Below are 72,089 nucleotides of genomic sequence, written 5' to 3' on the forward strand. Positions count from 1 at the left end.
TTTCCTTCTTGCCTTCTTTCCTTCCTTTCTTCTTTCTTTCTTTCTGTCTTTCTTCCTTCCTTCCTTCCCCCCTTTCTTTCTTTCTTTCTTCCTACTTCTACTAATTCTCTCTACTTTTTCTCCCTTTTATTCTGAGCCGTGTGGATGAAAGGCTCTCGGTGCTCCAGCCAGGAGTCAGGGCTCTGCCTCTGAGGTGGGAGAGCCAACTTCAGGACACTGGTCAACAAGAGAGCTCCCAGCTACACATAATATCAAATGGTGAAAATCTCCCAGAGACCTCCATCTTAACACCAGCACCCAGCTTCACTCAACGACCAGCAAGCTACAGTGCTGGACAACCTATGCCAAGCAACTAGCAAAACAGGAACACAACCCTACCCATTAGCAGAGAGGCTGCCTAAAATCATAATAAGTCCACAGACACCCCAAAACACACCATCAAACGTGGACATGCCGACTAGAGAGACAAGATCCAGCCTCATCCACCAGAACACAGGCACTAGTCCCCTCCACCAGGAAGCCTACACAACCCACTGAACCAACCTTAGCCACTGGAGACAGACATCAAAAACAACGGGAATTACAAACCTGCAGCCTGCAAAAAGGAGACCCCAGACACAGTAAGATAAGCAAAATGAGAAGACAGAAAAACACACAGCAGATGAAGGAGCAAGATAAAAATGCACCAGACCTAACAAATGGAGAGGAAATAAGCAGCCTACCTAAAAAAGAATTCAGAATAACGATAGTAAAGATGATCCAAAATCTTGTAAATAGAATGGAGAAAATGCAAGAAACATTTAACAAGGACTAAGAAGAAATAAAGATGAATCAAGCGATCATGAACAACACAATAAATGAAATTAAAAATACTCTAGATGGGATCAATAGCAGAATAACTGAGGCAGAAGAACGGATAAGTGACCTGGAAGATAAAATAGTGGAAAGAACTACTGCAGAGCAGAATAAAGAAAAAAGAATGAAAAGAACTGAGGACAGTCTCAGAGACATCTGGGACAACATTAAATGCACCAACATTCGAATTATAGGGGTTCCAGACGAAGAAGAGACAAAGAAAGGGACTGAGAAAATATTTGAAGAGATTATAGCTGAAAACTTCCCTAATATGGGAAAGGAAATAGTTAATCAAGTCCAGGAAGCACAGAGAGTCCCATACAGGATAAATCCAAGCAGAAACAAGACAAGACACATATTAATCAAACTGTCAAAAATTAAATACAAATAAAGCATATTAAAAGCAGCAAGGGAAAAACAACAAATAACACACAATGGAATCCCCATAAGGTTAACAACTGATCTCTCAGCAGAAACTGTTCAAGCCAGAAGGGAGTGGCAGGACATACTGAAAGTGATGAAGGAGAAAAACCTGGAACCAAGATTACTCTACCCAGCAAGGATCTCATTCAGATTTGATGGAGAAATTAAAACCTTTACAGACAAGCAAAAGCTGAGAGAGTTCAGCACCACCAAACCAGCTTTACAACAAATGCTAAAGGAACTTCTCTAGACAAGAAACACAAGAGAAGGAAAAGACCTATAATAACGTACCCAAAACAATTAAGAAAATGGGAATAGGAACATACATATAGATAATTACCTTAAATGTAAATGGACTAAATGCTCCCACCAAAAGACACAGATTGGCTGAATGGATACAAAAACAAGACCCATATATATGCTGGGTCTGCAAGAGACCCACTTCAGACCTAGAGACACATACAGACTGAAAGTAAGGGAATGGAAAAAGATATTCCATGCAAATGGAAACCAAAAGAAAGCTGGAGTAGCAATTCTCATATCAGACAAAATAGACTTTAAAATAAAGACTATTAGAAGAGACAAAGAAGGACACTACATAATGATCAAGGGATTGATCCAAGAAGAAGATATAACAATTGTAAATATTTATGCACCCAACATAGGAGCACCTCAATACATAAGGCAAAAACTAACAGCCATAAAAGGGGAAATCGACACTAGCACATTCATAGTAGGGGACTTTAACACCCCACTTTCGCCAATGGGCAGATCATCCAAAATGAAAATAAATAAGGAAACACAAGCTTTAAATGATACATTAAACAAGATGGACTTAATTGATATTTATAGGACACTCCATCCAAAAACAACAGAATACACATTTTTCTCAAGTGCTCATGGAACATCCTCCAGGATAGATCATATCTTGGGTCACAAATCAAGCCTTGGTAAATTTAAGAAAATTGAAATTGTATCAAGTATCTTTTCCGACCACAACGCCATGAGACTAGATATCAATTACAGGAAAAGATCTGTGAAAAATACAAACACATGGAGGCTAAACAATACACTACTTAATAACGAGGTGATCACTGAAGAGATCAAAGAGGAAATAAAAAAATACCTAGAAACATACGACAATGGAGACACAACGACCCAAAACCTATGGGATGCAGCAAAAGAAGTTCTAAGAGGGAAGTTTATAGCAATACAAGCCCACTTTAAGAAGCAGGAAACATCTCGAATAAACAACCTAACCTTGCACCTCAAGCAATTAGAGAAAGAAGAACAAAAAAACCCCAAAAGTTAGCAGAAGGAAAGAAATCATAAAAATCAGATCAGAAATAAATGAAAAAGAAATGAAGAAAACAATAGCAAAGATCAATAAAATTAAAAGCTGGTTCTTTGAGAAAGTAAACAAAATAGATAAACCATTAGCCAGACTCATGAAGAAAAAAAGGGAGAAGACTCAAACAAATAGAATTAGAAATGAAAAAGGAGAAGTAACAACTGACACTGAAGAAATAAAAAAAGATCATGAGAGATTACTACAAGCAACTCTATGCCAATAAAATGGACAACCTGGAAGAAATGGACAAATTCTTGGAAATGCACAACCTGCCAAGACTGAATCAGGAAGAAATAGAAAATATGAACAGACCAATCACAAGCACTGAAATTGAAACTGTGCTTTAAAATTTCCAACAAACAAAAGCCCAGGACCAGATGGCTTCACAGGCGAATTCTATCAAACATTTAGAGAAGAGCTAAACCTATCCTTCTCAAACTCTTCCAAAATATAGCAGAGGGAGGAATACTCGCAAATTCCTTCTACAAGGCCACCATCACCTTGATACCAAAACCAGACAAGGATGTCACAAAGAAAGAAAACTACAGGCCAATATCACTGATGAACATAGATGCAAAACTCCTCAACAAAATACTAGGAAACAGAATCCAACAGCACATTGAAAGGGTCATACACCATGATCAAGTGGGGTTTATTCCAGGAATGCAAGGATTCTTCAGTATAAGCAAATCTATCAATGTGATAAACCATATTAAAAAATTGAAGGAGAAAAACCATATGATCATCTCAATAGATGCAGAGAAAGCTTTTGACAAAATTCAACACCTATTTATGATAAAAACCCTGCAGAAAGTAGGCATAGAGGGAACTTTCCTCAACATAATAAAGGCCATATATGACAAACTCACAGCCAACATCATCCTCAATGGTGAAAAACTGAAAGCATTTCCACTAAGATCAGGAACAAGACAAGGTTGCCCACTCTCACCACTATTATTCAAAATAGTTTTGGAAGTTTTAGCCACAGCAATCAGAGAAGAAAAGGAAATAAAATGAATCCAAATTGGAAAAGAAGAAGTAAAGCTGTCACTGTTTGCAGATGACATGATACTATACATAGAGAATCCTAAAGATGCTACCAGAAAACTACTAGAGCTAATCAATGAATTTGGTAAAGTAGAAGGGTACAAAATTAATGCACAGAAATCTCTGGCATTCCTATATACTAATGATAAAAAATCTGAAAGAGAAATCAAGAAAACACTCCCATTTACCATTGCAACAAAAAGAATAAAATATCTAGGAATAAACCTACATAAGAAGACAAAAGACGTGTATGCAGAAAATTATAAGACATTGGTGAAAGAAATCAAAGATGATACAAATAGATTGAGAGATATACCATGTTCTTGGATTGGAAGAATCAACATTGTGAAAATGACTCTATTACCCAAAGCAATCTACAGATTCAATGCAATCCCTATCAAACTACCATTGGCATTTTTCACAGAACTAGAACAAAAAATTTCACAATTTGTATGGAAACACAAAAGACTCCGAATAGCCAAAGCAATCTTGAGAATGAAAAACGGAGCTGGAGGAATCAGGTTCCCTGACTTCAGACTATACTACAAAGCTACAGTAATCAAGACAGTATGGTACTGGCACAAAAACAGAAATATAGATCAATGGAAGAGGATAGAAAGCCCAGAGATAAACCCATGCACATATGGACACCTTATCTTTGATAAAGGTGGCAGGAATGTACAGTGGAGAAAGGATAGCCTCTTCAATAAGTGGTGCTGGGAAAACTGGACAGGTACATGTAAAACCATGAGATTAGATCACTCCCTAACACCATACACAAAAATAAGCTCAAAATGGATTAAAGATCTAAATGTAAGGCCAGAAACTATCAAACTCTTAGAGGAAAACATAGGCAGAGCACTCTATGACATAAATCACAGCAAGATCCTTTTTGACCCACCTCCTAAAGAAATGGAAATAAAAACAAAAATAAACAAATGGGACCTAATGAAACTTCAAAGCTTTTGCACAGCAAAGGAAACCATAAAGAAGACCAAAAGACAACCCTCAGATGGGAGAAAATATTTGCAAATGAAGCAACTGACAAAGGATTAATCTCCAAAATTTAAAAGCAGCTCATGCAGCTCAATAACAAAAAAACAAACAACCCAATCCAAAAATGGGCAGAAGACCTAAATAGACATTTCTCCAAAGAAGATATACAGACTGCCAACAAACAGATGAAAGAATGCTCAACATCATTAATCATTAGAGAAATGCAAATCAAAACTACAATGAGATATCATCTCACACCAGTCAGAATGGCCATCATCAAAAAATCTAGAAACAATAAATGCTGGAGAGGGTGTGGAGAAAAGGGAACACTCTTGCACTGCTGGTGGGAATGTGAATTGGTACAGCCACTATGGAGAACAGTATGGAGGTTCCTTAAAAAACTACAAATAGAACTACCATATGACCCAGCAATCCCACTACTGGGCATATACCCTGAGAAAAACAAAATTCAAAAAGAGTCAGGTACCAAAATGTTCATTGCAGCTCCGTTTATAATAGCCCGGAGATGGAAACATCCTAAGTGTCCATCATCGGATGAATGGATAAAGAAGATGTGGCACATATATACAATGGAATATTACTCAGCCATAAAAAGAAACGAAATTGAGCTATTTGTAATGAGGTGGATAGACCTAGAGTCTGTCATACAGAGTGAAGTAAGTCAGAAAGAGAGAGACAAATACCGTATGCTAACACATATATATGGAATTTAAGTAAAAAAAATGTCATGAAGAATGTAGGGTAAGACAGGAATAAAGACACAGACCTACTGGAGAACGGACTTGAGGATATGGGGAAGGGGAAGGGTGAACTGTGACAGGGCGAGAGAGAGGCATGGACATATATACACTAAGAAACGTAAGGTAGATAGCTAGTGGGAAGCAGTCGCCTGGCACAGGGATATTGGCTCGGTGCTTTGTGACCACCTGGAGGTGTGGATAGGGAGGGTGGGAGGGAGGGAGACGCAAGAGGGAAGAGATATGGGAACATATGTATATGTATAACTGATTCACTTTGTTATAAAGCAGAAACTAACACACCATTGTAAAGCAATTATACCCTAATAAAGATGTTAAAAAACAAACAAAAAACAACAACAAAAAAAACCAAAGCAAACATGCTAAAGTGGGGGAATGGGTGACAGAAGAACCTCCTCAGTCTGTGGTGCAGCAGAAAGAGTTAAGAGTTTTAGAATAATAGGGAAGTTTGTTCAGATCCCAGCTCCACTGCTTACCAGCTCTGAAACCATAACAAATTTCCCAGTTTCTGGGACTCAGTTTTGTCATCTATAAGTAGGAACATGCAGAGGTATGATGAGGATTAAAGATACCATATACAGAAGTATCTTACATGGGGCCTGTACATAATAATGGTTGATAAGAAGATGCTATCATTGAGAGCATCACCATCTTTATTACTATTATTATTATTATTAACTTCTGTAAGAAGGAGGATGTTCCCTTCCCTAATCTTTTATTAGAATATCCAGAAGCTGAGGAATTTTGGTACTGCTCATCTGCCATGGGGCTCTGTTTACATCTTGAATTACTCAAATGAAATGCAAAAACAGCTTCACTGCATCATAAAGTGCTCATTACTTTAATTCAAACAGCACAGAGTTCCCCTCAAAATAAATGACTGTGTCCATCTGTTTATTTCCCTCTGCTAAACTGATTTCCTGCTTTTCTTGGGCTGGTGAGAAACATTTCAAAGACAACTGATGTAAACTAAGTAGGGAAGTCTCTAGCCCACATCACTGGGTTCTGGAGGAGCCCACACAGCCTGGGTGGCAAGGCAACAGTACAGTATCCAGCCTGTGTATGTCATGATGTTCACGGTCCTTAGGCACTTTCACTCTAGAGGTCCATTTTAGGGAAGGATTTGTTGGGAAGCAAATTTTCCTGTTTTTGACATTGATTTCATTTTGTATGATCAAATATAATTTTACTTTATCTTTGTAATCCTTTAGATCATGACTGTCATAGAATACAATTTTAATCAAAATCTTGATGATAACACATAATTAAAAGATTTTGTGTGAAGGCCAGAAAAATAAACTGTATGGAATTCATACATAAAAAGAAGAAAGATGCTTTAAATAAACCAATCATTTGTCAAATATGCATAATTTATTCTTTTTTGGTTGCAGTTGTAGGTGGATTTTTCTGTAAATTTCCTTCTGTTGAAATATATTCATCAATGTCATCAGCAGGCGAAACGTTTAATAGTAACTGTAAAAAGCAAGTTACCTTGTTGAAACACGTAGACCCAAATTAAAATGAATAAAAGGCAAATAAAACAAAAGTTCGCTGAGGATAAAAAGAACATAGATATGGTGCATCTTAGGAGACTTGATAATGGGTGTCAAAACCAAGAACAAAGACATGGCCATGGTTCCAATACAAATGGCAAACGTACCTGAGAACAAACATAAATTTGTATTAGAGTGGCCTTGGCAGTTATTACAAATAATAACATAAAACATTTTATCCACAGACATTTGTTTGCTACTGAGGAAGTTGGTTTTATTAATACAAAAATATTACCAGGTCTTCCTCCTTTTTATATAAGAGAAAATAATCTGCTGAGAACCTCCTTGGGGTGTGAAATAGCAGAACTGAAGGATTTTACTTAATAATTTCACCAATTTGCTGACCCTTTGATTTTTTTCATAAGTCCGTGCCACTTGCCCATTCAGATCTCTTGAATGAAGACATCATGAAACATTCCAGACTATTACCATGAAGCATTTTTTCACCATAAAAATTTTCTATTTTCAGGCAATATCAAAATTAATATTTTCTGCACCTCAACCTAATATATAACCTAATATATATATAATTCATTTGGGGTACATTTTTATTGTAAAAGGACCACAGGGTTCGGATTCACTTTCTCTGATCCTCACTTTTCCCTTAAAATGGGTCTTAACAATGCATAACTTTCAAATTTTTATATCTTAATTTGGACAATTAAAGAATATACAAACACACACTATTATATGTAATTAAAGAATAGTACCTGCAAACAATAAAATGCTTAATTAAATGTTGTTGATTACTGTCTGTTACTATATTTTGTGTAACTCTCTTCTCTTTCCTATTAGACTATGAATCTATTGATGGCATAATTAATGGCCAATTTATCTACATAGCTTTAAAGTGTTTAGAGTAGTGTCTTCCACATAGTAGTTGCTTAGTACATATTTATTGAGTCATTAAATGACTCAGATGCAAGATTATTATCTTTCATTTCTTCAGTTTTGAAATATAGATTTCTGTTCCTCACCCTGAGCATTAGAATCCCCAGGGGTGATGTCTAGGAATCTGAATTTATACAAGAAATCCCAGAGTTATTCTTTTTCATAGTTTAGTTTGGAAATCTTAGCTATAAACTGTCTTGGTTGTCTTTTTAAAATTTCTAGTCCAACCCTGTACCTTAGTATTCTGCTGAGATATTCCTGTGGGTATTCTGCTACCTCCTTTTACCTTATACAAGGTATTGGGTTGGCCAAAAAATTCATTCAGGTTTTTCCATAAAATGTTACGGAAAAATCTGAATGAACTTTTTGGCCAACTTAATACATCATAAAAGGGGCTCCTTGATTGCTTTTAGAATACAGCTTATTGATAAAACAAGGATTGTTTGGAACCTACCTCATTAAAAATAACTTATAAGCCTAGAAATAATAAAAGATATATGGCAAGATATGCATGCCATAAGCCATTTTACAAGTTAGTGACAAACCACTAACTCAGCCTTAAGTTTTCTAGCAGCCTGCATAAAAAGGGAAGCATGATCTTACAAAGCTTAAGTATTGAAACCAAGCAGGACCCTGTGGGACTCCTGGGCACAAAAGCCTTTCTCTGTCTCCTGGTTCCTGTTTGTAGGAAATAGGCTTAATTTAGCCCCCATGACCTTCCCTGAGTTCCAAAGGGCAGGTTTAAACAGTTGCTAATCAGGAAAGGGAGGGGATGCAGAGACAAGGGAGGAGCAGTCAAGAAACAATAGTGCAAGAAGACCCAAAGAGACATTTCTCCAAAGAAGAAATACAGATGGCCAATAGGCACATGGAAAAGATGCTCAACATCACTAATCATTAGAGAAATGCAAATCAAAATTACAATGAGGTACCACCTCATGCCAGTCAGAATGGCCATACCATTAAAAAGTCTACAAATAACAAATGCTGGAGGGGGTGTGAAGAAAAGGAACCCTCCTACACTGTTGGTGGGAATGTAAGTTGGTGTGGTCACTGTGGAAAACACTGTAGAGGTTCCTCAGGAAACTAAAAATAGAGTTACCATATGATCTAGCAATCCCACTCCTGGGCATATATCCAGACAAAACTATAATTCAAAAAGATAAATGCACCCCTATGTTCATAGCAGCACTATTCATATTCACAATAGCCAAGATGTGGAAGCAACCTAAATGTCCATCAACAGATGAATGGTTAAATATGTGGTACATATATACAATGGAATACTACTCAGCCATAAAAAGAATGAAATAATACCACATTTGCAGCAATATAGATGAAACTAGAGATTATCATACTAAGTAAGTCAGAAAGAGAAAGACAAATATCATGATATCACTTATATATGGAATCTAAAATATGAGACAAATGAACATATTTATGAAACAGAAACAAAATCAGGGACATAGAGAACAGACTGGTGGTTGCCAAGGGGGAGGGAGTGGGAGAGGGTAGTAGTGGGAGTTTGGGATTAGCAGATACAAACTGGTATATAGAGAATGGATAAACAGCAAGGTCCTACCTTATAGCACAGGGAACTATATTCAATATCTTATGATAAACCATAATGGAAAAGAATATGAAAAAGAATGTATATATATGTATAACTGAGTCACTTTATTGTACAGCAGTAATTAACACAACATTGCAATTCAACTATGCTTCAGTAAAAAATAGTAATAAAAAAAGAAACAATAGTGCAAACTTAGGGCAGGGTCCTGGTTCCTCCTCAAGGGATATACATAACAATATCTTTGAGCTCTTCTGCAGAACTAAAACCCCCACCAAATGGAAGATGTTAACTATGTGATGAAGTATTCTTCATTCCAGAGAGAAGGTCACAGTTCCATAACCTTGAGAATCACGAGACCACCTGATGCCAGAGGATCTCTGGATTGAAGGAATTCATGCCCTGCAGGTACCCTGATCCTTATCAGCAACACCACCCCTTGACTATAAGACTTCTCACAAACCCCCCAGGTTGGCACACACAGCTATGAGGGCATTAGCCTGCTGTGGTTCCCTTTGCCTGGCAAAGCAATAAAGCTGTTCTTTTCTACTTCACCCAAACTCTGTCTCCGAGATTCAATTTGGTGCCAGTATATAGAGGCTGATTGTCAGTGTCAGTGTCTGTAAAGAAAACTAATAATCTGCCTAGAAACACAAGTATTTCTGATACAAATATTAGGAAGAATTTTCTTCAATGGGTCTACATTTAGAGAGACAGTTGCATAACGTAAAAATATATCACTTAATCTCCTTTCAGTAAGTATAGGAATGAGTTGCCAGAGGTTGTTTGGTTAAACACAACATTAGTTAAATCTACAATATAGATGGATGGGCTGTAGTAAACAATTAGAAGAAAAAAATTCTTCCAGAGGCTATGGAAAAATTCTTCCAAATGCTATGAAGCATTTCAGATATAGTTAATATATAGAGAGAGGTTTTGGTGGTTTGAGGAATTGACAGAATACTTATCCCTCAGTCAGTCCTTCATACATATTCTGTCTCTGAGGTAAGCTTTTGAAAGATGAATGAGTTTGCAATTATACTCCTTCACAAATATCTAGAGTATAGCTCTTCTATATTGGCCATTAAACCTGGAGACTTATACACTTATAACACTTATAGACATTTGAGCTCAGAAGGCTGAAAAGTCCTAGGCAAGCCTACAAGTTTATCTAAGTTGGTACCAATAAGAGGACACTCAAATAATCATTGGTCCTGGACATTGGTCCATCTCTTCCCCTGAGATCTAGTACAAACATCATACACCCCACATATGGTCCCTGTGGACTCAAATTTCACTAGTTGCATTATAATATAAAAAAGCCTAAAGATCCTCTGCCTTTACTAACAAGGGCCAGCCCTGTGTTTTCTCTCTTGAGATTTCAAATTGAAAATGGTCTAAGAAGCTTATGAACCAGTAAATATAAAATCTATTCTTTAGATCAAATGTTCCTAAAATGGGCTCGAAAGACTTTACACGCAGATGTAAGAAAAAAGTAAAAGTGCAAAATGCTCTTTAGAAAGGTGAAGGGAATTTTTTTCAGGTTTGATTTACCTTATAAGGTCTGGATAGGTGGGACTCCTGGAATCTCAGTTTAAACAAGCCCATCATCATTAGCCCAAGTTGAATCCAATCTGTGAATCCCACATAGTTTATGGGGATTAAGTCTGAGGGAATAATTAAAATGGAGGCAAAGATGAGCATCTGAGCTTCAAGATGGTGGAAGAGGAAGACGTGGAGATCACCTTCCTCCTCACAAATACTTCAGAACTACATCAGAAATACATCTACATGTGGAACAACTCCTACAGAGCACCTACTGAACCCTGGCAGAAGACCTCAGACTTCCCAAAAGGCAAGAAACCCCCCACGTACCTGGGTAGGGCAAAAGAAAAAGAAAAAACAGAGACAAAAGAATAGGGACGGGACCTGCACCAGTGGGAGGGAGCCGTGAAGGAGGAAGGGTTTCCACACACTAGGAAGCCCCTTCGCGGGCAGAGACTGTGGGTAGCGGAGGGGGAAGCTTCGTGGCCGTGGAGGAGAGCACAGCAACAGGGGTGCGGAGGGCAAAGTGGAGAGATTTCCGCACAGAGGATTGGTGTGGATCGGCACTCACCAGCCCGAGAGGCTTGCCTGCTCACCCGCTGGGGCGGGCGGGGCTGGGAGCTGTGACTAGGGCTTCAGAGGTCGGATCCCCTGGTGAGGACTGGGGTTGGTTGCGTGAACACAGCCTGAAGGGGTTAGTGCAACACAGCTAGCCGGGAGGGAGTCCAGAAAAAGTCCGGAGCTGCTGAAGAGGCAAGAGACTTTTCCTTGCCTCTTTGTTTCCTGGTGCGCGAGGAGAGGGGATTAAGAGCACTGCTTAAAGGAGCTCCAGAGGCTGGCGCAAGCCGCGGCTAACAGCGCGGACCCCAGAGACGGGCATGAGATGCTAAGGCTGCTGCTGCCGCCACCAAGAATCCTGTGGGCAAGCACAGGTCACTCTCCACACCTCCCCTCCAGAAGCCTGTGCAGCCCGCCACTGCCAGGGTCCCGGGATCCAGGGACAACTTCCCCGGGAGAACGCACGGTGCACCTCAGGCTAGTGCAATGTCACGCCAGCCTCTGCCACTGCAAGCTCGCCCCGAACTCTGTCCCCCTCCCTCCCCTATGCCTGAGTGAGGCAGAGCCCTCTAATCAGCTGCTCCTTTAACCCTGTCCTGTATGAGAGAGGAACAGATGCCCTCAGAAGACCTACATGCAGAGGAGGGTCCAAATCCAAAGCTGAACCCCGGGAGCTATGCGAACAAAGAAGAGAAAGGGAAATTTCTCCCAACAGCCTCAGGAGCAGCGGATTAAATCTCCACACTCAACTTGATGTACCCGGCATCTGTGGAATAACTGGATAGACAATGAATCATCCCAAATTGAGGAGGTGGACTTGAGGAACAACAATACATATATATTTCCCTTTTTCTCTTTTTCTGAGTGTGTATGTGTATGCTTCTGTGTGTGATTTTGTCTGTATAGTTTTGCTTTTACCATTTGTCCTAAGGTTCCGGCTGTCCCTTTTTTTTTTTTTTAATTTTTTAATTTTTAGTATAGTTTTTAGCACTTGTTATCATTGGTGTATTTGTATTTTAGTTTGGTTGCTCTCTTCTTTCTTTTTTTTAATAATTATTTTTTATTTTAATAACTGTATTTTATTTTATTTTACTTTATTTAAATTTTATTTTATCTTCTTCTTTCTTTCTTTCTTTTCTCCCTTTTATTCTGAGCCACGAGGATGACAGGCCCTTGGTGCTCCAGCCAGGCATCAGGGCTGTGCCTCTGAGGTGGGAGAGCCAACTTCAGGACACTGGTCCACAAGAGACCTCCCAGCTGCACGTAATATCAAATGGTGAAAACCTCCCAGACATCTCCATCTCAATGCCAAGACCCAGTTCCACTCAACGAACAGCAAGCTACAGTGCTGGACAACTTGTGCCAAAGAAATAGCAAGACAGGAACACAACCCCATCCATTAGCAGAGAGCCTGCTTAAAATCATAATAAGGCCACAGACACCCCAAAACACACCACTGGATGTGGCCCTGCCCACCAGAAGACAAGATCCAGCCTCATCCACCACAACACAGGCACTAGTCCCCTCAACCAGGAAACCTACACAACCCACTGAACCAACCTTAGCCACTGGGGACAGACACCAAAAACAACAGGAACAACGAACCTGCAGCCTGCAAAAAGGAGACCCCAAACACAGTAAGTTAAGCAAAATGAGAAGACAGAGAAACACACAGCAGATGAAGGAGCAAGGCAAAAACCCACCAGACCTAACAAATGAAGAGGAAATAGGCAGTCTACCTGAAAAAGAATTCAGAATAATGATAGTAAAGATCCAAAATCTTGGAAATAGAATGGAGAAAATGCAAGAAACATTTAACAAGGACCTAGAAGAACTAAAGAGCAAACAAATAGTGATGAACAACACAATAAATGAAATTAAAAATTCTCTAGAAGTAATCAATAGCAGAATAACTGAGGCAGAAGAACGGATAAGTGACCTGGAAGATAAAATAGTGGAAATAACTACTGCAGAGCAGAATAAAGAAAAAAGAATGAAAAGAATTGATGACAGTCTCAGAGCCCTCTGTGACAACATTAAATGCACCAACATTTGAAATATTGGCGCCCCAGAAAAGAGGAGAAAGAGAAAGGATCTGAGAAAATATTTGAAGAGATTATAGTCAAAAACATCACTATCATGGGAAAGGAAATATTTGCCCAAGCAAAGGAAGAGCAGAGACTCCCATGCAGGGTAAATCCTAGAAGAAACAAGGAAACCAAGACACATTAATCAAACTAGCAAATATTAAATACAAAGAAAATATATTAAAAACAGCAAAGGAAAAGCAACAAATAACATACAAGGAAATTAGCCTAAGGTTATCAACTGATCTTACAGCAAAAACTCTGCAGGCCAGAAGAGAGAGGCCAGATATATTTAAAGTGATAAAAGGGAAAAACCTAAAACCCACATTACTCTACCCAGGAAGGGCTTCATTCACATTTGATGGAGAAATCAAAAGCTTTACACAGAAGCAAAGGCTAAGAGAATTCAGCACCACCAAACCAGCTTTACAGCAAATTCTAAAGGAACTTCTCTAGGCTGGAAACACAAGAAAAGGAAAAGACCTACAATAACAAACCCAAAACAATTAAGAAAATGGTAATAGGAACATACATATCGATAATTACCTTAAATGTGAACGGATTAAATTCTCCTACCAAAAGACATAGACTGGCTGAATGGATACAAAAACAAGACCCGTATATATGCTGTCCACAAAAGACCCACTTCAGACATAGGGACACATACAGACTGAAAGTGAGGGGATGGAAAAAGATATTACATGCAAATGGAAATCAAAAGAAAGCTGGAGTAGCAATTCTCATATCAGACAAATAGACTTTAAAAGAAACACTACTACAAGAGACAAAGAAGGACACTACATAACGATCAAGGGATCAATCCAAGAAGAAGGTATAACAATTGTAAATATTTATGCACCCAACATAGGAGCACCCCAAAACATAAGGTAAATACTAACAGCCATAAAAGGGAAAATCAACAGTAACACAATCATAGTCGAGGGTTTTAACACCTCACTTTCACCAATGGACAGATCATGCAAAATGAAAATAAATACGGAAACACAAACTGTAAATGATACATTAAACAAGATGGACTTAACTGATATTTATAGGACATTCCATCCAAAAATAACAGAATATGCTTTCTTCTCAAGTGCTCATGGAACATTCTCCAGGATAGATCATATCTTGTGTCACAAATCAAGCCTTGGTAAATTTAAGAGAATTGAAATCATATCAAGTATCTTTTCCAACCACAATGCTATGAGACTAGGTATCAATTACAGGAAAAAAGCTGTAAAATATACCAACATATGGAGGCTAAATAATACACTACTTAGTAACAAAGAGATCACTGAATAAATCAAAGATGAAATTAAAAAAATACCTAGAAACAAATGACAATGAAAACACGATGAACCAAAACCTATGGGATGCATCAAAAGCAGTTCTAAGCAGGAAGTTTATAGCAATATAATCCTACCTTAAGAAACAAGAAACATCTCAAAAAATAACCTAACCTTACACCTACAGCAATTAGAGAAAGAAGACCAAAAAAACCCCAAAGTTAGCAGAAGGAAAGAAATCATAAAAATCAGATCAGAAATAAATGAAAAAGAAATGAAAGAAACAATAGGAAAGATGAATAAAACTAAAAGATGGTTCTTTGAGAAGATAAACAAAACGGATAAACCATTAACCAAACTCATCAAGAAAACAAGGGAGAAGACTCTAAATCAATAGAATTAGAAATGTAAAAGTAACAACTGACACTGCAAAAATACAAAGGATCATGAGAGATTACTACAAGCAACTATATGCCAATAAAATGGACAACCTGGAAGAAATGGACAAATTCTTAGAAACGCACAACCTTCCGAGACTGAACCAGGAAGAAATAGAAAATATGAACAGACCAATCACAAGCACAGATATTGAAACTGATTAAAAATCTTCCAACAAGCAAAAGCCCAGGACCAGAGGTCTTCACAGGCAAATTCTATGAAACATTTAGAGAAGAGCTAACACCTATCCTTCTCAAACTCTTCCAAAATATAGCAGAGGGAGGAACACTTCCAAACTCATTCTATGAGACCACCATCACCCTGATACCAAAACCAAACAAAGATGTCACAAAGAAAGAAAACTACAGACCAGTATCACTGATGAACATAGATGCAAAAATCCTCAACAAAATACTAACAAAGGGAATCCAACAGCACATTAAAAGGATCATACACCATGATCAAGTGGGGTTTATCCCAAGAATGCAAGGATTCTTCAGTATAAGCAAATCAATCAATGTGACACACCATATTAACAAATTGAAGGAAAAAATCCATAAGGTCATCTCAATAGATGCAGAGAAAGCTTTTGACAAAATTTCAACACCCGTTTATCAAAAACAAAAATCAATAAAGTAGGCATAAAGTCAACTTACCTCAACATAATAGAGGTCGTATATGACAAACCCACAGTCAACATCATCCTGAATGGTGACAAAGAGAAACCATTTCCACTAAGATCAGGAACAAGACAAGGTTGCCCGCTCTCACGACTATTATTCAACATAGTTTTGGAATTTTTAGCCACAGCAATCAGATAAGAAAAAGAAATGAAAGGAATCCAAATCAGAAAAGAAGTAAAGCTGTCACTGTTTGCAGATGACATGATACTATACATAAAGAATCCTAAAGATGTTACTAGAAAACTACTAGAGCTAATCAATACATTTGGTAAAGTAGCAGGATACAAAGTTAGTGCACAGAAATCTCCTGCATTCCTATACACTAATGATGAAAAATCTGAAAGAGAAGTCAAGAAAACACTCCCATTTACCATTGCAACAAAAAGAATAAAATATCTAGGAATAAACCTACCTAAGTAGACAAAAGACCTGTATGCAAACTATAAGACACCTATAAAAGAAATTAAAGATGATACAAACAGATGAGAGATATACCATGTTCTTGGATTGGAAGAATCAATATTGTGAAAATGACTATACTACCCAAAGCAATCTATAGATTCAATGCAATCCCTATCAAACTACCACTGGCATTTTTCACACAACTAGAGCAAAAAATTTCACAACTTGTATGGAAACACAAAAGACCCCGAAGAGCCAAAGCAATCTTGAGAATGAAAAATGGAGCTAGAGGAATCATGCTCCCTGACTTCAGACTATACTAGAAAGCTACAGTAATCAAGACAGTGTGGTACTGGCACAAAAACAGAAATATAGATCAATGGAACAGGATAGAAAGCCCAGAGGTAAACCCACACACCTATGGTCACCTTATCTTTGATAAAGGAGGCAAGAATATACAGTGGAGAAAAGACAGCCTCTTCAATATGTGGTGCTGGGAAAACTGAACAGCTACATGTAAAAGAATGAAATTAGAACACTCCCAAACACCATACACAAAAGTAATCTTAAAATGGATTAAAACGTACATGTAAGGCCAGAAACTATCAAACTCTTAGAGGAAAACATAGGTAAAACACTCTATGACATAAATCACAGCAAGATCCTTTTTCACCCACCACCTAGAGAAATGGAAATAGAAAGAAAAATAAACAAATGGGACCTAATGAAACTTAAAATCTTTTGCACAGCAAAGGAAACCATAAGCAAGACGAAAAGACAACCCTCAGAATGGGAGAAAATATTTGAAAATGAAGCAAGTGACAAAGGATTAATCTCCAAAATTTACAAGCAGCTCATGCAGCTCAATATCAAAAAAACAAACAACGCAATCTAAAAATGGGCAGAAGACCTAAATAGACATTTCTCCAAAGAAGATATACAGATTTCCAACAAACACATGAAAGAATGCTCAACCTCATTAATCATTAGAGAAATGCAAATCAAAACTACAATGAGATATCATCTCACACCAGTCAGAATAGCCATCATCAAAAATCTACCAACAATAAATGTGGAAGAGGGTGTGGAGAAAAGGGAACCCTCTTGCACTGTTGGTGAGAATGCAAATTGATACAACCACTATGGAGAACAGTATGGAGGTTCCCTAAAAAGCTAAAAATAGAACTACCATGTGACCCAGCAATCCCACTACTGGGCATATACACTGAGAAAACCATAAGTCAAAAGAGTCATTTACCAAAATGCTCATTGCAGCTCTATTTACAATAGCCAGGACATGGAAGCACCCTAAGTGTCCATCAACAGATGAATGGATAAAGAAGATGTGACACATATATACAATGGAATATTACTCAGTCATAAAAAGAAACTAAACTGAGTTATTTTTAGTGAGGTGGATGGACCTAGCGTCTGTCATACAGTGTGAAGTATGTCAGAAAGAGAAAAACAAATACCGTATGCTAACACATATATATGGAATCTAAAAAAAAAATAATAATAAAGGTCATGAAAAACTTAGGGGCAAGACGGGAATAAAGACACAGACCTATTAGAGAATTGACTCTAGGATACGGGGAGGGGGAAGGGTAAGCTGGGATAAAGTGAGAGAGTGGCATGGACATATATACACTACCAAACGTAAAATAGCTAGTGGGAAGCAGTCGCATAGCACAGGGAGATCAGCTCGGTGCTTTGTGACCACCTAGAGGGATGGGTTAAGGTGGGTGGGAGAGAGACGCAAGATGGAAGAGATATGAGGACATGTGTATACGTATAACTGATTCACTTTGTTATAAAGCAGAAACTAACACACCATTGTAAAGCAATTATACTCCAGTAAAGAGGTTTATAAAAAAAAAAAAGAAAAGTCACTAATTATGTAACTGACAAAATGTTGGTACTGTATAGTATTTTTAATTAATTAACTTAGCAAACATTAAATTGTAATTGTCACAAAGACAAAGGAGTAGTAGTAGTACACTGAAACTGCTTTTTATCTAAATGAGGAAGTTCCCTTCTATCCCTATGTTTTTCCAAAATATTCTAAAAATCATGGAGTATTCCATCTTGTCAAATGCTTTTTATGAATCTCAATATTATAATGTGATCTTTGTTAGTTACCATATTAGTAAAACATTAATTGATTTTGGGATGTTAAACCACCCAATGGTAAACCTCACTTGTTCATGGTGTATAATCCTTTTTTATATGTTTCTGGATTCAACTTACCAATGTTTTTAAGAATTTTTGCATTGTAGTTCATAGAACAATACATGTTGTATATAACATTTGTATGTAATTTTCTTTCTTTGTGAAAAGAATTATTCTGGCTTGGTATCATAGAAATACTTGTTCCATAAAATAAATTGGGAAGCGTTCCCTCTTCTGTTTTCTGAAAGAGTTTGTTTAGGAGTGGCATTATTTCTTTCTTAAATGTTTGATACAATTCATCAGAGAAGCTACTGGGTCCTGGGATTTGATTTGTGGGAAGATTTTAAATTATTAATTCAATTTGTTTTCTTAATATAAATCTATTCCAATATTCTCTGTCTTCTGGAGGCAGTTTTGTTAATTCGAGATTAAAAAATGTATCTTAGTGGCACAAAGCCACTCTCTTCTTCCATGGTCTCTCCTCTTCTCTCCCTTAACCTCAGGTGTCTTGAGGAGAAAGATGATTAGGGGTGTGACTGAGGTCTCCCTGCCCTGAGGCTATACCCATCCAAATATATTGGGAAACTTTATGAAGGCTTTTAGATATGGGTTCCCAAGTACCAACAAACCCAGGAATGGGGAGTGAGGGCTAGATTCAGCTAAGGGGATCTGGATAGAATTCACAGTGCAGAAGTGAAGCTCTCTACCCACAGAAATTCCTTTGTGAATAAAGCACTTTTGGCAAATTCAAAGTACTGTATTATCATGGCTTCCACTTTTGGATATATTTTTGGTATTGATATTTTAGATGCTTGTACTATAAATGATCAAAAAGTCCAGAGGCAATTCTCCTGTTCAGGTAGAGATGCAAGTGGAGAGTATTAGACATGTGTGTTCCTTCCAAACCCTCTCCTTCTTCCTCCTTGTGTGGTTCAACAAAACAACATAGAATCTCAGTAGGAGAAAGATCACAGACCTGATTGAAAACTTAAAGGCAGCAGGGGGGGGTGGTAAAAGACACAATATCTCAATATAACTATGCCCAGTGACAAAAGCTACTGGGAGCTGGAGCTTTACAGTGGATTATTACCAAATGCTCAATTGTTCCTCCTATAGCCCCATTTGTGGTTATTCCAGACATTGTGACTGTAATGGAAAAAATCACTGAATAGATTGTTGCCGTCTGGTATTCTGTCTCAAACATTACCAACATTTCTTTTCTATCTCACTTGCTCAACATACTTTCAGAGTATTCCCCTAGGGATTCCTAAACTCCCCTCATATTTGCCACCAGTTGGTGTTCAGGATTTTGCAAGATATCCAAAGTTTATACTGTATTGTCTGCCGTCCGATATCCACAGTTTATACTGTATTGTTCATGTCCAGTTGGTGGGCAAGTCAAAAGCCTCAGTCTAAACAGATCTGAGTTGGTATTGTTACACTTCTACCAACAAGCTGATGAATCCCAACAATATTTGCGGTACTGCTTGCCAAGTAAGGTTTCTGGGGAACATGTGGGTAAATTCACAACACTCAGTCTCTCTGGTAGTCTAGAAAAATATTGTCTCTGGTCCCCTACTACTAAAAGAAAACCCAGCACCTTACGGATACTTTGTGAGTTGTAGATTATATGTGTCTCACTTGGGCACTCTACTTGGTCTTCTGTATTAGCTAATTCACAGATCAGTATCCTTTGAGTGGAGGAACAAATCAACAGGCGGTATTGAAAGCTGCCCAGCAAACTATGGCACACTTTCTACCTTTCGGGATCCGCAACCATAATTACTCCTTTGACCTAGAAGTCTCTGTGATTGACGATTTTTTTTTATTGCATTTCCTGGCAAAGAGAGGCACCTTATAGCTGGAGGTAGCCCTTGAGGTTTTTGGCTTGTTTCCTCCTTGACACAGCTACCAGGTAAACTCCTTTTGAAAAAAATATTAGCTTGATACTGGGATATTGTAAAACTGAACACCTGACTCATAGAGGCCTTGTGACTTTCCAGCCTAATATTCTCATTTTGGGATGAATCAAATTGTATTCAATTATTAAAAAGATATGAAGAGCCCAAAAAATCTCTCTTATCAAATGGAAATGGCATATTCAAGAACATAGCTAGCCTGGCCCGGTGACATTTTGGTTTTGCATGAAAAAGTATAAGCTACATCCCACCTGAATCCTCTTGTTGGATTGACATGGTCATAGATTACAAGGATAATGACTGCTTGGTTGAGTACCTGCTTTGCTAAGTTCTATTACAGTGGCAATTGTGGGAGCCCAGGAGGGAACATTTAGACTCTGAAAAATATGGGAATGGAAGGACAATAATGATCTTTTGTCTTTTAAAGCCATTCCTGGAACCTACCTTCTGAAGAAAGACTTATAAAAGATATTATAAAAGATTTGGATTCCCTAAGTTTGGGGATCTTCTACTGTCATGTGGAAGTATCACCTGGCCTTCTTTGCTTTGTCTTGTGGGAATTGAGGTTTGGGAACCAGCATAAAAATGACATTCTAGCTACTGCTATTGTTATGAAAAATAAATTGTCTTTGTCTCCATTTCCAGCCTCCCTGAAACTGTGCCAGACTAACTTGTAAGCTTTCAATCAGGGTTAAATCTTCATAGTTGTTGAGAGTCTTGTGATTTCTTACTTGACCCATGGGTTATTTAGAAGTGTGTTGTTTAATTTCCAAATATGTGGGATTTCCCAAATTACATTCTGTTGTTTGTTTCTGTTTTGTTTCTGCTGCTGTTGAAGGAAATATTTTGTGTGATAGAAATCTTCTCAAATTTTTTGAGACTTGTTTTATATCCTAGAATTAGGTCTAGCCTAGACAATGTCCCATAAGTGCTTGAAATAAATGTATACTCTGCTTCTGTTTGGTGGAGTGATCTATAAATGTCAATTAGATCAGTTTGATTGATAGTGCTGCTCAGATCTTCTATATCCTTATTGACTTTCTATCTAGTTATTGAGTGATATACTGACATCTGCATCTATAGTTGCTGAATTGCCTATTTCTCCTTTCAGTTACATTAGTATGGCTTCATGTATTTGGGGGCTGTGGTATTAGGCGTGTATACATTTATAATTGTTACATCTTCCTTATACATTGACCCTTTTATCATTATGAAATGCCTTTCTTTGTCTCTAGCAATATTTTTGTCTTAAAGTTATTTTGTTTCTTATTAATATTACTATTCCTAACTTTCTTACAGTTAATGTTTACATGTATAAATTTTTCCATTCTTTTACTTTATACTTAATTGTGATTTTGAATCTAAAGTGTGTCTCATTTAGACAGCATATAGTTTGATTGATGATTTTAACCAGTGTGACAGTCTCTGCCTTTATATTGCAGTGTTTAACCTATTCTCATTTAATATTATTGATATTGTTGTATTTACATCTGTCATTTTGCTATTTGTTTTTATGTCTTTTTGTTCTTCTATTCTTCCTTTACTGCCTCCTTTAGTGTTAAACAGGTATTTTTTTTTTTTTCTGCACCGTATGGCTTGTGGGATCTTAGTTCCTCAACCAGGGATCAAACTTAGTCCCTGGCAGTGAATGTGCTGAGTCTAACTATTCCAGCCAGGAAATTCCCTAAACAGATATTCTTTTCTTAAAATTAATTAATTTATTTAGTTTTGGCTGCGTTGGGTCTTCATTGCTGTGCACGGGCTTTCTCTAGTTGCAGTGAGTGGGGGTTACTCTTCACTGCGGTGCACGGGCTTCTCATTTTTGTGGCTTCTCTTGTTGTGGAGCACGGAATCTAGGCACATGGACTTCAGTAGTTGTGGCACACGGGCTCAGTAGTTGGGGCTTGTGGGCTCTAGAGCACAGGCTCAGTAGTTGTGGTGCATGGGCTTAGTTGCTCCACGGCATTTGGGATCTTCTCGGACCAGGGATTAAACCCATGTCCCCTGCATTAACAGGTGGATTCTTAATGTGACATTTTAATTACTCTGTTGATTTGTTGAGTTATTTTCTTAGTGGTTGGTCTGGTAATTACAACATGCACCTTTAATTTCATCAAAATCAATTTCAAGTTAATTTCAGTAAAATATGGCAACTTTACTCCACTATAGCTCATTTCCTTCTGTTTTCTTTGTGTTATTATTGTCATATATATTACATCTATACATTTTATATACCCTACACTTAAGTTTCAGAGTTATTGCTTAAAATAATCTTAGGTATTTTTTTAAAATTCAAAGAAAAATGTGTATACACACATATAGAGTCTTTTATATTTACCCATATACTTACTGTTTCTGGTTCTCTTTCTTTCTTCCTTTTCATTCAGATTACTTTCTTCAGCCTGAAGAATTTCCTTCAGTAAGTCTGCTAGCAATGAATTCTCTCAGTTTTTGTTTCTCTGGTGATGTCTTTATTTTGCCTTCACTTATGAAGTATATTATCACTTGATATCATATTTTTGGTTGACAGGCTTTTTTTTTCCCTTTCAGCACTTTAACTGTCATTCCACTGCTATTTGGCCTCCATTTTTAAAAATAAGTCAATTGTTAATTGTATTATCACTTCCCTGTATACAATGAGTAGTTTTTCTCTTGCTGCTTTCTCTTTTGCTTTGCTTTGGCTTTCACAATTTGGCTTTTATAGGTATAGGTTTGATCCTCTTTGTATTTATTGTGGGGTCATTGAGTTTCTTGGATCTATTTATTAATGTTTTTCATCAGTTTTCAGAATTTCCAAACCATTATTTCTTCATACATTTTCCTGAGTTGTTGTTGTTTTTGTAACTTGCCTGGTAAACTCATAAATCCTGTTTTCTTCATGGTGTGAAGCTACTATGTCTTCTCATATTTTAATTCTTAATTTTAATTTTCATGTTTGGATTCCTAGAGGTTGCTACTGTTAGCTGCATAGCTTAGTGGTCAGTTAATGATTTGAGCAGAATTTATGCTCAAACATCTCAAATCCATAAGGCTTCCATACTTTCACAGTCAATCTGTGTCCATGTTGGGAAGCACATTCAAAGTTCAGCCAGTTTTCAAGTTGCTTTGGCTTTTACTTACTTCCTGACACTCGTGGTTTTCCCCTGCAGTTCCCCAGTCAGCTAGGGATGTGTGAAGAGTTTATCTAGCTCCTCTCTGACACTCTTACTTCAAGGGCATACTTGTTGAAAATTGACTGGTTTGATGATAGCCCCAAACTGGACCGTAAACTCGGGCTAGCAAAGATATGGGCTTAATCTGTATGTGTCCTACTGAATTCACTACATTTCGAAGATAGTTCTGTGGGTTTTCACCCTCTGACTCAAACTGAGTCTACTAATGTAAACATGTCTTGTCTAAAATTTTTAAATGAAAATGAAACTATTTACTATCTTTCTACTCTATAAAATTTGGGAAGTCACAGGTTTTATTTTCTAACATCAAAGGGCTAATTTCACTGAAAAATATTACTTTCCTTTGGATGTTTAGGATCACCACAGAGTATTTTTTCCTTGTGTTTTAACCACTATAATTCACATAACTTGATTTTGTAGATTCTATAAAGTGATTTTTCTTACTCTAATTATGCTATGCAATACAAAGGGCAACAATTTTTCTCCCTATTTTACTGACATGAGAATTGAAACCAAGAGTTATTGAATCCTTACCAAGTGAAAAAAGCTGCAATATCTGAAAGGTGATTTTTGCAGTTAGGTCTTTTTATTTCAAATATATGGCTGTTTAAATTAATCTGTGATCTTTCTGAAGCAGAATATTATTGTGCAATAGGTGTTCCAGAGTACCTTCACATATATTTTCACATTTGTTATTACTACTAATGAGTGATATGACCAAATAATATACTCATCTCATTTTATTTTTTATATTAAAAAAATTAAGTATAGTTGATTTAGAATATCATGTTACTTTTTGGTGTACAGAAAATGATTCAGTTATATATATAAAATCTGGAATATATATATATATATATATATATATATATATATATTCCAGATTCTTTTCCATTATAGGTTATTATAAGATATTGAATACAGTTCTCTGTGCTATACAGTAAATCCTTGTTGTTTATCTCTTTTATATATAGTGATGTATATCTGTTAATACTATTTTCCTAATTTATTCCTCCCCCCAGTTTCCCCTTTGGTAACCATAGTTTGTTTTTTATATCTGTGAGTCTGTTTCTGTTTTGTAAAATAAATTCACTTGTATTGATTTTTAGATCCTACGTATAACTGATATCATATATTTGTCTTTCTCTGTCTAACTTGCTTCACTCAGTATGATAATCTCTAGGTCCATCCATGTTACTGCAAAAGGCAATATTTCATTCTATTTTATGGTTGAATAATATTCCAGTGTGTCTGTCTATCATCTATCTATCTATCTATCTATCTACCACATCTTCTATATCCATTCATCTGTTGATGAACATTTAGTTTGCATCCATGTCTTGGCTATTGTAAATAGTGTCATTTTAGAGTTGAGATAACTGAGGAGCCTCAAGCTTGGATGTAGTATAGGCCTTATTTTTATTTTCATTATTTTTCTTTATAATGAGAGCCTATTATTGATTTTCTTTTATCTTTAGGGCCTTATGATAACTGGAAATGTAAAGTTTTAAACATATATACTTTATTAATATATTTGTTTAGGTATATTAAGTTCAATTGAGAATTGAGGCTCTTTCAGTTTGTCTATTTTTAGAGCAAAAAATTAGTTTCTTTACTATAAAGTAGTAATTCTTAAAAATTCTGAAAATTTGAATCATTTTTATGGTAAACTGAAATTATATATCTCTATATAGATATATATATATTGTGGAAGGATTCATTTCTACTTCAGTAATAAGAAAAGTTAAGTACTCAAGGTCTGTATAGATTTTGGGGATATGCCTAGAGACAGAGTATGAGTTATATTTCCTGGAGGCAAATGCTATCCCAGAGCACCCATATGCACCTTATTAAGTATATTCCAAGGGATTTTGATAAGTATTCTCATATTTTCTATTCTATTCTATTCCATTCTATTCTGTTCTATTCTATTCTTTCCATTGTGTTCTGCTTTTTTTCCTTTTACAATTCTCGGTGTTTTCCATATTTTTGCTCCTAAACTTTACCCTTTACTATATGCTCAAAAGAGATTGCTTGACCTTTTGAACTTTTACATTTAAATAAATAGATAAACAAATAACCAGACATGAACTAATTTAGCATAATTCTCTTAAAGTATGCAAAAAATCCACTGTACATTAGAAACTCCCTTTATTCAGTAGAATGAAACAGAGTGTCTTCCCTCTGGTTCTGTGTAGCCATACCTGAGGACATGATTTCCTTCAGAGTCAGGACGTCTAGGTGGGAAATGTTAACCAATAAGTAGATCAGTGCCACATGGATAAGTGCAGTAATCACACATTTGGGGATATTCTCACTAGGGCTTTTCAGCTCTCCTGCAAAAAAAAAGTGCCACACATAAAAAATGGCTAATTATATAATCTTTGAAAGTGGCTTCAATATAACACATAGTAAGTAAAAGAAACGACTGCACACAACAAGAGTTCATTTTTGTTGAATGCTTATTTACCAAGCTTGGGCAAATTATTGATTCTAGTAGCAACAGAATTTTGCTAAATTCTGGGTTTTAATGTTGTATCTCTGATATACTCAACATGAGCTTTTTTGGATAAGAAAATAACTCTGAAAACCTGGATTCTAGGCCAGGAGGACTGGAGCAAATCTTCCCTTACCTTACGGCCATCACTGTATTCAATAGAACTACAAGTACGTGTTAATGAAGGGCTGGAATAGCTCATCTGTTAATCTGGTCACAATATTCTAGGACTTTAGGGTAGACTCTCCTGCTCTTTTCACTCCTTGGATTAAGATTCTAGACTAGTTAAACCTTAAATTAAACTTGAATGTATATTGCCAACACCAAAATTGACATATATGTTTACTTGGAAAATACAAAATTATATTATTAACTCACAGTATGCAACTCCTTCAAAATAATTCATAAGTATTAAAAAGTAAAATGCAAAATAAGACCATAAAGATTTAGAGAAAGAAGCACAGATATATATTTATCTAAACCTTGAGATGGGGAAAGACTTTTCAAGTATGAAAACAATGAAAAATTAAAAGATGGATAGTTTGATACTTGTAGATATTATATAAATAACTAAATAAACATAAATAAATTCTAGTCTTTAAAACTGAAATTTTAAAATCTTATGAACAAAATAAAAAGCAAACAAACTGGGAAAACCATTTACCTGTCTTACAAGGAAGAAACATAAATGGTCATGAACATTTGCAAAACCCTTCCCACCCATTAGAAATTGAATAAAAATGAGTTATAACACTGAAATTTGATTTTCACAACTTTAGGTGACTAAAGAATGAACAAGGTTTGATGAAGCCAAGTCTAGTCATTTTAATTCAACTAATAGATATATTTGTAGAGCCTTTCTGGAAGACAATTTGGCAATATTTCTCAAGACATTTCTAAATATTTGTATGCTTTACTTATTAATTTTACTTCAAGATTTTTTCTAATAAAGCAATGAGAAACCCACAAAGATTTACATAAAAGGATGCTGATTGGAACAATAAGTATAAAATTTTAAAGTGGAAAACTAGAAACAACTCTGGGATCCAACAATGGGAAAAAGTTTGAAAAATGGTCAAATTACATATGATAGAATACTGTGTATTCATTTAAAAGCATTTATATTTAATAATATTTTGAATTCTCACTATGTGCTTTAGGTAAAATAAAGTTATAAGGGTATATGTGCAGTGTGACCCCCACATGTGTGTACATACAAGATAATTGGTTACAGGTAATCTTTATTTTAATTTATATCTTCTGTATTTAAAATTTTTCTCTGATGAGTGTTGTTATAACTACAAAGTGTAAACTATTAAAATATTTGTTCAGTAAAAAAATGCAATTGTCTTGGAGTCCTTAAGCTGTCACTTCTATGTTTCCATTTGTAAACATCTGGAAAATATTTCACTTTCCAAAGCTGGAAAGACACATTTGTAGAGAGTTTAATGCATTTCCACCCACTCACCTGATAAAAGCAAGAGAGAAACACATTGTATTAAAACAATGTAGTATTCCTTTCTTAGAATTAAGCTGATTAACTGTTGTATGTTTATAGTGTGGTGGTGTTTTTTATAATTTAAGAAAATGACTTTACCTGCTATTCGAACAAGGACTCCCCAGCCATAATATGCATATAATCCTTGTAAGAAGGCTTCAGCAATCTGTGAGGCATCTGAAACTTCAGCATCGAAAGCTTTCTCAAACCTGCCTAAGTTCTCTTTTCTTCCTCTCACCAGTAACACGATTCCACTTAGAGATACGAAGCAGAGTACTGTCATTTTCACAACTGTACTGACAGTCTGAAACCAAGTCACCTCCTTCACTCCTCGATCATTCAGAATTCCCAAGCACCATAAAATGGCCAATGGTAAACATTTCTTTGGCATCTCAGGAGCAAAACATCCAGGGTAGAAAGGCTGCATTATATACCCTGCTAGTAAAAAGCCACGTGCAGCAGCTCCTGCTGGGGTACTAAATAGATTGATCCAGAGATAGAAGAAAGCAATAAAGGGTCCAAGAGATCTCTTGAGGAAATAATACTGTGCTCCACTTCTAGGGAATATGGTCCCCAGCTCTGCGTGACTAAGGGCAGCCATCATAGACACTATGGTGCAAGCAGCCCAAATACTTAGGGAGACCCCCACATTGAGTGAAGAGTATGTTAACACCCCTTTAGGAGCAGCAAATCTTCCTGCACCCATTATGATACTGAATAAAAAATCGTTCCATGGAAATACCTTTTTACCTGTTGAAGCTGAGTACTTTCTCCCATCTTCATTTTCTTAAGTCTGAAACTTAAATTTAAAAGCTAACATAAATTCACAGTTTTTACTCTGTTCATACTTGTGAAAGACTTCAGCCGATCTTCTTATAGTTAAGTGCTTTACTTTCCTTCTCCTCTCTTACTCAAATAGATTTTGTCACAGCCCTTAACATAATAAAAAATTTAACTTGTGAGTAAATTGAACTAAAGTGTCTGAGATAATAGTAGAGTTATGTTTTACATGTTAAGCATTTAAACAGTTATGCACAATTAAACATTTTAGACACAGCTAATTGGGAATGAGATGAAAAATTCCAAGTCAGGTTTCTTCTATGGATATGTAACCTCGTTAATTTTGATCCTTAAACAAGTAATTTTTAAAGTTTGTACCATAAGGAAGTTAAAGAATGACAAAAAATCCAAGGTTTGAATCACATGTTTGCCACTTGTTAGCAGATCTTGGTTTGAATCACACACACATCTGCCACTTACTAGCACATCTATGTCACTCAATGACTTTCGATTTTGTTATTTTGAAAAATGGGACTGATAATCCTTATTTTTTTCTTTAATAGAATTAAATAAGGTAATTTATTGATGAAGCAAATACTAATACAAAACTCCTGGTAGTATACCTGACATACCTTAGGGATCCATAAATGTTAGTTTCATAATTTGGTTATTTTAATTTTCACTATCTGCATTATATACAGAGTGCTTCAGCTTCTCTAAGGTCCTTTAAAAACATTTTGTAGTTAGTTGCAAATTAGACTCAGTTTTTGACAAACAGGTCATTTAGTACACATATGTAGGGTTTTACATTTCCCTGGTTAATTATCTAGTAGGGGCATGATACATCTTTTCAGCATTATTTACTTTTTTCTATATTTTCAGCTACTTATTGACTTAGGGCACACTCTTCTGAGCATCTGCTTTTTGCCTGGTACAGTGTGAATCAGTGCATGTGCAGGAATGACTAAGCCAAGGTCTGGATATTGTTCACCATTTTACCCTGGCGTCTGGCCCAGCTTGGGGTAACACAGTATGTCTCAGTAAATCTGTTGAATTAATGATCTTTATCCTCCAGGAACTCCTGTTTAGAGAAGAAGACGTATATAAACCAAGACTTTTTATATACTGGTTGTGAGCTTCAACATGGTAATACTAATAATAGCTAATACTTACATGACACCTACTATGTGCTGGGAACTGTGTTTAACACTTATATTAACTCTTTAAATCAAATCAATCACCTGTGATACAGTACCAATAGATGAGGAAATTAAGAAATTAATTTGTCAAGTTCACCCAGCTATTCACTTAAATTAACTAATTTTAATGTATTTTATGTATATGTTTTTATATATATTTATGATTTTATTTACAAATAAATAAATCCATAATCCACAAGAAGCCAAGAAACAACAATATAAACCATAAGAATTGGCTTATTTTTTCTTGGTGACTTTTTCATGGGTCCTGTGTTTATCCAAACTCAGCGATACCTCCCCTTGTGCAGGGACTGGATTAGGACTGATGGAGCACTCAAGTCTGACTCACAGCCATGAGTGTGTCATTAACCTCACTCTCCTCTCTCTCACAAGTGGCACAATAACAATGGCCTGTGAGCACAGGTTATTGCAACTCAATAAACAGACTTTAATTCAAATCTTGGCTGTGAGAACAGTATTCTGAAGATCTCTAGACATATTACTACAGTTACAAGCAAAACCCTTTGGGAATAGTCTGTACTTCTTTTTCTAGTGTAAAAAACTGACACATAGACCAATGGAACAGAATTGAGAGCTCAGAAATAAATGCATTCATGTACAGCCAGCTAGTATTTGACAAAGAAGCCAAGAATACTCAACGGGGAGAGGACAATCTCTTCAATAAGAGGTGTTGGGAAAAGTAGGATATTCACATGCAAAATTAGACCCCTATCTTACACCACTCACAAAAATTAACTTGAAAAGGGATCAAAGACTTAAACATAAGACCTGATATTGTAAAACTAAAAGAAAACAGAAAATAACTCCTTGAATTGATCTTACCAATGATTTTTTGAGCTCAAACCAAAAGGGCAAGCAACAAAAGCAAAAATAAACAAGTGGGACTACATCAAACTAAAAAGTTTCTGCACAGCAAGAGAAACACCCAGCAAAATGAGAAGGCAATTTATGGAATGGGAGAAAAATATTTGCAAACCATCTACCTAATAAGGGTTAATATCCAAAATATATAAGGAACTCATATAACTTAATAGCAAAAAATCAAAGAATCCAATTGAAAATGGACAGACAACTTGAATAAACATTTTCCCAATGAAGTCATACAAATGGCTAACAAGTATATGAAAAGATGGTGATTGCTTTTTGGTAGCCGTTTACTTGTAACTCACCCTTTGTCTCGATACTTTTAACTCCTAAAATAGTAATTTGTAATCGGTGTTTATGCTTGACTGTGCTTCTGAATAACTTGTACAAACTCCTTGATTGCATTAGATGAATGTTAGATATATATCAAAATAAAAACAATAAACTAGATTTTGGAAATATTTGACATACTGGAGTCAAAGGATCTTTGTTCAGGCTGACTGAGTAACCTTAGAAATTTCTTTTGTTTTCTTGGCATTAGTTTCTGTCATTTATAAATTAATGGAATAGGACTGCATCTATACCTCTCCAACTGAAATACTCATTGCTCAAATAACTGTATGCCAGGGAATAGGTGAAGCCATGGGATGAATGTTATTCATCTTCCTTAGGTGTCAATTTCACTCAAAGTACTCTTTTTGGGGAAAAATTTTGAAGCATTTATTTAAGCATTCAAAATTTATCTTGAAGCATTTATTTTAAACATGCAAATATTATGGGATAGAATATAAAATTAACATGTTTTTTAAAGATAAAAAACTAATCTTAAAAGATGTAGTTACCCCACTGAGATGGGATGCACACACTACCCCTGCCATCCAAGATTTGGTTCAGATATCAAAACTAATGATGACATACATGCACTAAGAGGATATGGAAGCATTCATTATTCTCATAATGAGGCTCTCATGAGGAGGCAGGGTAGGATCCCAAGCAGGTCCAAAAATGTTTTGAGAGGGCAGACAGGAGCTACTAGCTTGGTGTTCTATGGTGGTGAGGAAGTAGGGCTGAGGTGAGAGTTCCCATTTGAATGGGATGGTGCTCGTGTGATTTTAAGTTCCTATTGGTGCCAGTGGAGGAAACAGCAGGCTTTCTTATCAGCTTGTCTAGATGTAGGGAAGAAAAGGAAAGGGAGTAGTGGAACTTAAAATCTGTCAACAGTCAAACATCAAAATGGAATCAGACTTTTTATTAATATGGATTTTTTTACATTATTAGAGTGATTCTTTGAGCTATACCTCCAGAACCTGCCTCCAAGTTTTGGTATATTAAACCAATGCCTTCTCTGCCATTCTACAAATATTTGTGAAGTGCCTAAAATGTACACTGTTTTAGGTGCTCTGTACATATCAGTATACAAAATAGACAAAAATTCTAGACACAGTAGAACTTCAATTCTTCTGGCATTGTTTAAAATCCATGGCTTGAGAGTGGGGAAGATGGTCAGGAAATTTTTATCCTCACCTGGGATAATTTCATGCAGAAATAATGCACACTGTTCTAACAGAGTGCCTATGTCTGTGACTTTTGTGCCAGTACCTATATCCCATCTGTGAGAAAGAGGATGGCACAGTTGATGACACAAAAGTAAATTCTGTTGTTAATGTCATTTCATAGTCAGATGAGGAATACATACTGAACTTTAGGAAGGCATGTGTTTTAAGGCCCTTATTCTTGGTCTGGTCTGTTGATATATTTCTTTCCTAAAGCATGGGATGGCACAAATAGAACAAATTTTAGAGTTACTCAGACCCTATCCTTCTCCTTTTTCTAAATCATTTTGTTTTCATAATAAAAGTTGCATGTGGAAGCATCTATGGCTGGAGATGGGGGTGGGAGTGAAATGTGGACTGTTTTTCTCTTTTCTCTGAATTGTTGATACCAAAACCAGATATGGTAATTTAAAAATAGGGAGTAGAGGAGTCTGGACAAGGATATGTGTGGGTCTCTTAGGAGAGCCAGGAAGCATACTATCCAGTTTATTAGGATCTGGATGATATACATTCTCCTCTCAGGGCTTGGAAGCTTTGGGGACAAAAGGGAAGCAGTGAGCTTGAGCTGAAGGTTCCTATGTGCCCTTATCCTGTCAGGGAATAGATTTGTACAGAAAATCTATGTAAAACATTGCTGCTAGCAGGAGATAGAGGATGGTGATCTTGAGCTATTTGAACAGTTCAATAGAGCAGAAAGAGACTCTGGACTATAAATTAACACCCAGACGAAGGAGCTCAGGAAGGTAATTAAAATATTACCTCAAGAGCTCTGGTTTCTAGTGTGACATCTAAAGAGCAGAGAAGTCTTCAGTTTGTCCTAACAATAGCTCTTTACAGCTGAACAAACTGAAAAATTAACAACTCTTTTTAGATCTCTCAGAGAAGTGAGGTCACCGGGAAAACTGTTGAGCCCCAAATATGAGAGACAGACAGGAAGATACAGAGAATCACAACTTACAAGAGCAGAAATTCACCAGCAGAGACCTCTGCAAGGACCAGTATTAGGGTAGGAAAAACTAAAATGTAGTCGACGAATTGCTAGAAGTTTCATGTGGACAAGTCTGGGAGAGGAAAACTTCAGGGGGTCCAGTCATAGGAGGGCCATCACACTTTTGTGAGTTTTACTTTCAAGAACTTTACTAGGTCCCCACAATGAGTATCAGAGAAAAATCCCCTTATGCTTCCAGCAGGGGGAGGGAAAAAGTAACCAGTAAAAAATATGCCAAAGCATTCTGTTCTTCTTCTTTTAATTGACATGTAATTGAAACACAACATTATATTAGTTTCAGGTGTACGGCAATTTTGTTGTGAAATGATCACCACAGTAAGTCTAGTTCACATCCATCACCACACATAGTTACCAATATTTTTCTTGTGATGAGAAGTTTTGAGATCTATTCTCTTATCAACTTTCAAATATACAATACATTGTTGTTAACTACAGTCTGTCCCCATGACTTACTTATAGGTGGAAGTTTGTACCTTTTGACCACCTTCATCTATTTCACACAGCCCCCACCAATCTATTCTCTGGCAACCGCCAATCTGTTCTCTGTATTTATGAGTTTGTTTATTCATTTTTTAGATTCCACATATAAGTGACAGCATATGGTATTTGTCTTTCTCTGACTGACTTATTTCACTTAGCATAATGTCCTCAAGGTCCATCCATGTCATGGCAAATGGGAAGATTTCATCCTTTTTTATGGCTGAATGATAGCTTAATATATAAATTAATTCTCCATATATGTGTGGGTTTACTTCTGAACTTTCTATTTTGTTCCATTGATCTATATGTTTTTATGCCAATATGATACTGCTCAGGAGGCATGATGACTCCAGCTTTGTTTTTCTTTCTCAAGATTGCTTTGGCTATTCGGGGTCTTTTGTGGTTCCATGCAAATTTTAGGAGTTTGTTCTATTTCTGTGAAATGCCATTGGAATTTTTTTTTTTTTTTTTTTTTTTTTTTTTTGCGGTACGCGGGCCTCTCACTGTTGTGGCCTCTCCCGTTGCGGAGCACAGGCTCCGGACGCGCAGGCTTAGCGGCCATGGCTCACGGGCCCAGCCGCTCCGTGGCATATGGGATCTTCCTGGACCAGGACACAAACCCGTGTCCCCTGCACTGGCAGGCAGACTCTCAACCACTGCGCCACCAGGGAAGCCCTCACTGAGAGTTTTGACAAGTCTGCTCCAAACCCCTTTCTTCCTGTAACTAAGCACAATTCCAGTTAAGGAAATAAAGTGGATGACTGTTATTCTAATATACACTGAAACCATGTCCTGAAAGCTCAAAAATTCTCAAGACTGCAAAGTCATCAAACAAAACCCTTAGGAGGTCTACTTTAGAATACTAGGGATAGAAAGGCTGGGTTATAAACTCTGCTGGCAGTAAAGTTCTTCAGGCATCTCATGCTGCTGAGACAGTAGGTGGATCAGAAGATAGAGAACAAAGTACTGTGCTCCACTTCCAGGAAAGCTATTCTTGTCTCTACATGACTAAGAGCACACAGCATGGACACCACTGAACACACAGCCCGAACAGCTGGGATGATTCTCTTGCTGAATGAGGAATATTTCAGTACCTCTTTGGGAGACAGAAAAGTCCCCACACCTATTTTTCTGAAAGCCCTGCTTCTCGGGAAAAATCCCCATTGCTTTTGGGAGCTTGGTGTTCTCCTTTTTGCAATTTTAACAGTTTTCAAAAAGTCATTAGTCATGATAATTTTGACTCTCAAAAGATTTAACATAACTATCTGAAGAGAAATAGGGAAGCTTGTTTTTTAACCACTTTGTGTTATCAAATTTTAGTTTTTTAATTAACATGCCTTTTAGATAATGTAACATATAAAAAACAGGAGATCTCTGCTCTGGGCCTTTTTTAAAAAATTAATTATTGATATGATCTTGTATAAATAACTTGTCCACTTGGGGACTTTCTTTCCTCATCATGTGGGAATTAGACAGCTGTAAGTCCCTCTGGGCTTTAACAAGCACTCATCTTACAGAACATATAATTTTACTCAGATTTTCCTGTTTTTCAGAAATACTGTGGTTATTATGTTTTAAAAATTGTAGATCATGTTAATCAGTGAGCACAAGAAATACAACTGAGTTAAAAAGGGACCATGCTGGTATTTAATGTTTAATATTAAACACATATTGGATTTATACTTTACCAACATTATGCTTAGTAGACTTTACCCTTACATTGGAAGAACTTTTTATATTTTAAAAGAAAATACCATAAAAATCAGATTTCAGGCCACATAATGACATTTTTTTTTTGTTTTCTTTCATATTTCAGAGAGAGGTTTGATGGTGAGGATGCAGTCCTGCACTAGAGATTTTAAAACTCTGCACAATAGAATGTCAATTAGTAAAACCAGAAGAAATAATGAAGTTAAAAAATCATTTTGCTGCAATCATCATAATAATTGATTCACACAAGAATGCTCAATGGTTGTTAAAATTTGATAAAATATTTAAATAGTTTTCCCCTAGAAATTATCTACTAATATCAAAGGAAAAAATAGTAGCCACATTGGAGAAAATGGAAGAATTCCATCTTAGCCAAGTTTTCAAAGCTAACCTAACCAGTAATGGAACAATGGGCAGCTAGTTGTTATTCCTGCCAAAATGCATGAACTGAATTAACCACAAAGAAACTTCAGAGAAATTCAAATTAAGGGACAATAAAAAAATACTAATGTCATGAAATGCTCAATAAAATATTAGCAAACTGAATTCAGCAATATATTTAGATCATACACCATGATCAAGTGGGATTTATACCAGGGATGCAAAGATGTTTCAGTATCTGCAAAGCAATCAATGTGATACACCATATTAACAAAACAAAGGATAAAAATCACATGACCAACTCAACAGATGCAAAAAAAATCAACATCCATTCATGATTAAAACTCTTATTGAAGTTGGTATAGGCGGAACATATTTTTTGTATCTGTATTCATCAGAGACCTGCAATTTTCTTTTCTTTGTAGTGTCTTTGTCTCGTTTTAGTATCAGGGTAATGTGGCCTTGTATAATGAATTTGGGAGTGTTCCCTCCTCTTCAATTCTTTGAGAATAGTTTGGGAAAGATTGGCATGAAGTCTTCCTTATACATTTGGTAGAATTCCCCTGTGAAGCCTTCCAGTCTTGGAATTTGTTTGCTGTGAGTTTTTTGATTACTAATTCAATTTCATAATTAGTGATTGGTCGGTTCAGATTGTCTTCTTCCTGATTCAGTCTTAGAAGATAATGTGTTTCTAGAAATTTATCCATTTTGTCTAGGTCATCTGATTTGTTGGCATATAGCTATAAGTAGTATTCTCTTATGATATTTAGTATCTCTGTGATATTGGTTGTAATTTCTCCTCTTCATTTCTTACTTTGTTTATTTTGGTCTTCTCTCTTTTTTATTAGTGAGCCTGGTTAAAGGTTTATCAATTTTTAAAACTTTTTTTTTATATTCGTCTTTGTCATTGATCTCTTGTATTCTTTTTTAGTCTCTATTTTATTTCCTCCCTGGTTTTTAATACTTCCTTCCCTCTTCTGACATTGGGCTCTGTTTGTACTTTTTCTAATTCTATTAGATGGTATGTTAGGCTGTTTATTTGAGATTTTTCTTGTTTCTTGAAGTAGGCTTGTATCTCTAAAATCTTCCCTCCTAGAACTTCTTTTGCTGTGTCCCCTAGATTTTGGAAAGTTTTGTTTCATTTGTCTCAAAGTATTTTCTGATTTCCACTTTGATTTCTTAGTTAGCTAATTGCTTTTTTAGCAGCATGTTGTTTAGTCTCCATGTGCTTGTGTTTTTCCATTTTTCTTCCTGTAAATGATTTCTAGTTTCACATCATTGTGGTCAGAAAAAAATGCTTGGTATAATTTCTAGCCTCTTAAACTTGATGAGACTTGTGCTGTGGTCTAGCATGTGATCTATGCTGGAGAATGTTCTAACACATGAAAAGAATGTGTATTCTATTTTTTTGGATGGAATGTACTGTAATTATCTATTAAGTCCAACTGGTTTAATATTTCACTTAAGAGTACCATTTCCTTATTGATTTTCTGCCTGGATGACTTCCTTGTTGATGTAAGTGGGGTGTTAAAGTCCCCTAATATTATTATATTATTGTCAATTTCTTTCTTTCCTTTTTTTTTGAAGTTCAAAAAAATTCTAGTTTATTTATTTTTTCTTTTCCATTATGGTTTATCACAGGTTACTGATTATAGTTCCCTGTGTTACACGGTAGAACCTTGTTGTTTATCCATTCTAAATGTAATGATTTGCATCTACAAAGTCCAAACTCCCAGTCTATGCCTCTCTCTGCCCCCCTCCCCCTTAGCAACCACAAGTCTGTTCTCTATGTCTATGAGTCTCTTTTTCTTTTGTAGATAGATTCATTTTTTCCATATTTTACATTCCACATATGAGCAATATCATATGGTATTTGTCTTTCTCTTTCTGACTTAATTCACTTAGTATGATAGTCTCTAGTTGCATCCATGTTGCTGCAAATAGCATTATTTCATTCTTTTTTTAATGGCTGAGTAGTATACCATTGTATATATGTACCACATCTTCTTTATCCATTCATCTGTCAATGGATTGTTTGTTGTTTGTTTAGGTTGTTTCCGTGTTTTGGCTATTGTGAATAGTGCTTCTATGAACATAGGGGTGCATATATCTTTTTGAGTTATAGTTTTGCCTGGGTATATTTGCAGGAATGGAATTGTAGGGTCATATGGTAATTCTATTTTAGTTTTCTGAGGAACCTCCATACTGTTTTCCATGATGGCCATACCAACTTATAATCCCACCAACATGTAGGAGTGTTCCCTTTTCCTCACACACTATCCAGCATTTGTTATTTGTAGACTTTTTAATGATGGCCATTGTAACTGGTGTGAGGTGGTACCTCATAGTAGTTTTGATTTGCATTTCTCTAATAATTAGTGACGTTGAGTATCTTGCCTACTGGCCATCTGTATTTCTTCTTTGGAGAAATATCTATTAAGGTCATGTGCCCATTTTTGGATTGGATTGTTTGTTTTTTTGTTTTGAGCTGTAGAGCTATTTGTATATTTTGGGAATTAAGCCCTTGTCTGTTACATCATTTGAAAATATTTTCTCCCATTTCATAGGTTGTCTTTTCAATTTTTTTTAGGTATTTAATTGTTATTTTTATTTTGGTAAATTGTACATACCACAAAGCTTAACATTTCAATCACTTTAAGTGTACAGTTCTGTGGTATTAACTATATTAATATTGTTGTTATACAACCATCATCATGATCCACCTCTAACCATTTTTCTTCTTCCCAAACTGAAACTCTGTACCTCTTAAACATGAACACTCCACTTACCTTGTCCTCAAATTATTTATTTATTTTTTAATTTAAAAAAAAAATTAATTGAGGTATAGTTGTTTTACAATGTTGTGTTACTTCCTTCTGTACAGCAAAGTGGAGTTCCCTGTGTTATACAGCAGGTTCTAATTAGTTATCTATTTTATATATATTATATAATATATATAATAATATATATATATATATTAGTGTATATATGTCAATTCCAATCTCCCATTTCATCTCACCTCCCCTTCCCCCACTTGGTGTCCATATGTTTGTTCTCTATATCTGTGTCTCCATTTCTGCCTTGCAAACTAGTTCATCTGTAATATTTTTCTAGATTCCACATATATGCATTGATATATATTTGTTTTTCTCCTTCTGACTTACTTCACTCTGTATGACAGTCTCTAGGTCCATCCTAGTCTCTACAAATAACCCAATTTCATTCCTTTTTATGGCTGAGCAATATTCCATTGTATGTATGTACAACATCTTCTTTATCCATTCATCTGTCAATGGACATTTAGGTTGCTTCCATGACCTGGCTATTGTAAACAGTGCTGCTATGAACACTGGGGGGCATGTGTCTTTTTAAATTATGGTTTTCTCTGGGTATATGCCCAGGAGTGGGATTTCTGGGTTATATGGTAATTCTATTTTTAGTTTTTTGAGGAACCTCCTTCTGTTCTCCATAGTGACTGCATCAATTTACGTTTCCACCAAAAGTGCAAGAGGGTTCCCTTTTCTCCACACCCTCTCCAGCATTTATTGTTTGTAGATTTTTTGATGATGGCCATTCTAACCAGTGTGAGGTGATACCTCATTGTAGTTTTGATTTGCATTTCTCTAATAATTAGTGGTGTTGAGCAGCTTTTCATGTGCCTCTTGGCCATCTGTATATCTTCTTTGGAGAAATGTCTATTTAGGTCTTCTGCCCATTTTTTTATTGGGTTTTTGTTTTTTTGATATTGAGCTGCATGAGCTGTTTATATATTTTGGAGATTAATCCCTTATCCATTGATTAGTTTGCAAATATTTCTCCCATTCTGAGGGTTGTCTTTTCATCTTGCTTATGGTTTCTTTGCTGTGCAAAAGCTTTGACGTTTCATTAGGTCCCATTTGTTTATTTTTGTCTTTATTTCCATTATTCTAGGAGGTGGGTCAAAAAAGATATTGCTGTGATTTATGTCAAAGAGTGTTCTTCCTATGTTTTCCTTTAACAGTTTTACATGTCCTGCTTTACATTTAGGTATTTAATCCATTTTGAGCTTATTTTTGTGTATGGTGTTAGGAAGTGTTCTAATTTCTTTCTTTTACATGTAGCTGTCCAGGTTGCCCAGCACTAGTTATTGAAGAGACTGTCTTTTCTCCACTCTATATCCTTGCCTCCTTTGTCATAGGTTAGTTGACCATAGGTGTGTGAGTTTATCTCTGGGTTTTCTATCCTGTTCCATTGATCTATATTTCTGATATTGTGCCAGGACCATATTGTCTTGATTACTGTAGCTTTAGAGTATAGTCTGAAATCAGGGAGTCTGATTCCTTCAGCTCCGTTTTTTGTTTTTTTTCAAGATTGCTTTGGCTATTTGGGCTCTTTTGTTTCTCCATACAAATTTTAAGATTTTTGTTCTATTTCTGTGAAAAATGCCATTGGTAAGTTGATAGGGATGGCACTGAATCTGTCAATTGCTTTGGGTAGTATAGTCATTTTCAAAAGGTTGATTCTTCCAATCCAAGAACATGGTATATCTCTCCATCTGTTTATGTCATCATTGATTTCTTTCATCAGTGTCTTATAGTTTTCTGAGTACAGGTATTTTCCCTTCTTAGGTAAGTTTATTCCTAGGTATTTTATTCTTTTGGTTGCAGAGGTGAATGGCATTGTTTCCTTAATTTCTCTTTCTGGTCTTTTATTGTTAGTGTATAGGAATGCAAGAGATTTCTGTGCATTAATTTTGTATCCTGCAACATTGCCAAATTCATTGATTAGTTCTAGTAGTTTTCTGCTGGCATCTTTAGGATTTTCTACGTAAAGTATCATGTCATCTGTAAACATGACAATTTTACTTCTTCTTTTCCAATTTGTATTCTTTTTTTTTTTTTTTTTTGCAATACGCGGGCCTCTCACTGTTGTGGCCTCTCCTGTTGCAGAGCACTGGCTCCAGATGCGCAGGCTCAGCGGCCATGGCTCACGGGCCCAGCCACTCCATGGCATGTGAGATCTTCCCGAACCGGGGCATGAACTCATGTTCCCTGTATCGGCAGGTGGACTCTCAACCACTGCGCCACCAGGGAAGCCCAATTTGTATTCTTTTATTTCTTTTCCTTCTCTGATTGCTGTGGCTAGAACTTCCAAATCTATGTTGACTATAGTGGCACAAGTGGACATCCTTGTCATGTTCCTGATCTTGAGGAAATTCTTTTAGTTTTTCACCATAGAGAATGATGTTTGCTATGGGTGTTTCAAATATGGCCTTTATTATGTTGAGGTAGTTTTCTCTAGGCCCATTTCTGGAAAGATTTTATCATAAATCGGTATTGAATTTTCTCAAAATCTTTTTCTGCATCTCTTGAAATGATCATATGGTTTTTATTCTTCAATTTGTGAATATGGTGTATCACATTTATTGATTTGCGTATATTGAAGAATCCTTGTATCTCTGGAATAAATCCCACTTCATCATGTTGTAGGATTCTTTTAATATGTTGTTGGATTCTGTTTGCTAGTACTTTGTTGAGGATTTTTGCATCTATATGCATCAGTGATATTGGTCTGTAATTTCCTATTTTCATCATCTTTGTCTGGTTTTGGAATAGGGGGGTGATGGCCTCCTAGAATGAGTTTGGAAGGGTTTCTTCCTCTGCAAATTTTTGGAAGAGTTTGAGAAGGATAGGTGTTAGCTCTTCTCTAAATGTTTGATAGAATTCACCTGTGAAGTCATCTGCTTCCGGACCTCTGTTTGTTGGAAAATTTAAAATCACAGTTTCAATTTCATTACTTGTGATTGATATGTTCATATTTTCTATTTCTTCCTGGTTCAGTCTTGGAAGGTTGTACCTTTCTAAGCATTTGTCCATTTCATCCAGGTTGTCCATTTTATTCACACGTAGTTGCTCATAGTACTCTCTTATGATCCTTTGTATTTCTATGGTGTCAGTTGTAACTTCTCCTTTTTCATTTCTAATTTTACTGATTTGAGTCCTCTACCTCTTTTCTTGATGAATCTGGCTAGAGGTTTACCAATTTTGTTTATCTTCTCAAAGAACCAGCTTTTAGTTTTATTGATCTTTGCTATCATTTTATTTTTTTCTATTTCATTTATTTCTGCTCTGATTTTTATGATTTCTTTCCTTCTAATAATTTGGGTGTTTTTATTTTTCTTTTTTGTTCTTCTCTCTCTAGTGTCTTTAGGTGTAAGGTTAGATTGTTTATTTGAGATTTTTCTTGTTTATTGAGGTAGGATTGTATTGCTTTAAATTTTCCTCTTAGAACTGCTTTTGCTGTATCCCACAGGTTTTGGGTCATTGTGGTTTGGTTGCCATTTGTCTCTAGGTATTTTGTGATTTCTTCTTTGATTTCTTCAATGATTTCTTGGTTAATTAGTAGCATATTGTTTACCTTCCATGTGTTTGTGTTTTTTTTACAGTTTTTTCATGTAATTGATTTCTAATCTCATAGTGTTGTGGTCAGGAAAGATGTTGATATGATTTCAATTTTCCTAAATTTACTGAGGCTTCATTGCTGATCCAAGATATGATCTCTGCTGGAGAATGTTCCGTGACCACTTGAGAAGAAAGTGTACTCCTCTGTTTTGGATTCAGTGTCCTATAAATATCAATTAAATCTGTCTAGCTTATTGTGTCATTTAAAGCTTGTGTTTCCTTATTAATTTTCTGTCTGGATGATCTGTCCATTGGTGTAAGTGGAGTGTTAAGGTCTGTCACTATTATTGTGTTACTATCGATTTCCTCTTTTATGGCTGTTAACATTTGCCTTATGTATTGGGATGCTCCTATTTTGGGTTCATATATATTTATAATTGTTACATTTTCTTCTTGGATCGATCCCTTGCTCATTATGTAGTGTCCTGCCTTGTCTCTTGTAACATTCTTTATTTTAAAGTGTATTTTATCTTATATGAGTATTGCTACTCCAGCTTCCTTTTGATTTCCATTTGCACAGACGAACTTTTTCCATCTTTTCACTTTCAGTCTCTATGTGTCCCTAGGTCTGAAGTGGGTCTCTTGTAGACAGCATATGTACAGGTCTTGTTTCTGTATCCATTCAGCCAATCTGTGTCTTTTGGTTGGAGCATCTATTCCATTCTCATTTAAGGTTAATTATTGATATGTATGTTTCTATTACCATTTTCTTAATTGTTTTCATTTTTTTTTTGTAGGTCCTTTTCTTTTCTTGTGTTTCCCATTTAAGAAGTTCCTTTAGCATTTATTGTAGGGCTGATTTGGTGGTGCTGTATTCTCTTACTTTTGCTTGTCCGTAAAGCTTTTGATTTCTCTGTCAAATCTGAATGAAATCCTTGCTGGGTAGAGTAATCTTGGTTGTAGTTTTTTTTCCTTTCATCATTTAAAATATACCCTGACACTCCCTTCTGGCTTATACAGTTTCTGATGAAAATTCAGCTGATAACCTTATGGGGATTCCCTTGTATATTATATGTTGCTTTTCTCTTGCTGCTTTTAATATTTTTTCTTTGTATTTAATTTTCGATAGTTTGATTAATATTTGTGTCAGCATGTTTCTCCTTGGGTTTACCCTGTATGGGAGTCTGTGCACTTCCTGGACTTGACTGACTATTTCCTTTCCCATGTTAGGGAAGTTTTTGACTATAATCTCTTCAAATATTCTCAGACACTTTCTTTTTCTCTTCTTCTGGGACCCTTATAATTCACATGTTTGTGTGTTTAATGCTGTCCCAGAGGTCCCTGAAAATGTCCTCAATTCTTTTCATTCTTTTTTCTTTATTCTGCTCTGTGGCAGTTACTTCTGTGGAGTTACTACTCCACCATTTTATCCTCCAGCTCACTTATCTGTCTTTCTACCTCAGTTATTCTGCTATTGATTCCTTCTAGGGTATTTTTAATTTCAGTTATTTTGTTGTTCATCACTGTTTGCTCTTTAGTTCTTCTAAGTCCTTGTTAAATGTTTCTTGTATTTTCTCCATTCTATTTCTGAGATTTTGGATTATCTTTACTATCATTACTCTGAATTCTTTTTCAGGCAGACTGACTATTTCCTCTTCATTTATTTGGTCTTGTCGATTTTTATCCTGTTCCTTCATCTGCAACATATTTCTCTGTCTTATCATTTTGTTTAACTTACAGACAAAATGTGTTTGTAAACTTACAAACAAAATGTTTTTGGGGTCTCCTTTTTGCAAGCTGCAGGGTCGTAGTTCCTCTTACTTCTGGTGTCTTCCCCCAGTGGTTGAGCTTGGTCCACTGGCTTTTTGTAGGCTTCCTGGTGGGGGAGTCTAAACAGACAAAATTTCACAAAGAAACATACACACATACACTCACTAAAAGAAAAAGAAGAAAAAAAGAGAGAAAAATAAAAAGAAGAGGGCAACCAAACCAACCAAGAATCCAAAAAATGAAAATAAACACTAAAAATTAACTAAGAAAAAATTAAATTGAAAAACAAATCAAATGCAGAAAGCAAACTTAAAAAAGGCAGAGAAAGCATAAAAGAAACATACAAAAATGATCAAAAAATGTAAATAGAAAAGAAAGATGAAAACAAAAGGAAAAAATACAAAACACAAAGAAGTGAAGAAAAATAGAAAATGTATTTAAAAATAAGGGAAAAACAAAACAAAAAAAGAAAAAACAAAAACAAGGATATAACAATATAATGAAAAATTACAGTAGAAATAGGAAAAATTGTAAATGAAATAAAAATATATTAAAAATAAAAACATAAAAAACAAAAGAAAAGAAAAAGTAAATGAAAAATTAAAATTATAATAAAACACGAATAACAGAACAAAAGAAAAAAATAGTAATACTATTTTCCTGTGACAATAGCTGTCAGTGTGTTTGTCCCCACAGTGAGCCACAGCTAATCCCTGCCTACACAGGAAGTCCTCCAATACTTGTTGGTAGGTCTCTGGACCTGCTGTGGGCACTGTGGGGCCTGCTCATGCTCTGATCTGGCTTTACCCCTGCATGTACTCCTGCAAAGTCCATAGTTGCCCCCAAAGTCCACATCCTCAATTGTGGGAACAATCATTATCTATTCAGGTATTCTACAGATTCAGGGCTTACCCAGTGGATTGCAGGGATTTAATCCACTTCTCCTGCAACTGCATGGGGATATTACCATTTGTTTTCTGTGGTTGCACAGCTCCTGGGTTTTAGCTTTGGTTTTGACCCTGCTTCTGTGTATGGGCCACCCTCAGGTGTTTGTTCCCTGCCCCCCAGGCAAGAGGGGGCTAAAGTAGTGGCTGATTAGGGCTCACTTACTCACTCATGCCAGAGAGAGGGAGGGATACGTTAGTTACAATTGGGTTGTGTGGGGAGTGCCTGTGATGGCAGAGGCCAGCCTGAAGTTGAAAGAGCCTGAGGTGCAATGTGCATTCCTCTGGGGAAGTTGGTTCCAGATCACAGGACCCTCAGCAGTGGTGGGCTGCACAGGCTCCCAGGAAGGTGTGGGTACTGACCTGCACTTGCACACAAGACCCTTGGTGGCAGTGGCAGCAGCCTCTGGCGTCCGAGATAACAGTTCATTCTCACGCTCGCATAGATGGTTCCCTGGCATCGGTGAGCCCATGGAGCAGGAAGTTCCTATGGTGGGCTGCCCCTCTCCTCTTGAACTCTGCAACAAAATTCTCCTACCTCTCTGGGATGCCCAGGATTTTTCCTGGACTCCTTCCTAGCTAGCTGTGGCACACTAGCTCCCTCCAGGCTGTCCTTATGGAGCCAACCCCAGTCATCTCCCTGGGGTCTGACTTCTGAAGCCCGAGCTTCAGCGTTCAGCACCCACTTTCCCCAGCAGGCGAGCAGACAAGTTTCTCAGGCTGGTGAGTGCTGTTCAGCACTGGTCCTTCGTGCCAGAATCTCCCTATTCTGTCCTCTGCACCCCTGTTGCTGCCCTCTCCTTGAAGACTCTGAAACTGCCCCCACATCCCCACCAGTGAGTGGGCTTCATAGTGTGTGGAAACTTTTCCACTTTCACAGCTCCCTCTGAGAAGGGCAGGTCTGTCCCAATTCCTTTGTCTCTTTCTTTTCTTTTACCTTACTCAGTTACTTGACAATTGTCTTGGCTTTTGGGAAGTCTGAGGTCTCTTGCCAGCTTTCAGTAGGTGTTCTGTAAGAGTTGTTCCACATATAGAGGTATTCTTGATGTATTTGGGGGGAGAAAGGTGATATCCACATCTTGCTCCTCTGCCATCTTGAAGGTCTCTTGTCTTCTTTTTTTTAATGGTTTCCTTTGCTGTGCAAAAGCTCTTAAGTTTGATTAGGTCCCATTTGTTTATCTTTGTTTTTATTTCTATTGTCTTGGGAGACTGAAGAAAACAGTGCTACAATTTATGTCAGAGAATGTTTTGCCTAAGCTGTTTTGAGTTTATTTTTGTGCATAGTGTGAGGGTGTGTTGTAACTTCATTAATTTATTAGTTGAAGGAAAGAAATCATAAAGATCAGAGCAGAAATAATTGAAATAGAAACAAAGAAAATGATAGCAAAGATCAATAAAACTAAAAGCTTGTTCTTTGAGAAGCTAACCAAAATTGATAAACCTCTAGCTAGACTCATCAAGAAAAAAAAAGGAGAGGACTCAAAACAGTAAAATTAGAAATGAAAAAGGAGAAGTTACAACTGACACCATAAAAATACAAAGGATCATAAGAGAGTACTACAAGCAACCATAGGCCAATAAAATGGGCAACCAGGATGAAATGGACAAATTCTTAGAAAACTACAACCCTCCAAGACTGAACCAAGAAGAAATAGAAAATATGAACATATCAATCACAAGTAATGAAATTGAAACTGTGATTTAAAATCTTCCAACAAACAAAAGTTCAGGACCAGATGGCTTCACAGGTGAATTCTATCAAACATTTAGAGAAGAGCTAACAACTATATTTCTCAAACTCTTCCAAAAACTTGCAGAGGAAGGAACACTCCCAAACTCATTATACGAGGCTACCATCACCCTGATACCAAAATCAGACAAAGATATGACAGAAAAAGAAAACTACAGGCCATTATCACTGATGGACATAGATGTAAAAATCCTCAACAGAATACTAGCAAACAGAATCCAACACACATTGAAAGGATCATACACGATGATCAAGTGGGATTTATCCCAGGGATGCAAGGATTCTTCAATATATTCAAATCAATCAATGTGATACACCATATAGGTGCAGAAAAGGTTTTTGACAAAATTCAACACCCATTTATGATAAAAACTCTCCAGAAAGTGGGCATAGAGGCAATATATCACAACATAAAAAAGACCATGTAGGACAAACCCACAAGGAACATTATTCTTAATGGTGAAAAATAGAAAGCATTTCCTCTAAGATCAGGAAAAGGACAAGGATGTACAGTCTCACCACTATTATTTAACATAGTTTCGGACATCCTAGCCATGTCAATCACAGAAGAAAAAAAAAGTAAAATAATCTAAGTTGGAAAAGAAGTAAATCTGTCACTGTTTGCAGATGACATGATACTATATATAGAAAATCCTAAAGATGCCAGCAGAAAAGTACTAGAGCTAATCAATGAATTTGGTAATGTTGCAGGATACAAAATTAATACATGGAAATATCTTGCATTTCTATATGATAACAATGAAATGTCAGAAAGAAAAATTAAGGAAACAGTCCCATTTACCATTACAGCCAAAAGAATAAAATACCTAGGAATAAACATAGCTAAGCAGGCAAAAGACCTGTACCCAGAAAACTATAAAACACTGAAGAAAGAAATCAAAGATGACATAAACAGATGGAGAGATATACCATGTTCTTGGATTGGAAAGAATCAATATTGTCAAAATGACTCTACTACCCAAAGCAATGTACACATTCAATGTCATTCCTATAAAGTTACCAATGGCATTTTTCACAGAACTAGAAAAAAAAATTGCAATTTTTATGGAAACACAAAAGACCCCGAATAGCCAAAGCAATCTTGAGAAAGAAAAGTGGAGCTGAAGGGACCAGGCTCCCTGACTTCAGACTATACTAGAAAGCTACAGTAATTAAGACAGTATGGTACTGGCACAAATACAGAAATGTAGATCAATGAAACAGAATAGAAAGCCCAGAGATAAACTCACACACGTATGGTCACATTATCTTTGATAAAGGAGGCAAGAATATACAATGGAGGAAAGGCAGCCTCTTCAATAAGTGGTGCTGGGAAAACTGGACAGCTACATGTAAAAGAAGGAAATTAGAACACTCCCTAACACCATACACAAAAATAAACTCAAAATGGGTTAAAGACCTCAATATAAGGCCAGACACTATAAAACTCTTAAAGGAAAACATAGGCAGATCACTCTTTGACATAAGTCACAGCAACATGTTTTTGACCCACCTCCTAGAGTAATTAAAATTAAAACAAAAATAAACAAATGGGACCTAATGAAACTTAAAAGGTTTTGCACAGCAAAAGAAACCAGAAACAGGATGAAAAGACAACCCTCAGAATGGGAGAAAATATTTGCAAATGAAGCAACTGACGAAGTATTAATCTTCAAAATATACAAGCAGCCCAACAGGTCAATATCCAAAAAACAAACAACCCTATCAAAAAATGTGTGGAAGACCTAAATAGACATTTCTTCAAAGAAGGCATACATATGGCCAAGAAGCACATGAAAAGATGTTCAGTATCACTAATTATTACAGAAATACAAATTAAAACTGCTATGAGGTATCACCTCACACCAGTCAGAATGGCAGTCATCAAAAAATCTACAAACGGATCTTCAAGATGGCAGAAGAGTAAGATGCAGAGATCACCTTCCTCTCCACAAATACAATAGAAATACATCTACACGTGGAACAGCTCCTATAGAACACCTACTGAACACTGGCAGAAGACCTCAGACTTCCCAAAAGGAAAGAAACACCCCACGTACCTGGGTAGGGCAAAAGAAAAAAGAAAAAACAGAGACAAAAAAGAGGGATAGGACCTGCACCAGTGGGAGGGAGCTGTGAAAGAGGAAAAGTTTCCACACACTAGGAAGCCCCTTCATGGGCGGAGACTGTGGGTGGCGAAGGGCGGGAGCTTCGTAGCCATGGAGGAGAGCGCAACAACAGGGGTGCAGAGGGCAAAGCGGAGCGATTCCTGCACAGAGGAAGGGTGCCGACCAGCACTCACCAGCCCGAGACACTTTCTGCTCACCCACCTGGACAGGCAGGGGCTGAGAGCTGAGGCTCGGGCTTGGGAGGTCAGATCCCAGGGAGAGTATAGGGTTAGCTGTGTGAACACAGCCTGAAGCGGGATAGAGTGCCACAGCTAACCGGGAGGGAGTCCGGGAAAAGGTCTGGAGCTGCCGAAGAGGCAAGAGACTTTTTCTTCCCTCTTTGTTTCCTGGTGTGTGAGAAGAGGCGATTAAGAGCGCCGCTTAAAGGAGCTCCAGAGACGGGTGCGAGCCGCGGCTATGAGCACAGACAACAGAGATGGGAATGAGACGCTAAGGCTGCTGCTGCTGCCACCAAGAAGCCTGTGTGCAAGCACAAGTCACTATCCACAACTGCCCTCCCAGGAGCCTGTGCACCCTGCCACTGCCACGGTCCCATGATCCAGGGACAACTTCCCCGGGAGAACCCACGGCACGCCTCAGGCTGGTGCAAAGTCATGTCAGCCTGTGCCCCCGCAGGCTTGCCCCGAACTCCGTATGCCTCCCTCCACCCGGCCTGAGTGAGCCAGAGCCCCCAAAGCAGCTGCTCCTTTAACCCTGTCCTGTCTGAGCAAAGAAAAGATTCCCTCAGGTGACCTACACGCAGAGGCGGGTCCAAATCCAAAGCTGAACCCCGGGAGTTGTGCAAACAAAGAAGAGAAAGGGAAATCTCTCCCAGCAGCCTCAGGAGAAGCAGATGAAATTTCCACCATCAATTTGATGTACCCTGCATCTGTGGAATACCTGAATAGACATTGAATCATCCTAAATTAAGGAGGTGGACTTTGGGAGCAAAGATATATATTTTCCCTTTGTCTCTTCTTATGAGTGTGTATTTGTATGCTTCTCTGTGTGATTTTGTCTCTATATCTTAGCTTTTACCACTTGTCCTAGGGTTCTGTCTATTTTTTCTTTTATAGTTTTTAAAATTATTTTCTTAATAATTATTTTCTATTTTAATAACTTTTTAAAATTTTAATCTAATGTAATTTCATTTTATTTTATCTTCTTTCTTTCCGTATTTTCTCCCTTTTATTCTGAGCCATGTGGATGAAAGGCTCTTGGTGCTCCAGCCAGGCATCAGGGCTGTGCCTCTGAGTTGGGAGAGCCAACTTCAGGACACTGGTCCACAAGAGACCTCCCAGCTCCATGTAATATCAAACAGTGAAAATTTCCCAGAGATCTCCATCTCAAGGCCAAGACCCAGCTTCACTCCATGACCAGCAAGCTACAGTGCTGGATACCCTATGCCAAACAACTAGCAAGAAGGGAGCACAGCCCCATCCATTAGCATAGAGGCTGCCTAAAATCATAATAAGGCCACAGAAACCCCAAAACACACCACAAGATGTGGACCTCCCCACCAGAAAGAAAAGATCCAGCTTCATCTACAAGTGCACAGGCACTAGCTCCCTCCACCAGGAAACCTACACAACCCAGTGGACCAACGTTAGCCACTGGGGACAGACACCAAAAACAACAGGAACTACAAACCTGCAGCCTGTGAAAAGGAGACCCTAAGCACAGTAAGTTAAGGAAAATGAGGAGACAGAAACACACACAACAGATGAAGGAGCAAGGCAAAAACCCACCAGACTTAACAAATGAAGAGGAAATAGCAGGTTACTTGAAAAAAAATTCAGAATAATGATAGTAAAGATGATCCAAAATTGTGGAAATACAATAGAGAAAATACAAGAAATGTTTAACAAGGACCTAGAAGAACTAAAGAGGAAACAACCAGTGATGAACAACACAATAAATGAAATTAAAAATTCTCTAGAAGGGATCAATAGCAGAATAACTGAGGCAGAAGAATGGATAAGTGACCTGGAAGATAAAATAGTGGAAATAATTACTGTAGAGCAGAATAAAGAAAAAAGAATGAAAAGAACTGAGGACAGTCTCAAAGACCTCTGGGACAACATTAAATGCACCAACATTTGAATTATAGGGGTCCCAGAGGAAGAAGAGAAAAAGAAAGGGACTGAGAAAATGTTTGAAGAGAGTAGAGTTGAAAAATTCCCTAATATGGGAAAGGAAATAGTTAATCAAATCCAGGAAGCACTGAGAGTCCCATACAGGATAAATCCAAGGAGAAACATGTTAAAACATATATTAATCAAACTATTAAAAATTAAATACAAAGAAAGAAAAAAATACTAAAAACAGCAAAGGAAAAACAACAAAGAACACTCAAGGGAATCCCCATAAGATTAACAGCTGATCTTTCAGTAGAAATTCTGCAAGCCAGAAGAGAGTGGCAGGACATATTTAAAGTGATGAAGGAGAAAAACCTATAACCAAGATTTCTCTACCCAGCAAGGATTCAGATTTGATGGAGAAATTAAAACTTTTACAGACAAGCAAAATGTAAGAGAATTCATCACCACCAAACCAGCTTTACAAAAAATGCTAAAGGAACTTCTCTAGGCAGGAAACACAAGACAAGGAAAAGACCTACAATAACAGAACCCAAAACAATTAAGAAAATGGTAATAGAATGGAACATACTGGAACAAATGGAACATACATATCAATAATTAACTTAAATGTAAATGGACTAAATGCTCCAACCAAAAGACATAGACTGGCTGAATGGATACAAAAACAAGACCCATATATATGCTGGGTCTGCAAGAGACCCACTTCAGACCTAGGAACATATATAGACTGAAAGTGAGGTGATGGAAAAAGATATTCTATGCAAATGGAAATCAAAAGAAAGCTGGAGTAGCAATTCTCATATCAGACAAAATAGACTTTAAAATAAAGAATATTGAAAGAGACAAAGAAGGACACTGAATAATGATCAAGGGATCAATCCAAGTAGAAGATATAATAATTGTAAATATTTATGCACCCAACATAGGAACACCTCAATATATAAGGAAAATGCTAACAGTCATAAAAGGGGAGATCGACAGTAAAACAATCATAGTAGGGGAATTTAACACCCCACATTCACCAATGGACAGAGCATCCAAAATGAAAATAAATAAGGAAACACAAGCTTTAAATAATACATTAAACAAGGTGGATTTAATTGATATTTATAGGACATTCCATCCAAAAACAACAGAATACACTTTCTTCTCAAGTGCTCATGGAACATTCTCCAGGATAGAGCATATCTTAGGTCACAAATCAAGGCTTGGTAAATTTAAGAGAATTGAAATCGTATCAAGTATCTTTTCTGACAACAATGCTATGAGGGTAAATATCAATTATAGTAAAAAAATCTGTAAAAAATACAAACACATAGAGGCTAGACAATAGACTACTTAATAACCAAGAGATCACTGAAGAAATCAAAGAGGAAATCAAAACATACCTAGAAACAAATGAAAATGAAAACACAACGACCGAAAATCTTTGGGATGCAGCTTTTAAGCGGGAAGTTTATAGGAATAAAATCCTACCATAGGAAACACCTCAAATAAACAACCTAACCTTAAACCTAAAGCAATTAGAGAAAGAAAAACAAAATAACCCCAGAGTTAGCAGAAGGAAAGAGATCACAAAGATCAGATCAGAAATAAATCAAAAAGAATTTAAGGAAACAAGAGCAAAGTTCAATGAAACTTAAGGGTGGTTTTTTGAGAAGATAAACAAAATTGAAAAACCATTAGTCAGACTCCTCAAGAAAAAATGGGAGAAGACTCTAAATCAATAGAATTAGAAATGTAAAAGTAACAACTGACACTGCAAAAATACAAAGGATCATGAGACATTACTACAAGCAACATTATGCCAATAAAATGGACAATCTGGAAGAAATGGACAAATTCGTAGAAATACCCAACCTTCTGAGACTGAATCAGGAAGAAATAGAAAATATGAACAGACCAATCACAAGCACTGAAATTGAAACTGTGATTAAAAATCTTCCAAGAAACCAAAGTCCAGGACCAGATGGCTTCACAGGCGAATTCTATCAAACATTTAGAGAAGAGCTAACACCTACCCTTCTCAAACTCTTCCAAAATATAGCAGAGGGAGGAACACTCCCAAACACATTCTACGAGGCCACCATCACCCTGATACCAAAACCAGACAAAGATGTCACAAAGAAAGAAAACTACAGTCCAATATCACTGATGAACATAGATGCAAAAATCCTCAACAAAATACAGCAAACAGAATCCAACAGCACATTAAAAGAATCATACACCATGATCAAGTGGGGTTTATCCTAGGAATGCAAGGATTCTTCAATATACGAAAATCAATCAATGTGATACATCATATTAACAAATTGAAGGAGAAACTTCATATGATCATCTCAATAGATGCAGGAAAAGCTTTCAACAAAATTCAACACCCATTTATATGAAAACCCTGCAGAAAGTAGGCATAGAGGGGACTTTCCTTAACATAATAAAGGCCATATATGAAAAACCAACAGCCAACATCATCTTCAATGGTGAAGAACTGAAACCATTTCCACTACGATCAGGAACAAGACAAGGTTGCCCACTCTCACCACTGTTATTCAACATAGTATTGGAAGTTTTAGCCAGAGCAATCAGGGAAGGAAGAGAAATAGAAAGAATCCAAATCAGAAAAGAAGAAGTAAAGCTGTCAGTGATTGCAGATGACGTGATACTATACATAGAGAGGCCTGAAGATGCCACCAGAAAACCACTAGAGCTAATCAATGAATTTGGTAAAGTTGCAGGTTACAAAATTAATGCACAGAAGTCTCTTGCATTCTTATACACTAATGATCAAAAATCTGAAAGAGAAATTAAGGAAACACTCCCATTTACCATTGCAACAAAAAGAAAAAAATATCTAGCAATAAACCTACCTAAGGAGACAAAAGACCTGTATGCAGAAAATTATTAGACACTGATGAAAGAAATTAAAGATGATACAAATAGATGGAGAGATATACCACGCTCTTGGATTGGAAGAATCAATATTGTGAAAATGACTCTACTACCTAAAGCAATCTACAGATTCAACGCAATCTCTATGAAACTTCCACTGGAATTTTTCACAGAACTAGAACAAAAAATTTCACAATTTGTATGGAAATGAAAAAACCCCGAATAGCCAAAGCAATCTTGAGAAAGAAAAGCGGAGCTGGAGATATCAGGCTCCCTGACTTCAGACTATAATACAAAGCTAGGGTAATCAAGACAGTATGGTACTGGCACAAAAGCAGAAATATAGATCAATAGAACAGGATAGAAGACCCAGAGATAAACCCACACACATGTGGTCCCCTTATCTTTGATAAAGTAGGCAAGAATATACAGTGGAGAACAGACAGCTTCTTCAATAAGTGGTGCTGGGAACACTGGACAGGTACATGTAAAAGTATGAAATTCTAACATCATACACAAAAATAAACTCAAAATGGATTAAAGACCTAAATGTAAGGCTAGACACTATCAAACTCTTAGAGGAAAACATAGGCAGAACACTCAATTACATAAATCACAGCAAGATCCTTTTTGACCTACCTCCTAGAGAAATGGAAATAAAAACAAAAATAAAACAATGGGACCTAAGGAAACTTCAAAGCTTTTGCACAAAAAGGAAACCATAAACTAGACGAAAAGACAACCCTCAGAATGGGAGAAAATATGTGCAAATGAAGCAACTGACAGAGGATTAATCTCCAAAATTTACCAGCAGCTCATGCAGCTCAATATCAAAAAAACAAACAACGTAATCAAAAAATGGGCAGAAGACTTAAATAGACATTTCTCCAACAAAAATATACAGATTGCCAACAAACACATGAAAGAATGCTGAACATCACTAATCATTAGAGAAATGCAAATCAAAACTACAATGATATATCATCTCACACTGGTCAGAATAGCCATCATCAAAAAATCTACAAAAAATAAATGCTGAAGAGGGTGTGGAGAAAAGGGAACGCTCTTGCACTGTTGGTGGGAATGTAAATTGGTAAAGCCACTACGGAGAACATTATGGAGGTTCCTTAAAAAGCTAAAAATACAACTACCATACGACACAGCAATCCCAGTCCTGGGCATGTACCCTGAGAAAAGCATAATTCAAAAAGAGTCATGTACCAAAATGTTCATAGTAGCTCTACTTACAGTAGCCAGGACATGGAAACAACCTACGTGTCCATCAATAGATGAATGGGTAAAGAAGATGTGACAAATATATACAATGCAATATTACTCAGCCATAAAAAGAAACAAAATTGAAATATGTGTTGTGAGGTGGCTGGACCTTGGTCTGTTATACAGAGTGAAGTAAGTCAGAAAGTGGAAAACAAATACCGTATGCTAACACATATATATGGAATCTAAGAAAGAAAGAAAAAAGAACGTCATGAAGAACCTAGGGGCAAGACGAGAATAAAGACACATACCTACTTGTGAATGGACTTGAGGATATGGGGAGGGGGATGGGTAAGCTGTGACAAAGTGAGAGAGTGTCTTGGACATATATACACTACTAATCATAAAATAGATATGTAGTGGGAAGCAGCCACATAGCACAGGGAGGTCAGCTCAGTGGTTTGTGACCACCTAGAGGGGTGGGATAGGGAGGGTGGGAGGGAAGGAGACGCAAGAGGGAAGAGACATGCGAACATATGTATATGTATAGCTGATTCACTTTGTTATAAAGCAGAAACTAACACACCTTTGTAAAGCAATTATACTCCAATAAAGATGTTGAAAAAAAATCTGCAAACAATAAATGCTGAACAGGGTGTGGAGAAAAGGGAACCCTCATACACTGTTGGAGGGAACGTAAATTAATAGAGCCACTAGGGAAAACAGTATGGAGGTTTCTTAAGAAACTAAAAATTGAGCTACCATATGACACAATAATCCCATTACTGGGCATATACCTAGAGGAAACCATAATTCAAGAAAATACGTGCACTCCAATGTTCATAGCAGCACTATTTACAATAGCCAGGACTTGCAAGCAATCTAAATGTCCATGACAGAGGAATGGATAAAGAAGTTGTGGTACATATATCCAGTGGAGTATTACTCAGCCATATAAAGAAATGAAATTGGGTCATTTGTAGAGATGTGGCTGTATCTCGAGAGTGTCATACAGCATGAAGTAAGTCAGAAAGAGAAAAGCAAATATTGTATAACTCGTATATGTGGAATCTAGAAAATGGTATAGATGATCTTTTTTGCAAAGCAGAAATAGAGACATAGACGTAGAAAGCAAATGTATGGATACCAAGGGGAAAAGTGGTGGGGAGGGAGGAATTGGAAGACTGGGATTGACACATATACATTATTGATACTATGTATAAAATAGACAACTGATTGGAACCTACTGTATAGCACAGGGAATCATACCTGTGGTATCATTGCACTGTGATAACCTAAATAGGAGGGAAGTCAAAAAGGGAGGGTATATCTGTATGTGTATGGCTGATTCCTTTTGTTGTGCAGTGGAAGCTAACACAACCTTGTAAAGCAACCATACTCCAGCAAAAATTAATTTAAAAAACTTCATTGATTTACTTGCAGCTGTCCAAATTTCCCAGCACCAATTGCTGAAGAGATAAGCCTTTTCCCATTTTATCTTCTTGCCTTCTTTTCACAGATTAATTGACTGTATGTGGGTGGGTTTATTTCTGGGGTCTGTATTCTGTTCCATTGATCCATATGCCTTTTTTTTTTTTAACCAGTACCACACTGTTTTGATTACTGTAGCTTTGTAGTATTGTCTGAAGTCTGGGAGAGTTATGCCTCTTGCATTTTTGTTGTTGTGGTTGTTGTTGTTGTTTCTCAGGATTGTTCTGCCAATTCCAGGTCTTTTATAGTTCCATATAAAGTTTTGGATTATTTGTTCTAGTTCTGTGAAAAATGTCATGAGTAACTTGATAGGGATTACATTAAATCTGTAGATTGCTTTTGGTAGTATTGCCATTTTAACAGTATTAATCCTTCCAATCCAAGAACATGGAATATCTTTCCATTTCTTTGAATCCTCTTTTATTTCCTTTATTAGTGTTTTATAGTTCTCAGCATATAAGTCTTTCACTCCCTTGGCCAGGTTTATTCCTAGGTTTTTATTTTATTTTATTTTATTTTGTGCAATTTGAAAACGTATTTTTTTTTTTACATTCCCTTTCTGATATTTCATTGTTAGTGTAAGGGAATGCAACTGATTTCTGAATGTTAATCTTGTATCCTGCTACTTTGCTGAATTCATTTGTTAGAATTAGTAGTTTTTGTGTGGATTCCTTAGGGCTTTCTATAAATAATATCATGTCATCTGCATATAGTGACAATTTTACCTCTTCCCTTCCAATTTAGATATTTTTTTATTTCTTTTTCTTGTCTGATTGCTGTGGCTAAGTGTTCTAATACTATGTTGAAGAGAAATGGTGAGAGTGGGCATCCTTGTCTTGTTCTAGATTTTACTGGGAAAGCTTTCAGCTTTTCACCATTGAGTGTTATATTGGCTGTAGATTTGTCATAAATGGCTTTTATTATGTTGAGATATGTTCCCTCTATTCCCACTTTGATAAGAGTTTTTATCATGATTGGATGTTGAATGTTGTCAAATTCTTTTCTCTATCTATTGAGAGGATCATGTGGTTTTTGAATTTTATTTTGTGGTGTATTACATAAATTGATATGTGTATGTTGAACCATCCTTATGAACCTGGCTGAATCCCAGTTGGTCGTGGTGTATGATCTTTTTTATGTGTTGTTGGATTCTGTTTGCTAATATTTTGTTGATAATTTTTGCATCTATATTCATCAAAGACATTGGCCTGTAATTTTCTTTTTTGGTGGTTACTTTGTCTGGTTTTGGTATCGGGATGATGGTGGCTTCATAGAATGTCTTTGGGAGTATTCCCTCCTCTTCATTCTTCTGGAAGAGTTTGAGAAGAATCACTATAGTTCTTCTTTGTATGTTTGGTAGAATCCGCCTGTGAATCCATATGGTGCTGGACTTTTGTTTGTAAGAAGGTTTTTAAATTACAAATTCTATTTCACTTCTAGTGATCGGTCTGTTCAAATTATCTATTTCTTCTTGATTCAATTTTGGTTGGCTGTATGTTTCTAGAAAGTTGTCCATTTCTTCTACACTGTCAAATTTTTTGGCCTTTAATTGTTCATAGTATTCACTTATGGTTTTTTGTATTTCTGTGGTATCAGTTGCAATTTCTCCTTTTTCATTTCTTATTTTGTTTATTTGGGTTCTCTCTTGTTTTCTTCTTGATGAGCCTGGTCAGAGTTTTGTCAATTTTGTTTACCCTTTCAAACAACCATCTCTTAGTTTTGTTGATTTTTTCTATTATTTTTTAATCTCTATTTTATTTATTTCCTCCCTGATCTTTATAATTTCCTTCCTTCTTCTGCCTTTAGGTTTTGTTTGTCCTTCTTTTTCTAATTCTTTTAGGTGGTAGGTTAGGTTGTTTACTTGAGATTTTTCTTGCTTTTTAATGAAGGCCTGTATCATTATGAATTTCCCTCTAAGAACTGCTTTTGCTGCATCCCATAGATTTTGTATGGTTGTGTTTTCATTGTCATTTGTCTCAAAGTATTTTTTAATTTCCTTTCTATTCTCATTGACCCATTGGTTTTTAAAAATCATGTTATTTAGTCTCCATGTAAACATTTTTTTCTCATTCTTTTCTTGTGGTTGATTTCTAGTTTCATGCCATTGTGGTCAGAGAAGATGCATGAAATAATTTATAAATTAAATTTGTTAAGGTTAGTTTTATGTCCTAGGATGTGGTCAATCCTAGAGAATGTTCCATGTGAACTTAAAAAGAATGTATATTCTGTTTTTTTTTTGGATGTAGTGTCCTGAAAATATCAATTAAACCTAATTGTTCTATTGTATAATTTAAGACCTCTGTTGCCTTATTGATTCTCTGTGTGGAAAATCTGTTCATTGATGTGAGTGGGGTGTAAAAGTCTCCTACTATTATTGTATGCCTATTGATTTCTCCCTTTATGTCTGTTAGTATTTGTTTTATGTATTTGGGTGCTCCTATATTAGGTGCATATATGTTGATGAGTGTAAAATACCCTTCTTGTATTGATCCTTTTATCATTATATAGTGTCATTCTTTATCATTCTTTATAGGCTTTGCTTTAAAGTCTGTTTTGTCTGATAGGAGTGTTGCAACTCCTGCTTTCTTGTCATTTCCTTTTGCATGAAATATCTTTTTCCATCCCCTCACTTTCAATCTACATCCTTTGCCCTTTGATGGGTCTCTTGTAGGCAGCATATTGTAGGCTTTGGTTTTTTAATCCGGTCTGTCTCTCTATGTCTTTTGATTGGAGTATTCAGTCCATTGACATTTAAGGTAATTATTGATACATGTGTATTTATTGCCATTTCAAACCTTGTTTTCCAGTTGATTCTTTGTTTCTTTCTTTTTCTTTTTGTGGTTTGATGATTTCCTTTTGTGTCAATTTCTTTCTTTACATCTCTTTATATTTGCTTTATATATTTAGGTGCTCCTATATTAGGTGCATATATGTTAACAAATGCTATAACTTCTTTTTTTTATTGGGGTATACTTGATTTATAATGTGTTAGTTTCAGGTGTACAGCAAAGTGAATCTGTTATATATCTATATCTATATCTATATCTATATCTATATATATATCTATATTTCCACTCTTTTTAGATTATTTTCCCATATAGTATAACCTCTTCTTGTCTTGATCCCTTCATCATTATGTAATGCCCTTCTTTGTTTTCTGTTGTAGTTTTCACTTCAAAGTCTACCTTGTGTGATATGATAATGTTACCCCAACTTTCTTTTAGTTTCCATTTGCATGGTATATATTTTTCTAGCCACTCACTTTCAGTCTGTGTGTGTCTAGCTTTGAAGTGAGCCTTGTAGGCAGCATATAGATGGGTCTTATTTTTTTCTAATCAGCCACCCTATGATTTTTGCTTGGAGCATTTAGTCCATTGACACTTAAAGTGATTATTGATGATTTGTACTTATTGCCATTGTGTTACTTGTTCTATCGTTGTTTTTGTAGTTTTTCTCTGTTCTTTTCTTCTTTTAGTTTCTTCCCTTGTGATTTGATGATTTGCTTTAGTGGTATGCTTGTGTCCTTTTCTCTCTAATTTTTATGTATCTATTATAGGTTTGTGATGTGGTTACCATGGAGTTTATATATTTTGACCTATAACTATATCTACTTGTTTTAAACTGGTAGTCACTTAAGTTCAAACACATTCTAAGGATTTACATTTTTACTCCCCTGTCCCCCCACATTTTTTACTTTTGTTTTTATATTTTGCATCTTCATGTCTATCCCTTGACTGTTTATTGTAGTTATAGTTGATATTACAATTTCTGTCTTTCAGTCTTTGTACTAGCTTATTTTAGTGGTTGACCTATAGCCTTTACTATATATTTGCCTTTACTAGTGGGATTTTTCCTTTTCTATAAATTCTTACCTCTTTTTGTAGTCTTTTCTTTTCCACTTAAAGAGGATCCTTTAATACTTCTTGTAATGTTGGTGTAGTATTGATGAGCTCTTTTAGCTTTTGCTTGTCTGAGAAGCTCTCTTTATCTCTCCCTCAATTCTGAATGATAACCTTGTGGGTAGAGTATCCTAGGTTTTAGACTTTTTCCTTTCAGCACTTCAAATATATCATGCCACTCCCTTCTGGCCTACAAAGTTTCTGCAGAAAAATCAGCTGATAGCCTTATGGGGTTCCTTTGTATGTGACCCTTTGTTCTCTTTTGCAGCCTTTAAAATTCTCTCTTTAACTTCTGACATTTTAATTATGTTGTGTCTTCTTGTGGGTCTCTATGAGTTCATCTTGTTTGGGACTCTCTTTGATTCCTGTACCTGGGAATCTGTTTCTTCTTCAGCTTTGGGATGTCTTCAGTCATAATTTCATCAAATATATTTTTGACCCTTTTCCCTCTCTCTTCTCCTTCTGGGACTCCTACCATGCAAATGTTAGTACATTTGATGTTGTACCGTAGGAGTCTTGAGCCGTTCTCATGGTTTTTTGTTTTTTGCTGTCCTGATTGCGTGATTTCCATTATTTTATCTTCCAGATTGCTTATGCATTCTTCTGTATCATCTTGTCTGTTTTTAATTCTTTCTAGTGTGTGTGTGTGTGTGTGTGTGTGTTTTTTTTTTTTTTGCAGTACACAGAGCTCTCACTGTTTTGGCCTCTCCCATTGCAGAGCACAGGCTCTGGATGCACAGGCTCAGTGGCCATGGCTCACGGGCCTAGCCACTCTATGGCATGTGGGATCTTCCCAGACCGGGGCATGAACCTGTGTCCCCTGGATCAGCAGGCGGACTCTCCACCACTGTGCCACCAGGGAAGCCCTAGTGTGTTTTTAAATTTCAGTTATTATAATTTTCAGCTCTGGTTCTTTTTCATATATTCTAGTTCCTTGTTAACATTCTCACTGTGTTCATCTACTCTTTCCCAAGTTGTTACCTGTCTTATTGCTATTGTTTTGAACTGTTTACCTGGTAAATTATTTATTTCTGTTTCTTTAGGGTTTTTTTCAGGGTTTTCTTCTTGTTCTTTTTTGAAATGTATTCTGTCTTTTCATTTTATTTACCTTTCTCTGTCTCTATGAGATTAGATGAAACAGTCTTGAAGGGTTGTTCTTGTGTGGGAGCATCCCTATACAGTCTGCCCAGTGGCTTTGATGGAAAAGCTGTATCTAAAGTGGGCATGTGTTTCTTTTCCCCTGAGGTGTGCTGGCAGCTCCCACCTTCCTGGTAGGTGGGGCTGGAGATTGAGGGGCTCGAGCCAGAGCCAGGTGTGAGCTAGGGCTTCTCTGTTCAATGGCCATCATTGCTTTATTGGGGATGGGGATGGGTCTCAGAGTCCTGGACCATAAACCCTGAGGATCAGGTCTAAGCTGGTTCAGTTCCCTCTAATTTGCACACTCTTCTTGGCAATAACACCTCTCTCTAGTGGAGAGCAGCACTGGAGCAAGAGGGGCTGTGGCAGGTGTCAGTATGGACTGTGGTGAGTGCTCTGGCAGTCTCAGAAAATCGGCCAGAGCCTCAGACAGTTTTCAGTTCGCTTCCTCAAGTGCAATTCCTGGGAGTAAACAAGGCTGTGTGTGTGTTCTTCACTGGTGGAGTCTTGGTTTCCTACAGCCCTTTATTATGTCCTGCTGCTTTTCAAACCACTTAAGGGGACTCATCTTCCTGGTGTCAGACTCCAGGGATGTGGTGCCCAATATGCAGCTGACTCCTCACACCCCAGGGAAGATCCTCAAGCCCATGAAATTCCCTTCTTCTTTTGTGTTCCCTGGTAGGGACGTGGGTTCTGACTTCATTGCTTCTCCAGGTGGAATTTTCTTTGCAGCCTTGGTTGTAGAAGAGTCTTTCTGCCAGTCTTCAGTTGGATTTTAGTGAGAGTTTCTCCACATGTAGCTGTATTTTTGATGAATTCATAAGGTGATGTGACCACAAGGTTCTCTTATTCTGCCATCTTCATCGTCTCAAAGCTACTTACTGTTCTTTTCTGAGTTTGCCTCCATATTCTAAATGATATAGTTGATTTTTACTTAAAATTTTTTAGTTCAGATATTAAAATATTTAGCCAAAGAAATTTAGTTATTTATATGCATCCACCACCCCCCACTAGTTTCTCTCTTCCTATCTTCTCAATGTAGTTATCTCACAATTGATTAAATCGATATTTAATTTTTACATTATTATTACTTTTTAAATATGATTCTCAGCTGGGCAATTTATTGTTTTTATATTTTTTCTTATCTTTCAGAAAATTTTCATGTATCTATGTCTAATTCATTCCCAAATATTCTGGAAGAACTGTAATATCTTCTCCATTTATTCAAACAGCAGATTGTTTTGTTTTCTTGTTTTTTAGATATTTCTTAGAGGCTCTGTCTTTCTGCTTTAATTTGTACTGGTTGTTTTCTATGCTACTTCATAGCTGGAGTTCTGAGAGTTCCTTATTTGACCATCCTGTAAATTCCCTTTACCTCTTTCCTTTTTTGGATATTCTGTGTCCTGGATACCATGCTATTATTTTTTTTTCTTAGTTTATGCTCTGCTGGAGTATAAACTATATATCCTATATATCCTATAGGACCTTCTTGAGAAGGGTGTACTTATATATTTAATTTCTGAGGTACTATGAGGTTCATCTTCTTACCACGTTCCCCCACTGTCTTCTGTAGCTTTTAGCTTAATGGTGACATCAGTTACCATCCATTCTTCTTTTTCCTAGGTTCCAAAATTTCATTATATCTCTTATCTGCTGTTTCCTATCCTCTTTTCTTTTTTCTTTTTTTTTACTTTGTCATGTTACTTTTAATATTGTAGCATAGATTTTAACAAAAGAAAATAAGAATCAACATAAGCAAAAGAATTTGGGGCATTTCACATAACAAATAGCATAAAGTTACTTTCTATATAATAGTAACTCGTTAGTTAAAATTCTTTTCAGCTCTTATTTAAAATGATCTTTTTTTTTAACATCTTTATTGGAGTATAATTGCTTTACAATGGTGTGTTAATTTCTGCTTTACAACAAAATGAATCAGTTATATATATACATATGTTCCCATATCTTTTCCCTCTTGCATATCCCTCCCTCCTACCCTCCCTATCCCACCCCTCCAGGCGGTCACAAAGCACCGAGCTGATCTCCCTGTGCTATGCAGCTGCTTCCCACTAGCTATCTACCTTACGTTTGGTAGTGTATATATGTCCATGCCTCTCTCGTGCTTTGTCACAGCTTACCCTTACCCCTCCCCATATCCTCAAGTCCATTCTCTAGTAGGTCTGGGTCTTTATTCCTGTCTTACCCCTAGGCTCTTCATGACATTTTTTTCCTTAAATTCCATATATACCTGTTAGCGTACGATATTTGTCTTGCTCTTTCTGACTTACTTCACTCTGTATGACAGACTCTAGGTCTATCCACCTCATTACAAATAGTTCAATTTCATTTCTTTTTATGGCTGAGTAATATTCCATTGTATATATGTGCCACATCTTCTTTATCCATTCATCTGACAATGGACACTTAAGTTGTTTCCATCACTGGGCTATTGTAAATAGAGCTGCAATGAACATTTTGGTACATGACTCTTTTGAATTATGGTTTTCTCAGGGTATATGCCCAGTAGTGGGATTGCTGGGTCATATGGTAGTTCTATCTGTAGTTTTTTAAGGAACCTCCATACTGTTCTCCACAGTGGTTGTATCAATTTACATTCCCACCAACAGTGCAAGAAGGTTCCCTTTTCTCCACACACTTTCCAGAATTTATTGTTTCTAGATTTTATGATGATGGCCATTCTGACTGGTGTGAGATGATATATGTTTATGTATATTTTATTCAATTCCTAATGTTTTAGGTTTCAGAAGGGAACAGGTAGCAGCACATTTGTTCAAGATACCACATTAGCCAAACATCTCTCATCAAATCTTTAGTTACCAGAATTCTAGAATGACTAATACAGTGTCTACATGGTGAAAGGCAGAGGAAGTTCAGGAAAAAAATTATTCAAGTGCCCAATTGATGTGTTAAATTGCTACTGCCAGGTGGAGATTATGCACTCTTCACTGTTAAGCATACTGTTATTATTTTTCGGCCTTATTTTATTTTTAGCTTCATTAAACAATATGGACACTAGATGGCTCTATAAAAGCATATATATTCAGAGTATTTCATTTAGTTCAAGAATTTGAAGGCATCATAAAATCTTTTATAACAAAAGAAAATTAAAAAGTAAAACAATTTTTTTAGTTATAAGAAAGTCAGTTAAAAACCACTAAGAGCCAGGGCTTCCCTGGTGGTGCAGTGGTTGAAAGTTCGCCTGCCAATGCAGGGGACACGGGCTTGTGCCCTGGTCCAGGAAGATCCCACATGCCGCGGAGTGGCTGGGCCCACGAACCATGGCCACTGAGCCTTGCACGTCCAGAGCCTGTGCTCCACAATGGGAGAGGCCACAACAGTGAAAGGCATGCGTAGCGCAAAAAACCAAAGCCAAAAACCAAAACCAAAAACCAAACCAAACCGAAAAACACTAAGAGCCATTAAAGAATGAATTCAGAAATTTTTGAATTTTCCAAGTGCACTTTGTTGTCAATAAGTATTTATTGAATATCTGTGAAATGTCAGGTACTATGAGAAGTGCTGGGGCTATGCAGATAAGCAAGATAGACGTGATCCTTTCCATATGGAATTTATTGGAAACAAGAATTCAGAAATGAACAAAATAATTACAAATGGCAAACTGAACAGTTTCAAATATGCAAAGTTTTGTGAAAAGATATAAGGCGATTGGAATACATATCAGGATACCTAACATAGACTGGGTCAAGGAAGGCTCCTCTGAGGAAGTAATGCGCAAGCTGAAGTCTGCAAGATGAATAGACTGCTAAAGCAGCTGGCGGAAAAGGCTTGTTTTACAATCTGAGGGATGGCATAATTAAGTTCCCAATGACATGTGAGAGAACATGGAACTGAGAAAAAGCCAAACTGCCACCTCAGGAACAGAAGTGGTGGGTGGGTAGTGAGTGGGACAAGGTGAGGTTGATGAGGTCCACAGGGACCAAATCATGAAAGGTCTCGGATTTCATATTGAGTCTAAGGGAGGTGGGAAACTATGGAGTGTTTTGAACACACTAATTATGTAATCAGATTTACTTTTTGAACAGATAACTCCTGTCACCCTGTGCAATATGGATTAGATTTTGTAGTTTCCAGCTTTTATTAAGTTTTTCAAATCATTGGATTAATAATGGTAATCAAAGAATAATTGCAATCATTATATAGGAGCAGTGGTTTTGGGGGGTCTAACTTAGAATCTGGTTAGAGACATAGAAGTCCCCCAAATGAAATAACCAAAGGAAACTTTGGAAGAGGAATATGTATAAATTTATGAATATATATTGGAGGTATGAAAATGTATGAATGTATAAATATTACATATATGATATATATGTATCACCACAGCTAAATGTTCATAGTCAATGTGACTCATGATTATTTTTTTCTGATATTACCTTGTCTTCAATTGATATTTGGTTTTGATTACATAATGAGATATGAAGGGATTGAGAATGAGTCGAAACTGCATAACTTTGTCTACTTTTTGCCATTTCTTATATATTTTGTATAACAGTGTCCTCTGCTGTATGTTTGTACTAGTTTAACCTTTATCACTTGAGCCCTCCATTTGGTCTAATTGAACAACCCAAGCAGTAGGAACACATTATAGAATTCTCATAGAAGTTTTAGAGTTGGAAAGGATCTTAGTGATCATATTTTTTGTGGATTTCGCACTGTGCCTTGTGGAATCTTGAGTACTTCCTCCTCCCCCAACTGCACCCTGTCACTTTACATTTAACAGGAGAAAAATGGCTTATCTGGTAAGTTTGTGCAACATTTTCTGTGAAGAGTTTAATGCTGCTGCAAAGATGGAAAAACTCTGACTCTGTCCATATAAATGGCCAATGTTCATGGGAGGACACTGAGGACAATGGTTGTGAAAGCCTTTTTCCAGGTTCCAATGAAAGAAGTAGATGGCTTGCCCCTAGACATCTAGTCTAAGCAACACACAAATTCCAGTCACCACACAGATATGCTGGTGCATAAATGAATTTGTGTGAATTGTTTTAATGAGAAAGCCCAGTCATTTCAATAAGAAACAGAATTACCAGAGAAAACTGGAATTGGTTAGATGGCCTCATTCACTAGAGGGCAGAGAACAGAAGCAAGAACTACAATCCTGCAGCCTGCGGAACAAAAACCACATTCACAGAAAGGTAGACAAGATGAAAAGGCAGAAGGCTATATACCAGATGAAGGAACAAGATAAAACCACAGAAAAACAACTAAATGAAGTGGAGATAGGCAACTTTTCAGAAAAAGAATTCAGAATAATCATGGTGAAGATGATCTAGGACCTCGGAAAAAGATGGAGGCAAAGATTGAGAAGATGCAAGAAATGTTTAACAAAGACCTAGAAAAATTAAAGAACAGACGAATAGAGATGAACAATACAATAACTGAGATGAAAACTACACTAGAAGGAATCAATTGCAGAATAACTGAGGCAGAAGAATGGATAAGTGACCTGGAAGACAAATGGTGGAATTCACTGCTACACAACAGACTAAAGAAAAAAGAATGAAAACAAATGAAGACAGCCTAAGAGACCTCTGGGACAACATTAAACGCAACAGCATTCGCATTATAGGGGTCCCAGAAGAAGAAGAGAAAGGACCAGAGAAAATATTTGAAGAGATTATAGTCAGAAACTTCCCTAACATGGGAAAGGAAATAGCTACCCAAGTCCAGGAAGTGCAGTGAGTCCCATACAGGATAAACCCAAGGAGAAACATGCCGAGACACATAGTAATCAAATTGGCAAAAATTAAAGGCAAAGAAAAATTATTGAAAGCAGCAAGGGAAAAACGACAAGTAACATACAAGGGAACTCCCATAAGGTTAACAGCAGATTTCTTAGCAGAAACTCTACAAGCCAGAAGGGAGTGGCATGATATACTTAAATTGATGAAAGGGAAGAACCTACAACAAAGATTACTCTACCCAGCAAGGATCTCATTCAGATTCAATGGAGAAATCAAAAGCTTTAATGACAAGCAAAAGTTAAGAGAATTCAGCACCACCAAAAGAGCTCTACAACAAATGCTAAAGGAACTTCTCTAAGTGGGAAACACAAGAAAAGAAAAGGACCTACAAAAACAAACTGAAAACAATTAAGAAAATTGTCATAGGAACATACATATCGATAATTACCTTAAACATGAAAGAATTAAATGCCCCAACCAAAAGCCACAGGTTTGCTGAATGGATACAAAAACAAGACCCATCTATATGCTGTCTACAAGATACCCATTTCAGACCTAGAGACACATACAGACTAAAAGTGAGGGGATGGAAAAAGATATTCCATGCAAATGGAAATCAAAAGAAAGCTGGAGTAGCTATACTCATATCAGATAAAATAGACTTTAAAATAAAGACTGTTACAAGAGACAAGGAAGGACATGGCATAATGATCAAGGGATCAACCCAAGAAGAAGATATAACAATTATAAATATAGGTGCACCCAACATAGGAGCACCTCAATACATAAGGCAACTGCTAACAGCTATAAAAGAGGAAATCGACAGTAACACAACATTAGTGGGGGATTTAACACTTCACTTACACCAATGGACAGATCATCCAAAATGAAAATAAATAAGGAAACAGAAGTTTTAAATGACACAATAGACAAGATATTTAATTGATATTTATAATACATTCCATCCAAAAACAGCAGATTACACTTTCTTCTCAAGTGCGCACAGAACATTCTCCAGGATAGCTCACATCTCGGGTCACAAATCAAGCCTCAGTAAAGTTAAGAAAATTGAAATATCAAGCATCTTTTCTGACCACAATGCTATGAGATTAGAAATGAATTAGAGGGAAAAAAGAAGTAAAAAACACAACCAAATGGAGGCTAAACAATATATTACTAAATAACCAAGAGATCACTGAAGAAATCAAAGAGGAAATCAAAAAATACCTAGACAAATGACAATGAAAACATGATGATCCAAAACCTATGGGATGCAGCAAAAGTAGTTCTAAGAGGGACGTTTATAGCTATACAAGCCTACCTCAAGAAACAAGAAAAATGTCAAGTAAACAATAGAACCTTACACCTAAAGGAACTAGAGAAAGAATAACAAACAAAACCCAAAGTTAGCAGAAGGAAAGAAATCATAAAGACCAGAGCAGATATAAATGAAATAGAAACAAAGAAAACAAGAGCAAAAATCAATAAAACTAAAAGCTGATTCTTTGAGAAGATAAACAAAATTGATAAACCATTAGACAGACCCATCAACATAAAGAGGGAGAAGACTCAAATCAATAAATTAGTAATGAAAGAGGAGAAGTTAAAACAGACACTGCAGAAATACAAAGCATCCTAAGAGACTACTACAAGCAACTCTATGTCAATAAAATGGACAACCTGGAAGAAATGGACAAATTGTTAGAAAAGTATAACCTTCCAAGACTGAACCAGGAAGAAATAGAAAATATGAGCAGACCAATTACAAGTAATAAAATTGAAACTGTGATTAAAAATCTTCCAACAAACAAAAGTCCAGGACCAGATAGCTTCACAGGTGAATTCTATCAAACATTTAGAGAAGAGCTAACACCCATCATTCTCAAACCCTTCCAAAAAATTGCAGAGGAAGAAAAACTCCCAAACTCATTCTATGAGGTCACCATCACCCTGATACCAAAACCAGACAAAGATACTACAAAAAAAAAAAAAAATTAAAGACCAATATAACTGATGAACACAGGTACAAAATTTCTCAACAAAATACTAGCAAACAGAATCCAACAACACATTAAAAGGATCATACACCACGGTCAAGTGGAATTTATCCCAGGGATGCAAGGATTCTTCAATATACACAAATCAATCAATGTGATAAACCATATTAACAAACTGATGAATAAAAACCTTATGATCACCTCAACTGATGCAGAAAAGGCTTTTGACAAAATTCAACACCTATTAATGATAAAAACTCTCCAGAAAGTGGGCATAGAGGGAACCTACTGCAACATAATAAAGACCATATATGACAAACCCACAGCAAACATCATTCTCAATGGTGAAAAACTGAAAGCATTTCCTCTAAGATCAGGAATGAGACAAGGATGTCAACTCTCACCATTATTATTCAACATAGTTTTGGAAGTCCTAGCCATGGCAATCAGAGAAGAAAAAGAAATAAAAGGAATACAAATTGGCAAAGAAGAAGTAAAATTGTCACTGTTCGCAGATGACCTGATACTCTACATAGAGAATCCTAAAAATGTCACCAGAAAACTACTAGAGCTAATCAATGAATTTGGTAAATTTGCACTATACAAAATTAATGCACAGAAATCTCTTGCATTCCTATACACTAATGATAAAAAAATCTGAAAGTGAAATTATGGAGACACTCCCATTTACCATTGCAATCAAAAGAATAAAATACCTAGGAATATACCTACTTAGGGAGACAAAAGAACTGTATACAGAAAACTATAAGACACTGACGAAATAAATTAAAGATGATACCAAAATATGGAGAGATATACCATGTTATTGGACTGGAAGAATCAATATTGTGAAAATGACTATACTACCCAAAACAAACTACAGATTCAATGCAATCCCTATCAAACTACCACTGGCATTTTCCACACAACTAGAACAAATCATCTTAAAATTTGTTTGGAGACAGAAAAGACCCCAAAGAGCCAAATCAGTCTTGAGCGAAAATAATGGAGCTGGAGGAATCAGACTCCATGACTTCAGACTATACTACAAACCTACAGTAATTAAGACAATATGGTACTGGCACAAAACAGAAACATAGATTAATGGAACAAGATAGAAAGTCCAGAGATAAACCCACGCACCTATGGTCAACTAATCTATGACAAAGGAGGCAAAGATATACAATGGAGAAAAGACAGTCTCTTCAATAAGTGGTGTTGTGAAAACTGGGCAGCTACATGTAAAAGAATTAAATTAAAAAACCTCCAAACATCATACACAAAAATAAACTCAAAATGGATTCGAGACCTAAATGTAAGACCAGACACTATAAAACTCTTAGAGGAAAACACAGGAAGAACACTCTTTGACATAAATCAGAGCAGGAGGTTTTTTGATCCACCTCCTAGATTAATGGAAATAAAAACAAAAATAAACAAATGGGACCTAAGGAAACTTCAAAGCTTTTGCACAGCAAAGGAATCCATAAACAAGACCAAAAGACAACCCTCAGGATGGAAGAAAATATTTGCAAATGAATCAAGGGACAAAAGATTAATCTCCAAAATATATAAACAGCTCATGCAGCTCAATATTAAAGAAACAAACAACTCAATCCAAAAATGGGCAGAAGACCTAAATAGACATTTCTCCAAAGAAGACATACAGATGGCCAAGAAGCACGTGAAAAGCTGCTCAACATCACTAATTATTAGAGAAATGCAAATCAAAACTACAATGAGTATCACCTCACACCAGTTAGAATGGGCATCATCAGAAAATCTACAAACAACAAATGCTGGAGAGGGTGTGGAGAAAAGGGAACCCTCTTGCACTGTTGGTGGAAATGTAAATTGATACAGCCACTATGGAGAACAGTATGGAGGTTCCTTAAAAAACTAAAAATAAAATTACCATATGATCCAGCAATCCTACTACTGGGCATATAACCAGAGAAAACCATAATTCAAAAAGACACATGCACCCCAATATTCATTGCAGCACTATTTACAATAGCCAGGTCATGGAAGCAACCTAAATGCCCATCAACAGATGAATGAATAAAGAAGTTTTGGTACATATGTACAATGGAATATTACTCAGCCATAAAAAGGAATGAAACTGAGTCATTTGTTGAGACATGGTTGGATTTAGAGACTGTCATGCAGAGTGGAGTAAGTCAGAAAGAGAAATACAAATATCATCTATTAACGCATGTATGTGGAACCTAGAAAAATGGTACAGATGAACCGGTTTGCAAGGCAGAAGTTGAGACACAGATGTAGTGAACAAACGTATGGACACCAAGGGGAGAAAACCATGGTGGGGTGGGGATGGTGGTGTGCTGAACTGGGTGATTGGTATTGACATGTATACACTGATGTGTATAAAATTGATGACTAATAAGAACCTGCAGTATAAAAAAAAAACAAACAATCAAGAAAAACAACTAATACTAAACTTTCTTTTTGTTATTTGCATGGAAATATATTAATATAAATGTTTCAGATATTACATGAAATTTCTAGAAATCTTATATGCTCTGGTATAATGTTATAAGTCATAATTCTAGTTATTACTTTAAATGTATATCTCAGGAATAACTAAATTTCCTTGTCAATTGCATTAATGTGAACTTTCATCAAATCTTTAACCGTGGTCATTTTTAAGTCTTTTGTCATTTACAGACAGTTCTGTGTGTACTCTGATGCTTTTGAAAAAATGTTCCTATAAAAGTGTTTCATCTTCAAGGAATTCATGGAAAAGACTCTGAAAAGTACAGGTTTCTGGTAACTGACTATACTTCTGAACTGAATGAATAAGCATTTTCAGAACTCTAGTGGAAAACTGATGAATTCATAAAAGTGCTAACAAAAGATCAAGATGAAAAAAAAATTAAT

At 36.4% G+C, this 72,089-nt stretch overlaps 1 pseudogene across 1 annotated transcript; it reads right to left on the reverse strand.

Moving 5' to 3' along the window:
* Nucleotides 1-6,822: 6,822 nt before the first annotated feature.
* On the reverse strand, nt 6,823-28,506 carry LOC309835263 (solute carrier family 7 member 13-like; annotated as a pseudogene). The gene is made up of 5 exons: nt 27,823-28,506; nt 25,933-26,064; nt 19,730-19,785; nt 11,020-11,169; nt 6,823-7,111 (listed from the first exon to the last, which is right to left on the reverse strand). The product of its transcript is annotated as a solute carrier family 7 member 13-like (transcript).
* Nucleotides 28,507-72,089: the final 43,583 nt, after the last annotated feature.

This window comes from Grampus griseus (genome assembly GCF_964374135.1).
Source record: "Grampus griseus genome assembly, chromosome: 17".
NCBI classification, from domain to species: Eukaryota; Metazoa; Chordata; class Mammalia; order Artiodactyla; family Delphinidae; genus Grampus; species Grampus griseus.